Here is a 71,840-nt window from a genome sequence, read left to right as displayed (position 1 = left end):
CAGTCTGGGCTGGGCCGGGCCGACTAGGGACAGAAGAACCCCATAAGCCCATGGCAGATAGCGCTGCGTCCCCTCGGCCCTTACGTCGCTGGATGCCCACAGATACGGCCCTTTTTGCAGACACAACTTTTTTTAAAAAATACTTGGAAAGTTATTCAAGAAAGTTTTTTTTTATCAGGTTTCTATCGGGAGATGCGCCCGGAGCCCTGCAAGCGCTGGTGCACGGATTGGTGATGGCCGGCCCTATCCTGTACTATCTAGGAGACACGGTGGTGATCCACGAGCATGATAGCGACGACGAGGAAAGAGACGACAAGGAGATCGTCGGACCACCGCACGCACGCATCCTACCTGCGATGTAGGCATCTAGCTGGGACCACGCGATCAGGCCAGCGTCGCCTTTCATTGCCCGGGCACGCAACGTACGGCGGGGGGCCGGCGGGGATCGGATCGAGCACATGCGTGTTCAGAGCGGAGTGTCTGTACCCTTCTTCCCGTCACGTCGTGATTCTGTCTGAGGCGAGCACATCACTGTCAAGTCCATCGGTCTCGTCGTACTACTTAGTAATAAACTAGTATATGCATCAGTGTATGATTGGCCGGGAGCGTCAGGAAGAGCATCCATACAATCATGGATTTGTATCCACTGAATGTATAATAACCTGAGTCTGATAAACGGTATTTAATATTATTTAATATAGAGATTTACTGTGGCAAAATACTGTAGCGATCTACTGTTTATAAAGTTCCTGTAGTAGATAATCTGATATGTCCGTTCTGGATCTAACAGTTCAAAAGATCTGATGTCATTGCACTGTTCATCCTCTAATATTGCTTCAACAACGTCAGAAGATATGAATCCTACAATCATGCATGTGGTTCAATCCGTACGTCGGAGCTCCATCGTTCGTCCTTCCTATTCACCAACACGTATTTAGAAGAAAAAAGAATCATTTATTTAGAAGGATTTTTCATAGAATCTTTACTAGTCTAAATCCCGTCGCACTCTCAGCCTCCGGAGCTATCCACGTCGTCAAAATTTCCACCTCCGTCTGATCTGAGTAGTCATGGTTGAAGTCCATCCAATTTGGAACTGTTGCGCTCAGCCGTTCAAGAAGCTCGTCTGCTCGCTCGCGCATTCCAGAAAAATTTCACCACCGCCTCTTCAAGCTAGCAACCTCCCCCTCAACCATCGTCGTGTTGATACATTCGGGCTCGAGGTCGGCCCCTTGCTGCTCCGCTGCCCTCCGTCACCACTGTCACCTCCCCATGATCGTTGTAGAGGAGGGCGCTCGGCCAGGGCGCAGGGCCACCTGCCTCAGCACTGCTATCCCCCTATTACCTCCCCACCCAGCGTATGGCCTACCTCATGCACTGTCACCACCACCACCACCTATGAGCAGCCTCAAACCCTAGTGATCCAACAATGGCACTCCAGCCTTTAGTGTTTTGGTCCACTACTCTGCTCCTCCCAATCCTGTGCCACCTGGCCTCCTCCTCTTCCCCTGCTGCGAGATCCAACCGCCCTACGGTGGAGGCGTCATGCCTCCAGCCTTTGGACACCCGACTGCCAGCCCATCTTCTTCTTCCTCCCAGCACAGATCCAGCCGGGAAGAAGGAGTAGGTGGAGGAGGATGCGCGAGGAGAAGCGGTGCATGAATGGGGAAGGGCGACACCTCTTTGCACCTCCATGCCACCTCTGTGCTGTCCCATCATGACCTCATTGCTGGCTAGCAGCATGAACAACTGCCACCAAATTTTGTTTCCTATCTCATCTCCTCGCCACGCCTCTCCCATCGCCGCATCCCCATGCTCACTGTCTTCTCCTCCCCGAGTGCCTCCTCCCCCGTGCTCATCGTCTTCTCCTCGAACACCTCCTCTGCCTCCCCACTACTGTATCTATCGCCAACGGTGAGGCCGTCATCGCTATGGCCCCGCCCGTGCATTCTCCCATCGCTTGGAGTCCTGGCAAGCAGATCACTCAGCCGTGTCCAGCTCTCCCCGCCAGTCCTGTCAAATGTGTCTTGCATCAATTTTCCTTACAAACTAATACTACATTCTACATTCACCTTCCTCACCAAGAAATATGGATCGGAAGCTCTCTCTACACCTATAAATTATGAATAAATATAGGCATATGACTTTTTAACTTCAAAACTCAACATTTGGATTTTGCCCCAAAACAACCCAGATAAATTATTTGAATCTAACAATCAACAATAAACAACATATACCTGCCATCAAAGTCAAGAATACAGAACATGAGTGCGGCATATTGTTTGGCTGGAGAGCAACAACAATAAAGCACAAACCAAATTTTGCTTGCTTTCTGTTATGTCTTCTTCATCCTTGTGACATATCCCGCTTCATAGTTTCTCAATTTCAGATTTCAATTCAACATCTCCTGCAAGCGAAGAAACTACGCCAATTGCAAAGGCCTTTCTTTGCGGGTTGTTAGAGCAAAGCTATTGTAGAGCTGCTTCTTTGTTATTGCTTGGTGAGTTCTCCGATCAATTGCTTGTAAATGTCTAATTTCAATGCTTTTAATTAGCAAACTGATTTGGATACTTCATACATCTGAATAGCTAATATTTTATTTTCAAAATTTACATAGTTGTTACTTCATTTCACGCTGTTATTCTAATGATATTTTGCATTATTATTTCTTCATTTACATTCCAGCATTCAACTATGTTCCTATTTCAGAGCAAAAATACAGATCTACAAAATTCAAGTTATTTGCGTCTGAACATGCCACCCTTTTCCTGTATATTTTGTTATAGTTTATTATATATAGCTCTGCCTATTGAAATAAGTGTACAAATCTTTACATTTTTGGTTTGCACTCAAACAAGCTCATAAGCTCATACCTTCATACTTGCACATGTATTAAATGCACCATTTTCTACTCTATTTAAATGGTTTGCCGAGGCGTGTGGACATTGGCTCATCTCCTCGAGACATGGTTCCGGAAAAATAAAGTTCATCTCTATTTGCTTAATTTTTCACAAGTACTACCTCCGTTTTATTTTACTTTTTATTTAAGATATTGACACGGTCTCCAATAAACATATTTTGACTATTATTTTTGACAACTACTCTTGGTAAAAGTCGATAAAAATTAGATGATGTCGAAGTATTTTTCATGACAAATACACTACTATCATTTTCATGTATCAATTTTAATAGTTTTGTATATATCAGTGATCAGAGTTTCTAAAGTTTAACTATATATATTATAGTATAATATCTATTTGAGAACGGAGGTAGTATATGTTTAGTGTACCCATTATTATGGAAGAGTAGAAAAAATAGAGCCAGTCATAGAGCCATTCATCCTGTTGACAGCACGCCATGTAGGTTCATTGAGATGTTCATTAAATCCATCAAGCTAAACTTTTTTTACGAATATAGTACTCTTCAGGTTTGCCATTCTTATGAGTTCTTTCATTTTTATACTATTATATTAGCCTATTAGCGTAGACATAACATATATCTATTTAAGCAATGGGTTAATAATGCACGTCAACGGTGTGCAAATTTTCTAGTTCTTAAACTACCACACATGCACATTAGTCAGTTTTTCATACTTTCTCCGATCACAGATAAGGATCTTCTGGGCTACGTACGGTCAATGTTTTTAACTTTGACTAAAAATTACTAGCTTGAATATTTAAAAATGATATAGTTAAATCCGTCTTGAAAAATAGTTTTATAATAATATAATTTTATTATATTCTATAAATATGTTACACCAAAAAGCACTGATCAAAGATGTGAGAAACCATATCCATACTGAAACGATATTTATTTATAACCGGTGAGAATATTTCAATATTATAAAAATAGTACTACCACCATTTATGAGATAGGCCAAGTGGCCGACACGCTTGACATATGTTGTCAGTTATTCTGATCCTAAATATAAGTCCAATAAGATATTAGTATGATCTTAATATGACTCTTCAACTAACTATATCTATAAAAATAAATTATTTTAAATAAAAAAGTTATATATTATGATATTATTTTTTATGATGGATCTAGTAGCACAAATATTATATTATAAATCATTATATTTTTTACTATCGATAGTTAAAGCTAAAAAGATTTGATTTAAGATAAATCTAAATAGATTTATATTTGAGATAAGAGGGAGTAGAGATATGGCTGGCATGCTCAATGATTATTGGAATCTCTCTTTCCTACCTAATTAGTAGTGTAAAGTAAATCCGGTCACTGGCTGTCAGCTACTGTAGGTGGTTGTTACCAAAAAATCTGATTCAGTCCCGTCCGCGAGGGATCAACTCGTTGCACATATGTGGTTCACCTAACCGTCTAAGTCGTGCCTCACAGAAAATTTGTTCTTTATAGTTTTTTTAAAAAAAATTATTGGTAATTTTTTCTCAAATTTTGCTCGGATTTTTTCTTAATAATTTTTATCTCAAAAATTTTGAGCCAGAAAAGTTTTTTTAAAAAAGAAAGTTATGGAACAAAAAACTTCTAAAAAGAAGTTTTAGGCTATCGGGAGAGGTCCGCATGTGGATTAGCATTGTCCGGTTGTTACAGTGTCACATCTGTTCCTATAAAATGAAATACCTGTCCTGTTAAACTGTAGCGAAAATGATTCTATTAAATTATAATTATAATTTTAAAGATTAATAATAATATAGTCATTATGACTAACATGCTTGTCAAAAATATATATTAGTATGTCTCATAAATGTAATACATCAAGAAGTCACCGTAGTTGGGATAAGTTTAGGTTAAATTGGAGAAAGTCATAGGAAAAATATACTCACAAGATGGTCCGGTGCTAGAAGAATTATACGCACCGGAGCTTTATGTCCAGAGACAGTCTTATCTCACTAGATGATCCGGTGTTAAATGGGCAGAAGCAACTGAGTATTGTTGATAAAGGGGAGAATGCAGATGGCTTCACCGGATGGTCTGATCATTATCAGAGGATCACGTCGGAATAATTCTTGCAGAGAAAATCTAAGCACAGAAGAACAAAGATCAACTCACCGAAAGATCCGATGTTTGTGTTGTACACACCGGATGCTTCACACTGGAGTATTTCCTGTAGAAGCATTTTCAAGAGTTGAAGATCTAAGAATACCTTACCGGATGATCCGATAATTAGCAAGTGTGCTCACCGATGCAATTCTTCCAAAGAAGGGTGTCGTACTGAAGAATGAAGAATAGTTGACCGGATAGTCCAGTGCTTGGCTTATGCACACCAGAGGAAGTGCACCAAAGTATTTTTCAGTGCAGAGGAAAATATGAAGATCGGACCGGATAGTCTGGTGCTTGGAATGTTCACACCGAATTTAGCGTCGGAGCATTTCTTGCAGAGGTGATGACAAGTGTTGAAGAATGAAGAACAATGCACCAGAAGGTCTGGTGCTCTAAAGATCAACACATCGGAGCATTTCTTGCAGAGAAGAAGTGGCGCGGTCTAGCTCAAGTGAACTCACTGGAAGGTCTAATGATGAAGTTAAAAATCTCACCGGAGTATCTGGTGTTTAGGATGACTTTGAGTGGGAGCCCAACGGCTAGTTTCTGATGATGTACATACCGAATTGTCTAGTGATCGTACTCCTATTGTCACTGGATAATCCGGTGTTAACAACTTTTATGAGCCGTTTGGTTAACGGCTAATTAGCGAGTTTGAGGCTATAAATACCCATCCACTCAGTCATCTGATGGGGCTTGAGTGTAGAGAAAACACAAAGACACTTGAGAAAACATCTAAGCCACAAAAAATTTATAAGTGATCATTAAAGGTAATATCATATAGATTATGGAGTGATTAGTACTATTAGGTTTAGAGAGAGTGTTGCTAGGTGATTACTGCTTAGAAAGTGGATCAAGGAGTGATCCGAACTTGTACCGAGAGGTACGGCGTCTTGAAGTCTTAGTGACTCGCCGAAATCATAGACCTTGATGACTCAAGCTTGTTTATCCTCTGACTTGGTATGGAATGATGGCAAGACACGTGTACGGAGATATGAAGACACTTAACTTGGTGGCTCAAGCTCCGAAGTGATCATGGTGGTAAGCGATCGGAAGAGAGACCAGTGCTAAGACCTTGCTTTGGTGGCTCATCTGGCTTAAAGAGTCGTGATCGAGTGTAGACTGAAAGTATATCTTTGGTGGAGCTCCAACGTCAACTAGTGATGTTATTCATACTATTGGTATCCTAATTCACACTCGCCACCAATTCCTCACTTAAACACGGCGATACATGCGTGGCGAGAACGAAAACGACGACGACAAGAAATAAACGATGACTTGGAAGTTAACGAAGCACGTGGTACGAGCTGACCTTTCAGCATGTCTCTTGTTTTTCCCGGGAGGATCTTGAGCAACATCGGTCACGGACGCAGCCAAGTTAGGTAGCAGACCGATTTTTTCCCTCCATCTCACCTCTCTTTCTTTCTCTTTCTCCTAAAAAATAGAGAAAGGGAGGGTATACGAAGAATGGCTACTGGTAGGAGAGGGTTGAGCCCCTCCCGCTCCCCTAAAGATCCGCCGCTGAGGAAGGCTGAAGCAAAGAGCCATTCTGTTAGCATGATCAACAACACACGGCCAAGTAGCCAAATTCCAGCAAAGAATACAAGGCGTGTTGCTTCGAAGAAAACGGATACGTGGCCTTGTGCTAGGTCCGTACGTCACCACTGACGTGATCAACTTGAAATGGCATTACCTAGTTCGAGAAGAATTTTTTTTTTTACAAAGAATGGCCACATCAATATCTATATCCTAACGTAAGAAAGAATGGCACCCTCTCAGTAGCCTTGCTACTGTAGCAATGGCCCTGAGTACTACATACATGTATATATATATGTACATGCACGTATATATATATATATGTGTATATGTACATCTATATGTATGTATATATATGTATAGATACATATGTATACGTATATATATACATGTATATATACATACATATGTAATTTTTTTCCAAAAATTCTAGAAAAATATCGAAATAAATAAAATGTAAAGAAAAATATCTAAAACTCAAAAAATTATGAAACAAATTTTTTTAAGTTAGTATTACTTTCACCTATATGTTAAAACTATGTGCATGTATAAAAGTACTATTGTTTTCTCTATAATTAATTTAATGTGTTTAACATTAATAATTTTATAAATAAATATTGAAATGTACAAAATTTGTGAACTTAATTTTTATTTTTATTTTTTCATATTCTCTACAGTAAAATAAAAATAGACGTACGCACGCCAATCAAACTAGTATACCTTGCCAGGGTAGTACTACCGGGCTGCCGGCCGAGCACAAGGTACTAGCGCGCATTCTTATATTATACTACTATTTCAGAAAGGGCAGCGTTTTTTATCGGCCACGCCACGTGACGCAGGGGAGGAAATCGGAATCAGAATCGATCGTGCGGTTCGTGGTGGTACAACGTTGGATATCGAGCGGAAACTTGCAAGGTAGCACTCCAGTTTGGTTGGGTTTATGCGGTCGTGTCCGACTTTGACACTGAAAAAAATATACAATAAGATACAGAATAAGCTATATTATCCGATCCAATAACATCCCAAGCTATACCTAACGTGCACTGTGGCCATCGGTTCACACTGCACCATGTAGGTTCTTCGAGGACTGAGCATGGCTTAGTTGGTCTGTTGATTGGAGCGACAGGACGTCTTACTTATGGTTTGTTGTCTAGTATTTAATGGTATTATGTCTTTTACAAGTGTAAAGTACTTTTTGTTTACTGTATATGTAAGGGACGTGGAGGCGTGCATCCTTGTTGTACGCGTAAAGAACTTGCTGCCGCCGTCCGCCTCATGTCACGGTCGCACCTGCTCGGCGCTCGCTCCCCCGCGCGCGGGAGACACGAGACAGACGACAGGAGCCGCACGCGCTCGTCGCCTCACCTCACTGGGCTGCTTCTTCCGCTCGCGGAAACGCGTCTGCCGGCATCCTGATATGAACAGCTGGTCATTGCACGAGGCCGGCGAGCGCTGTGGATCTGTCGACCGAGGCGGGTGCGTGGCCGGAGGGCGGGAGACGTGGACCGGCGCCGGCTGCAGCGGCTGGATCCGACCGACGAGAAGCTGGGGTACGTGACTAGGCAGGTGGGCACGGTGTTACTACCAGCGACTGTTGCAGTGCAGGATCCAGCCGCTGCATACTCGATGTCCGTTTGACTATTTCAGCAGGAGAATGAGACAAGTGCAAGGTGCAGACCTGACCGGTGTAGTCTGACACGACCATTCCAACTTCTTTTCTTCCCCTTCTTTCCCGGTGAGCCGGTGACTCGTAGGAGCTGTTGAGCGAGCCTTCGTGACCCATAGGAGCTCTCTCTCTCTCTTGATCTCTTCTGTGACTGCGCCTGCCTGCTCCTTCCTCTATTTTAGAGGCAAACCCCTATTCTTCCCAAAGGATATTCTTACCTCTAAGGCAGGATGGCTTTTCTCTATATTTGAATTCCTCTCAAGGCTGAAAACTAGGATCTACTTTTTTAGATTTTCGTTTTGGCAAAATCTAAATGACTTGATCGGCAAATATGAAAATCCAAGGGAAAATCCTGGAACCCAAGCGTGTTTTAGCTCTAATATCAAGACACTCCTTGGATTTTCTCTCTAAAGGTAGAAACATACACGATCTATCCCTAGTAGCGGTATACAACGCATCAGAAGGCTAAGTTCTCTTTGAGAAAATTAGCTGAACTCGGGTTAGCCCCCACCCATTTAGGCAGGCAAGTAAGGTCTGTTAAACATAGTAATCTATCTCTAATCATAGAAGGTCTATCTCTATTCATAGTAGGACATCCCAATCCGTTAGGAGCTGCGTCTCCGTATCATACGTGAGTCCGTTTGGTCATGGTTGTAATCCTCTCCATGTATTTGCCTATATATATGAGAGAGCAATGACCCTATGGGGCATACAGCGCCAACCATATTAACATGGTAACAGAGCCACGAAATTTTCTTTGACGATGTCTTCTTCTTCCTCCTCCACCACCACCGCCGCCGCCATCTCCGGCTCCGCTGCTTCCATAAACTTTGCCCCTATTCCGATCCACCATGCCGTTACCATTCGCCTTACCAAAACCAATTATCTCCTATGGCGTGCCCAACTCCTCCCGTACCTGAGGAGCACGAAGCTTATAGGCTTCCTCGATGGATCCTCGGCCGCACCACCGCAGCAAGTCGCCTCATCAACTGCTCAGGGCGCCGAGCTCATACCCAACCCGGCATATGACCGGTGGTATGATCAAGATCAACAGGTCCTCAGTGGTCTTCTTTCGTCGATGACTGAAGATATTCTTTCAGATGTTGTCTCTGCTACGACCTCTAAAGAGGCATGGGACACCCTACGGCGCATGTTCTCCTCCGCCACTCGTGCCCGATCCGTTCAGGTTCGAGTGGAGCTTGCCACCACCAAGAAGCGTGATCTATCTGCTGCCGACTACTTCCGCAAGATCAAGAGTCTAGCCTCCGAGCTGGCTGCAGCTGATGTTCCCCTTCGTGATGATGAAGTTGTTGCTTATCTTCGTCATGGTCCAACGATATAAAAAAGAAATGAGAAGTAAAACAGCACGGAGCTCGGCAGCAAGACATAAGGTTGTGATCGAACCTATCCAGGTTCGATTTCTGGGTGTTGCATACCCTGATTTAACCTCTAATATAGGTTTCAAGTAAGGAGGGTCCGGTGTAAAAAAAACAAAGAAACTAGACCTTTGAGGTGACAGTGAAGTCCAACGCGAAACAACACACAAATCTTAGCTCGTTTGGGCGCCGCAGCTAATCGCACGTGGCCGGCAAGCGCGTACGTGGAACGGTCGAGCCGGCGGGAAGGTGGATCGGCGCCAGCCACCGGCTTGAGCGGCCCTGCCACGCCGCCGGTCGGCCCTCCTCCTGCTGGATTGATTGGCCACAGGCCTCCTCTTGCAAAACCGATGCTTTGGGCGAAGGACGGGGAAACCCGAATATCACACAACCGTTCTACCTGAGTGGTGTCTCGCTAAGCAAGTGCGGATCCGAATGTTCCCTTGGAGGACTGAAAGAGTCTGGCCATGTCCTGTGCAGACAAATGATTTGGTAACATAGTATATGTTAGGTTTAACAGAACTCTAGCTCGGAGATTATATAATATTTGGAGTTTGTACAGCAAAAATAAATTAATTTAAATCTTTATTTTTAATCGAAATAAGAACTAGATTCCTTTAATTATTTACAGCCTTAGCTTTAATTTTTTTAAGTTAAAGATAACCAGTTTCAATATTTTTGGACCTAAAGCTTTTCAAACGACCATACTCGAATCTCGAGATCGCATATCCTAGTACCATATACATCCTAGTAACAACGTCGGAAAACAAATTTTATAGTATCTTTCTACGAAAAATTTATGTAAGTTTGTGATCTAATCACATATTCTTATTCAATGTCTAAACTAAAGAGGAGCGGAAGAGAAGAAACAATATCATCACAGAAAAAAACTTCCATAAAATCTAATTCCATAAAATTTACTTTCGTGACGCCGGACGCTACCTGTGCAGTGCGACACTACGAACCTCTCGTGAACCCGTGACTCAGCACTCAGCACCAGCAAAGCGTTGCACGTATACTAACTAGTACGCTGCCACGTAGCTATCGGGCCTTCGTGACCCATACGTTCCTGGAGCTCTGAAATCGTAAATTTCTCAGCTCGTTTTGCAGACAACTTGACATTTTGGATGCCATGTACACACCGTTGATGCAGCGATCAGTATCACTGATGAGATGACCATTACTTCGGACTAGATGAACAGTATCCTTAATTAGTGGATAGTACCTGTTAAGTGAACAGTAGCTGTCACTATGACCAGATGATACTGAAAGATTACAGACAGATGTTTAGATAAAAACGTAGTTGAAGAGGACCGAACTGTATTAAACATACTTGGTAGATATATGAGAATTTACGTAGTTGAATTGGAAAAATATGTTAGTTATACAAAATTTAAACTTATGTGTTATAGTCGAATCATGTATGAAAGTTTTGTTCGGTTTAAATTAGGAGTCTTAATCCTGTACGGCTAAGACCTACCACTATTTAAATATAAGAGAATCATGACTAATTTAAACATCCAACAATTGATCAAATACTAATATGCATCTACTATTTTCTACCTAGCTCCTATAATCATATTCCTCCTTCTTCCTCCTCCTGCTACTACTTGTTATTGATCTCGACGACAAAGGATAAGCCACAGACTATCCGTGTCCTTACATAGTTCATCTTGGGTGCGATTTGCTACAGATCCATCGTCTTGGTACCAGACTGGGTTTCTCAGGTGCTGCTCATCGGGTTAATTATCCTTTGTCAGTTTGCTCTTAAATCGGTCGCTCATTGCCGTGAAAGCACAATAGTTATCTCCATTATTAAACGCACTACGCGTGGTGCTACGGATTGCATACGAGGTGCTCAGTGTTTAGCGTGGCAACTTTTCGCGTCAACACACTTTTTGGCAACTCCGCTAGGGAATCGATTTCTCCGCCCATAAAACTTATAGTTGATTAAATCCTTTGTTGTCGGCTATTTTCTAATCTGCGGTTCTCGCTGATTTGGCTACTTTTGCTCAGCACAATTTGTGTTTATCACGGCGTGATTTTCCAATCAGTCCACTGCTTATCGTCAGAATCGAGCTTGTTGTTCTGCTGTGTGCTGCTGCTATGAGAAGTTTTATCGCGCTGATTGCTTCAGGCTATCCGCTAAGGGATCATCTTCTTCGGCCATGGCACAATATGGACTCATGATCAATCACAACAATATCATCATGTCATCTATCTATGTCAAGCCTGAGGTACAATTTGTAAATACATTACAAGATTATTTTGTAAATATAATGAATAGGAATGTTAATATTGCTATGCTTGTATTAGATGAATTTAATGCATCGGCTAGAAATTCATATTATACATTGGGTAATTGTTTTAGATCTTCAGTTTTACAATTACAATATATTTATAATATGCAACAGCCAATGCAATACAATATACATGCTTCAATTTTTAATACTATTAGCAACATACAATATGAGCCTGTTTCTTTTAAATCATCAGCAATACTTACACCACCCAGTGTATCACAAACTAACATACCGATGAACAATCATTATGGTCCAATTGAGAAGATAGGTTCGGCTAATTATTATGAGTCATCACATGTTAATAATTCTAGTAGTATACAATAACAAATGGTATATCTTAATTTATCAGCAATAAGTTCACCGCTTATGGTTACACAACAAGTTATGCCAATGGATGAGATGTAAGGTCCCAGAAATGCTGATCATTCGGCTAATTATTTTGAACCACAATATATAATACCTAATACATCTAATTTGGCTCCATATATTACTAATGATTATAGCCGAATAAATAAAAATTCAGCAAGTATGCATATACCTCCATACAACACAGTAGCATATAGTTTGCCTCCCGCTCCAACCCAAAGTTTCGGTTGTCATAACGCAAAATGCTAATTATGGGACTAAGCATGCATAATCATCATGACGGTATGTTTTATGCGATTAGTTATTATTTTGGATATTTCAGGAGTGAAAATGGTACAGTAAGAGATAGGAAGACCCTAAATACCATGTGGAAAAGAAAAAAAGAAAGAAAAAAGAAAAGAGGGAGAGATTAGAACAAAATTCAGCAAAAACCCTTCTCGCAGTCTGATCAGGCTCAACCGCGGTCTGATTGCCAAGTAGACAGCCACATAGGCTTGCCATGTGGGCTTCCTATGGTCTAATCGACCCTTCCCACAGTCTGACCGCAAGCGCACAAAGGCTCCCTTAAGTGGTCGATCGCCCCTCACACTCCTCTCTCTCTCATCTGCCTCTCTCATTCACTCTCTCACTCCAACAAATTGTAGAGAGAGAGAGAGAGCTCCAAATCGATGTGTCAACGGTTGGAGATCAGAGGTGGGGACTCCCATGAGCTTCCCGGGGGACTTCACCGAGCTTTTTCCCCCTTTCCTACCCGCCCAAGGGGTTTCCTCGCTATTTCTTCCTCCATGAGTTTATTCCCTCTCTGGGAGTCAACCGATGGATCAAAGCTTTCCTAGAGGATTCCAATCCAATACAAAGTTCCTCTACACTGAGGTAAATATCCTTGTACCATTTTCTGTTGTTTCCTAGCACTAGGCGATCGTTGTTTCAATTTTCGTCGTGAATCCTTGGTGAATACTAGGTCTAGATCTTTTTTTTGAGGTTTTACGTGTTCGGACCATACATGTTATCTGAACAATCATAGAATACGTTCCCTTAGTCCTATTGAGTATTTTGGTGCCCTTCGTCGTCGAAGTTTCGTCGGAGTCCTCACCGGTGACCCTGCGAAGGTGCTACCCGTCGGGTCTGCCAGTCTAACCGCTACTAGGGCCAGTCTAACCGCCAGTTAGTCGGTTCAAAATATGTAAATTTTAGAGTCAGATCGTCGTTAGGACCTGTCGGAGGATTAAATCCTGTCGCAGGGATCCCGAGAGACCCCTTTTTAGAGATTCGGCCGGGGGGATGATCCTGAATAAGTTCGTCGGAGAAATAAATGGGAGTGGAAGTAAATGCAACGGCCGGTGGTCGGGGAGGTTCGACATAGTGCAAAGGGAAGTAAATGCACCGGAGTTTAGACAGGTTCGGGCCGCACGGGGGCGTAATACCCTACTCCTGTATGGATGCAATAACTATCCCGAGAGGGGTCCCCTGAGGGTGTATCTGGTTACAAGAGTATGGTGTCTAACTAAGAGCTTGAGGCTCCTTGTTCTTCGGCCGGAGCTCTGCTCAGTCTTGCTTGTGATGACTTCGTCTGTTGGCTTGGTTCGTTGCGTGGTTCGTCTCCTTTGTCTGGGTGTCTCGATTGACTCTCTTCTTCTGTTCAACTTAATTGCCTCCCTCTTTTTCTTCTTTTTTCCCCCTCTTTCTTCTCCGGTGTGCCGACTCTTTTATGCACTCGCCGGCCATGACATACCCCGAACGGGAAGGAAGGGACACAAGTTTCAAGACGCCGCGACTGAGAAAGGCATCATCATTTTCTCTGGGCGAAGTGACAGGGGCGGTGGAAAAACGCGGCGCGCGTCCGGTTGCTCGTCACTGTGGACACCCTGGCAACGGGCGTCGTTGAGAGGGCCCACCGGGCAGCCACAGAGGCACCCGGCGTGCCCGCCCTGTCTTGTTACTCTGCAACGGCAGGGCGGCAGGCGGAACGTCTTGGTCCTGGCAACATTATCCCGAGATATGCCGGATGATACGGGACGGGACCCGTGCAATTAATGGCCCCACGCCTCTCTGCCAAAGCATGGCAGGGGTTGACACTGCGGCGGGAGCAGTTGGGGATGTCAGGCCGCGCACGCCCATTAAATGCGGTCTCGGACCTCTGACGGGCTGACACCTCATCGGCGGGCCCCTCTATGTCGTCGGGGCACCGAGTGCTCGGGGGTACTGTTTACCTCCCCGAGCACTCTCTCCCAAGCACTCTCGCACGAACCTTCGAGGAACCGAGTGCTCGAGGGCTGCCACGTGCAACCCCGAGCACTCTCTCCCGAACACTTTTGTACTGACCCTCGGGGAACTGGGCGCTCAGGGGCTGCCACACGCGGCCCCCCGAGCACTCTTTCCCGGAACTCAGCTCTTCTGATCATCGGGGGACTAGGGTGCTTGGGGGTGACCGGGCACCTCCCTGAGCACTTTCTTCCCGGTACTTGGACTCGGCGGGTCATCCGGGAACTGGGGTGCTCGGGGACCAGAGGCTGTAGCCCCGAGCACCTTCTCCCGGAACTTAGATTTTCCTCATCCCGCGGGAGAGACCTCGCGGGATGGTGACACGTGGCGGACGGCTGGCCTGGCCTCGGGACTCAGGGACCCCCGGTTCCTGATACACCGACAGGACCGGTCTAATCATTGGTCAGACATTTTAACATCACCATGCCTTCGGTCTGACCGCCAGGGTCCTAAACTCTTTGCACGCACACGGTCTGACCGCCACTTGCATGTCAGTCTGATCGCTAGCTTTTCAAGGCTTTGTGCACTTAGGTTATCTTATCCGGGGTTTCAAACTTCGGAACCCTAATCATTTGGCGATCTTTTACAAATGTTTTCAAAACACGACACTCTATTATTATCCAATCATGCATCATTTACACATTTTTCTATCGTTCATTTGTTCATGCAATGCATTCTTGATTCGTTTAGAGAGCGTTACACTGACGTGGTGCTACAGATTGTACATGAGGTGCTCAGTGTTTGGCGTGGTAACTTTTCGTGTCAACACACATAACGAATGGAAGATGCAAACCCGACATAATAAATAAACAAGATTTCTTTCAAAAACTAAAATAAACTACAGTAACCACAAGATTTCATTATTTACTTTCTTCTTAAAGGTACTAGTAAATTGTAATAGAGACATGTTTAGTAGCCCCTTATACTCACTCAAATCGGAAATAAGTGTTGTATTGAATATATCAATACAATCCTTAAAATACAATTTTAACTACTATTTTTTTATCGTAATATATTGATAAAAAATAGCAAAAGTATATTGTTATGAAAGTATTTTTGAGACAAATCTACCAATATCATCTATTATCTTAATATTTAAGGAAAAAAAGTAGCCACCGTTCGTTCTCAAGACTACATAATTACAACGTTAATCTAAAAAAGAAAATGATCTAGATTACTCATTGTTATAAATATCTAAGGATCTATATTAAACCAAAGAATCTATATCAAATACGATTAATAAATAAGTAAATTCAGAATTAAAAGATATGAAAAATTAGCAGTTCAATTTTCATAGGGTTTAAGCAGAAAAACATCTAAATAAAGAGTCTAAATAAAATAAAAATAAAATAATAATTGAAATTATGGTTAGAATAGAAAAAAGATTCATATCAAATATAGTCTTAGAAAAAAAATCAAATACATATATAAAGAGTCCATATGAATTATAATTAATCAATAGTTAAAATTCATAATAGAAAGTAATATTTTTAAAAAGTTATTAAATAATAGATTAAGAAACATTATATAGCTGAAAGTCATCGCATTAGGCAAGGCATAACACCTAGGTAAGGTAAAAAAATTTGATTTTTGTTAGGACTCCTACACCCGACACATAATTATGATAATTGATCAAAATGTATATTAATTAAGCTAATAAATATATACGATTCGGTACAAGTTTGAAACCTAAGTAATTTTCTCTTCTACTAATATAATTTTTATGTCCTTATATGTGCTGTGTAACGAAATGATACTAACCTTATAAAATTAGCTAAAAAGACTATTTTTAATCAAATATTATCGTAGCAAAATATTATAGCATACTAACCACGCTATTAGCGTGTGCAACCTTGATAATTTTTAAGTATTCAAACTCAATTTATAACTAATGTTTAAAATAATTACTGTATATAATCGTAAACAATAATTATTTTAGACTGAATGGAGTACTAAGAAAGAATGTGACTAAGCTAAACCTTAGCTGCTTGCCCGCCACCCGCTCGCCGCGAAACCTCGTCCACGAACGCCTGGACGTGCGCGTCCGACGTCCCGCCCGGCGCCACGGCGGCCCGAGACGCCGCGCTCCACTTCCTGGCGTTGGCGAGCATGGCGTCGGCGTCGGGGCCAGCAACGGCGGCGTCCACAGCCTCGCGCACGGCCTCGCGCCGCAGTGGCGCGCGGAGGCGGACGCCCATACGGAGCTCGTCGACCAGAAACCTGGCGTCCGTGCACTGGTCGCCCCACTGCGGGAACGCCACCACAGGCACACCCGCGGCAACGGTCTCCAGCGTCGAGTTCCACCCGCAGTGCGTGAGGAAGCAGGCCGTGGACGGGTGCGCCAGCACGCGGTCCTGGGGGCTCCATGGCACCACCATGCCGCGGTTGGCGACGGAGTCCAGGAACCCCTCCGGGAGTAGCGGGCGGGTGTCCGGCCGCACCACCCACAGGAACGGCCGGTCGGTGGACGCGAGCCCGTGCGCCATCTCGGCGACCTCCTCCGCGGACAGCACCACAACGCTGCCGACGGACGCGTACACGACGGAGCGCGGCGCCTGCGAGTCCAGCCACCCCACGCAGTCGTCCGCCGCCTTGATCAGGTCTCCGCGCACCGTGCCGTCGTCTTCCGGCCCCTCGAGCTCGATGAGAGGGCCCACGGGGATCAGCTCCGGCGGGCGCGGCGTCACGGCCGGGAGCGCGGCGACCACGTCGCGCTCGAGCTCGGTGAAGGAGTTGACAAGCACCCACGACGCCCTGTCGATGGTGCGGAACTGGTTGATGATCGTGTCGGTGAGCAGCTTGAACGGATTGGACGGGAGCAGGAAAGAGGGCACGTCGGCGACGGACAGCGGCGGGAGGCCCGGGAGCGTGAACCGCGCGTCGGGATCGTCCTCTGGCGGGAACTCCACGAGCCCGTGCACGTGGTGGTAGTAGAGCGAGAACACCAGGCTCGACTGCACCCACAGCACCGCCGAGGGGATCCCGGCGTCGGCGGCGACGTCAATCGCCCACGGCATGAATGGGTTCACGACGACGCACGCCACCGGCCGCCCCGACCCCGCCTGCCTCCTGAGCAGCTCGGCGAACTTGGGCGAGCCGGTCTTCTCGAGGTGCCGCAAGAGGTCGTCGAGCTCGTTCTTGTGGACACCGTCCTCCAAGAACTCGAACCGTACGCGGCCCCGGCCCACCGGCACGCCGTCGCCGCCGGCCGACACCCCCGCGGAGGCGATGAGCTTCTCGCCGACGCTGTCAGTCGAGGAGAAGGTGACGACAAGGCCCTTGGCTGCGATGCGCTTGGCGAGGCGGAGCATGGGGTTGACGTGGCCCTGCCCCGGGAAACAGATCAGGAGGATGTGCGTCGGGGCGCTCGCCGGTGCCGCGGCGGTGGCGGTGGGCGCGGTCTCCTCGCCCATGGCCCCCGTGCCTGAGCTGCTCTCCTCGCTGCCTTCTGAACTGGTGGCGACCAAAGTGCACCAGTGCAATCACTGGCACCTGTCAGCGGCTCTTGGCAATGTGTAACGTCTCTACTGCTCTTGTACATTCATATGAGAGATGGTTTTGGTGATGACGTGACGCGTACACACAAACCGGCAAACATGTGCGACAATCTTATTCCATCTCGAGAGTGATTAGGGATGTAAATTAATTAACTTAAAGTAGGCACAGTTCTTTTTAGTTTAACTAATAATATTAGTTTTCTAAAAAATTGTTTAATTTAGAAAAAATAGTGTTATTATTAGTTAAACTAAAAAAAATCGGTGAGTACCTCTAGATTTATCAATTTATATCTCTAGTAGGGATCGAGTTGGCCTTGTAACTTTGTATTTTTGTACAGTTACAAAAATGTTATGAGTCAGATGAATTTGTGACTGTGTGCTGTACTTGTAGCAAAGTTTTCTCCGGGACCAGCGTATCTAAGGTTTTGTATGGCGTGTACAGAAGATACACATTGGTTACAACGGAATACAATCAATCACGATGTTTTCGGAAAAAAATACAGTTAATTAACACAATGGCATATAATCAACAATATTGTATTTTTCACATGAGCGCGCTACCACTATCCTCAATGACACCGGAGGCAGAGAACCATGCCGATGAGTGGGTGGGCGGCCAAGGGTTTAGAGGGGGGTCACAGTGCAAAAGGTTGAAATATAGAAATGATTGTTGAAATATAGAAACAGAAAAAATATAGAATTGAAGTTGTCTAGCATCTTAAATCTTAGGAATGAAAAACACTAATTATCGTTTGGATGATGGAGCTAGAAAAACATAGAAATTTGAGGAGATAAAGACAAAACAAACTTTTTAAGAGATTGCTTATGTTAGATTTTCTCTAAAATTCCTATAAATTGAGGTATTCCATAGGAATTTTATAGAATTCTACCATACAAAATTCTTTGCTCTAAAGGGTCATATAAGAAAAAAATACTATAAGATTCAAATCCTATAAAATTCTTTTAAAAATCGTTCGTTCTAAAAGAGTTCAAGAGAGATGACGGGGTGACACCAGCAGTGGGGAAGCGGTACGATGAGGCTGGTGGTGCAGGTTGGAAAGGACGTACCGACCGCTAGAGGAGAAGAACAGTATAGGAAAAGGAGACAAGCGAAGTACACGCGACAGTGGCTTGCATCCTATGGCGAATTACTCTGTGCAGTGGTTGAATGGTGTCATTAAATTAAATATGGTTGCGTTCATCGCCATGAGATTTGAAATAGAATAAACCAATCAGCAATTTGAGAGTATGCGTTGCAGACGGGTCGTCATTTGCCGAATCTTGACGTGCCCAGCAACTCACCACAAAGCGCAGCTACAGCAGGATCGGTACTAGTGCTACAGCACTGGATACCCATCGGACCCGATGGCAAATGGCTCTAGCACGAGCCGTATTTCCCGCGATAGTAATGTGACCGGCAGCATACAGCCCGCTTATTTCTCTATATTTATGGATCACTCTAACATCCCTTAATATAGTTCATTGAGAATGATTGTGAGAGACTACTTAGGTCATCTTCAGTAGCTACTTTAAATTTTCATTCTCTACAACACTATTATAGCATCCTCTATCACTATTACAGCATCATTTATTTTTTTATCTCCAGCAGCTACTCTATTTTCTAACTTCTACTCCTCTTTTTCTCTCTTCGGACCCGTTGTCAGCCTCTGTGAACAGTAATAGCACAGTGTTGCACCGTGTACCGACTCTGCTGAAGCTGCTACAGTACCCCCCGAAAAAATCACTGTACCAGCCGGATCTTAAAAATGCAGATTCTGCTGGAGATGACCTTTCTTAATACCGTACTTAGCACTCTATATTTAGCACGTACTTAGCACTCTATATTTATGGATCACTGTAGCATTTCTTAACACCGTTCACACAGGGTGATTGTGGTCAAAAAGGGAGAGAGGAATAAAATATAAGAAATAGGTAGTTACTGGAGATAAAAAAATAGTAGATTTTATAATAGTATTAGTAGATACTGTAATAATGTTATAGCATTTTTAACGTCGTCAAAAGTCCACAATAAATCAATAAAAAGTACATTTAATGTGGCTCAAATTTCATCAATTATCATCCAGACAAATGGCATAGTTCCTTGGGTAAAAAGAAGAAGAAAAGAAATACTCTAATTTCTGTTGTAAATATATGATTATATAGTATTCGCTCCAGTCACAGATACATGTCATTTTAGAAAGATCTGATCAAAATTTTAAAACTTTGATTAATAATAGATTTCAAATATTTAGTTTAGAAACCTTAAAATCATATTATGTAGATTTATCTTATAAATACTTTTATAATATCACAAATTTAATGAACTTTATAAATATATTCTAATAAAAAATAATAGTCGAAACTATGCATTGGAGACCGTGTCTAACGATGACTACTGGATACTTACTATATCTATGCACTATAGGATTTCCCGTAATTCTCGGGTATATCACTCTCCGGGAAGGAGATCCCTATATAAAAGAAAACTATCTGTCAGAACCTAGAGTATCATTATGTGGAACAGTCCAAACAGTATTCTAATTAATCACTAAGTCGATCACTGACACGATCATGACTTCAGCGATTAAACAGAATATCACTCCGGTAGTCCCGGCACGTGTTTTGTGCTCAAGAATCGGAACACATGCCTTCCAACACAAACATCACAACATAGCTTAATAAAAAACGAGTAATAAATATTTATATTACAAGTATTAAATATGCAACTGATTTCCACAATTTACAATAAAAGCAAGCTAGAAGGAGACAAAACCCCTTAACTCCTAACCACAAAAGAACTACGCAGCGAAAAGTTAAACTTATGAACAACAAAAGAGAACGGCGTCGCATGCCCTTAAGCACCGTCTCAACATGCCACCTTCAGAGTAGGATGCACTACTCTTGCCCGCCACCCTGATCGGCAAGCACGAAGTAGCCAAAGACAGCCTCTTCCTCGGCAGCAGTAATACCTGCATCAACTTAAGGGTAGCACCTTGAGTATGAAGGTACTCGCAAGACTTACACAATATGGATATATAATATTCCGACTCCAAGGATTATGCATTGAGCTGTTAGCAAGGATATGTCATGAGGTTAAGTAAAATATATGCAGTATGCAACCTAGACATATATGTGTAAGCACATATACTTAACCAAACATGTCATTCTACCCTGCAATAACCAACTGGATATAAATGAAACTGTAACATAAATGTAACATAAGTACTGGAACATACAAGTAAACTGAACCAACTCATCCATCACCATAATAACCGAATCATCAACCACATATCCGAACCATCAACAACATACGAGAACTCTACGACCGGGTGCAAATGAAACAATAGCATGCTCATGACCGAGAGCGCGGTAGTTCGAACTGTTTATACACTCTGCAGGGGGATACTCCTTGACCCACATGACATGAGGATCATACGGCTTGTGCCACCCGTTAAAGTGCACACATGGGGGTACTCGTGACAACCTTTTCCAACCAGCCCCAACCGTGTGGATTATGCATCGCTCAGCGTGACGGTACTATAACTACTCCCAGAGCAAACTAGTACCACTTACAAGCCCGTCCGCTCACACCGTCGATGTTCAGTCCCACAAAGCTACGACTGCGAAGGTATTCGGCTCATCTTACCATGAGATTGGCATGTGGTGAGTAAGGTAAGTGCTAAAGCTAACTACCCCGACGATCGGCTTTAAACGATGCAAGCGGGCTACGGTGCCTGGGTTTCTCTCCCAGACTGCCCCTAGGACTTTCCTTCGAGGCAGACGTCACCCCTTATACTGCTCACATCTCATCTCATACTCACCACTCAACCAACCAACATCCACATAACTATATACGTGAACAAGTAGTAAGCCCTAAGCTCGCGAACAACGGTTGAATCATTGCTCGTCTTCTACCGAGGACCTATGCATTGTTAAGCATTTCGATCGACTCTTAGATATTTATCACGTTACCAAGGCTACAAAGATATAGATGAACAGTTCAAGATAAGGATTATGCAATCAATATAGGTTCTATCCATAAAAACCCGACATTGACTCCCCATACATGCAAACCTACATATAAGAATAGTTTATCAATATTTAGATTTCATTCAATTCGACAAAGGTGCAATATGATAGATGCTTACCTTGCTGCTCAGGTAGCTGCCTATAATTACCCATGCAATACGCGCCGAAATCTGGAAGATCAGAGTTGTCTTCGACCACGGTCGCCTCCCGCTCCAGCTCCTTGCTAGCTAAATAAGAACGCGTGCAATGATGAGCATGAATGAATGCAACAAGGCATGGCACAATGCTTAACAACATGCTAGAAGTATAAGATATGTGAATCAATGCAATACTAAATGATCTAAATGAAAACTGGAAAATAACAGTCATCCGGAGTATCCGGATTGGTTCGGAGTATATGGGTTCGGATCCTCCGGTGACCCTCTGGAAGAGGCGCTTGGTTGCTGCCTTTTTATTTGACTGGCCCTGAGTATCCAGGTGAATCTGGAATGTCCGAGTTCTGGAGTATCTGGGCTATCCTCCGGTGAAGGCTCTCAGTTAGCACTATTCTAACTTGACCCAGAACCTTCGGGTTGGTCCGGACTATACAGGATATGCTGGACACTCCGAGTGAGGTTCCGAACGAAGCTCTCGGCTACATGATCATATAACTACCCTGAGTCTCTGAGTTTGACCGGATAATCTAAGTGATACAGACTTGGGTTCTTCACGATTTTTCCACTCGGGTGATTCGAATCACTTTACAAATCTGTGCTACACAAACGTGCATATGCCATATCCAAAAGATTCTAAACCAATCTCGCACCCTAAACCCTAACCAATTTTGAACATAATTCAACGGACCTTTCTGCTGAACCCGGAGTATCCGGGTGAGTTCGAAGTATCCGAGTCAGCCTAAAAAAGTTGTTCTCGAGTGGATTTTTGGTTGATTCGAGTTGTGATCTTTTCTAAGCCTAAAGGGAATATGTTAGGGGTAGTCTAAGGGTACTAGAACTCACTCATCAACTAGCAACACAACTCTATAGCTCAAATTCGACCAAAACTCTATTTTTTCTCAAAAAAACTCAAGAACGCCAAGAACTTCAAGAACTACTCGATTCTTCCACGGAAACAAAAATAGATTAGATAGATGAGTAGCTCATGAGCTAGAAAATGCAATGGTAGCACATACATACCTTGAATCCTCCACTTGAACTCGGATTTTGGAAGAAAAGAGAGAGTGAGCTTGAGTGGGAGAGTGAGAGGGGGAGAGCTGCTACTGCATATGATTCGAGTAGTTGGATGCCAAGTATCACCGGTTTTTACAAATATTTGTTTTTGGATCGATTTACCAACATTCCATAGGTCCCAACATATCGGAAGCTACATAAAATATCACTATGCCACCCTATGAACCATAGTAAGTCACATAGGTGACACACATGGTACGGTCAAATAGTTGCAACGGGTTGACTGAAAAGAAGTTAGTTGCATAGATTTTTTTCTGACAAACCCTAAGGTTACATATGGGTTTTTGCAATTTTCCCGTATAGCTTTCCGAAACCGTCCGCTCTTAACATTTTCAAATCCTAACACTCAAAATGACATGTGTAGCCAAGCTAAGGTTTATGTAATTTGATCACAGACAACTCCAAATGATACCTACTGTTTTGATGACGGTTGGATCACGCACCGGTGTGCCGCTCACCTTGTGGCGTTGCGGCTGTGGATGTAGACGTGCATGCATGCCGCCATACGGGTCCACCTCATGGTGAGCCCAGCAGTGACGCAGCACGGTTTGGCCGTTAGCCTGGAGGAGGCTTCCGTGGGCGACTTAATTATCATCTGTTTCGGCCACGACGATGACGACGACGACTACAAGTTTCTTGTGCTTCTGGAAGGCGTAACACAACGTAGTTCCTTGTGCTCAAGTAATCTAGCTAGCTCAAAGCTGCTGGATTGCGACGGTTATTTTTGTTTGCTGCCTAGGTATTGTAGAGCTGGAACTATACGGGGCCTGGCAGCCTAGCTAGCGTTTGGAAGGAGAAAGCAATGTGCCTGCTGCTCCTAGTCCTAAGCTACGTACGTACTTATAAAAACATGACGACATGCATGCGTCCTGGTTTGATTTGCTACATGCATTTGTCACGTTCTGGTTGATGAGTTGTTGCGGAATTGAGACGTGGTTTGTTCAGTTGCCATATGGTTAAGAAAATCGATCCATATGTGCGTATCTCTCTATCTCTCTCTCTCTTTATATATAAATATCCATATGTGCGTATCTCTCTCTATCTCTCTCTCTATATATAAAGACTAAGAAAAAAGCATGCATAGCATACGTAGAGCCATTCGATTGGAAGACAACGAAAATACGCAAGGATCATCGCTAGTACTTGTGTTATTTTAAGAACCATATGCAAGATTTTACATTGAGGTCTTGGGACAAGAATAAACTACTAGAATGCCCCTTGAGTCGATGAATCGTTGCATTTCTTTGCCCTATTGCTTGAGACCTCGGATTGGCGATGCGACGACGATGGACGGTTACGAAGCATGAAATGAATTTTTATAATTTGTTTTAAGCACTTTCGGTATTTTATTAATTGTTCCTTACGCAGTATAATTACTTGTCACAAACTTAAGTGTGGTGTAGTTTAAAATGGAGACCAGATATTCTCTTTTAGAACAAGAAATGGTTTTTGTCCAATATCCTTGGAATTTTCTAACAATCATTAATAGAAAAACTATTTTTCAAGACACTCAGGTGTCTTTTCACAGGTGATTCATATGAAAACCCCTCTGAGCAGTCTACAGCGGCTCCCTGCGGTTTCGGATCGCCTATGAAAACTAATTTTCACAGGCAGTTGTTTACGTGAACCACATGTGGAAAAAAATTTCACAGGTGGTTGCTTACGTTAACTGCCTGTAGAAATGAATTGATTTTCAAAGGTTGAAACCGCCTGTGTAAAAGGTTATTTTTTACAGACGGTTTCTTATGTGAATTGCTTGTAAAAATCTCATAAACGGTTTACATAAGGAACCGCTTGTGATAATGGTTATTTCACAGGTGGTTTATTATGTGAACTACCTATAAAAATGGAGGGTCATTTTTAGATGCGGTTACTTATGTGAACTGCCCTGAAAATAGATGATAGTTTATTTTAAAAAATTCATAACTTTTTCATACGAACTCGAACGGGGACAAAGTATATATGAAAATTGTAGCCTCGATGAGATCTACAATTTTGTAGTTGATTTTTTTTAATTTGATATCATTTAGGTGTCTAAATAATTAGTTGAAGTTTCATACGTAAGTTTCAATCACATATACTACCACAAGTTCTATTAATGCAAGTAAAATCAAGAACAATAAGAAGAAAAAGAATACTACCAACTTCAACATCTCCAACAAAATCAATAACAAGAAGATAAATACCACTACTATCAATAATAAGACTTAGCTTACAGAAGTACTAATGATAACAATAGTATCAAGTGTCATCAAGTGTCAGTGCGACCATAAATATTTTTTATTTTTATTTTATTTTTCTCTTATTTTTTCTCACCTTAGCAGGTACTATAATAGGAACTATTGTACATTTCTGCTTATGTTTGATGTAAGGGGTGATAGCTATGGACACAAACATGCGTTCCAAAAGCGGTGCAAAAACTTTCAGAGCAAGAACTCAATCTTCCTAGCCATTTTTGCCTCAAAAAATTCTCCGAATCCAACAAAATTAGGGAGAAACGGGCATAAATTTTTCTGCAGATGTCTGTAGAGTCAAAAAACTTAAAATTGGAGTCTATATGCAAAAGTTATGTCTATTTTACCAAAGGTACTCAGTGTGATGCTTCGGCGGAGAAGGTTAAAAGGATATTTTATCTGGTTTCTATCATAGGTACTTAATAGGTGAGCGGGTAAGGAGGTCTGCAAAGACTAAAAATAGTGTGAAAAAAATAATATGCTTTGTGACTTGCGTCGGCTCGACAGCTTGGGTTCCTCATGTAAAAAAATGTTTTTTCACTTTTTCCTGACAAAAAAACGATTCTGGGATTGACTACCACAAATGATTCGCTTAAGGAACAATATGTAGTAATCGATTTTCACAGGTGATTCCTTAAGTAAATCAGTCCGTTTGTGAAAATCAATTACTACAAACGGGGTTCACTTAAGGAAACGCTAGACAGTTCACTTAAGGAATCGCTTGTGAAAATCGATTATTACAAGCGATTCCTTAAACAAACCACATGTGGTAGTCGGTCAGCGAATCGAACCGTCTGTGAAAATCTATTATTACAGACGTCTCCTTAAGTGAATCGTCTGTGATAATAGGTTTTCACATGCGGTCTCTTTTGCATATGTGAAAATCGTCTATTTTTACATAACTTTGATCACATACAGATTGGCTAAACACCTATGCAAATAGATTATGATCCGTCTCTAAAAATAATTTTTTATAGTAAATACTAGTGATGTCTTTCTTTCATACATGCACAACAATTACAGTTTCTACTTGTTTATAATGTCTCATATCTAATCCTTAATCGGCACACACGTCCTCTTTTATTCTTCTCTCGCCTAGCGTTGCAAGCATGTGTTCATCGTTGTACCTCTTCATTTGTCCTTCAACGTCGCACAGCGGTCAGCGCGCGGCATCACACGCTCTCTTGTGCGCACCTCCGGCCGGCAACCTGCCCGGAGACTTGGCCTACGTCCACGATCTCGTATCCCTGCCCCGTCTCCGGATGTACGTGAGGAATTAAGCTGATTTAGCTTTTAAATTTCCTTGCGGTCCATTTTATTGGAATAGTTTGGTGCTCACCTGCCTCGTGAGATTAAATCCCAGGCACGTTCACTTCCAGAATTAAATCCTGAATATATCGTGGGTATATAGACACGTGCGCGTTTAATAATACTATGTATTTTCTACACACTAAGGATCTAGAATTCTTCAATCTATCCTAGCTAGCATGTGTAAGAGATGCGCACACGTGTATGTGCATGTGATAGGAGTGATACACTGTTTACGTGTGTCCTACATGTAACTCTTTAAAAAATCTAATAAAAACCATGAAATAAAAAACCACGAAATAAGATTTCGCAAAAAGCCAGCGCCCCGCATCCTGAGGAAACTGTCACCGGTCAATACTTTTTAGCTTTAACCATAGATAGCTAAAAAATCATATAGATTGATAATATAAAATTGATGTTATTAGATTTATCATAAAAAATACTTTTATAATATATAACTCTTTCTATTTAAAATAATATATTTTATAGATATTGTTAGTTAAAGTGTCATATCGAAGATTATATCGCTGTTATAATAAATTTATATTTGAGATTAGAGAGAGTAGGTAATGTACATTGAAGTGCTTATTTTTACACACTAATTTTAATGCACTCTATTACCTTTAAAAATAAGCATAGGCACTATGCATTAGAAGTGGCCTTAAAAAATAAGCATAGACATGCCGAGCTAGATTATGAAGTGTGGGTGCACATACATTCTCTATCAAAAATACTACTAAAACTAGCTCTGACAAACAATAAATTACTATAACTCTGATGAACAGTAAAGAGCCATGCACATTAAGTTGATGTTTTTACGAGAACAACGCACGCAGGTAGATTCATGTGGAACGCTTTTGAATATACTTTTACACCAGATATGATGCGAAAGTTTTTAAAAATAATGGCCAATAGTCAAAGTTGTGTTTTGTGTAGCATCTTTTTATAGTTTTCGAACTAGACTAGGCAATTAGAATACTCCTACTAGATTATAATGCACATTTATTAGGCATCACGTAGGATTTTTTATAATCATCAATAAATAAATTATCTCACTATCTCCTACAAGTAATTAGCTCGGGTTAGAAGAGCTACATTTTGTATGCTTTCATATCCGTTTCTGATAAGTATTTATTGATGTTATCCTAAAATTTTCTTTATTATAAACTCTTATCTAAGACTCACCGAGTAAAAATAAAAAATAAATATACTCATACATTAAGTTCCTATATTAGAGCTTACTTACTAAATAAAATATAAAAAATACAATTGGATCTTGCTACCTACCTAAATATCATGGTAAAATTTTCTAATTCATTAAAAAACAAAATAAATATGTTCATATCTACAATTTTCATATTGGAGCATACTATTTAATTAAAAATATAAAAATATAATTGGAGCTGCTACCTACCTAAATATTATGGCTAATTTTTCTAATTCATTAAAAATAGAAAAATAAATATACTTGTACCTAAAGTGTCTATATTGGAGATTGCTAATTAATTAAAATATAAAAAAATATAATTGAAGCTTACTATATACCTTAATTTTATGGCTAATTTTTCTAATTTATTAAAATAAAAAATAAATAGGCACGTAGCTATATCTAATATATATTAATAATAAAGACACTTTCCACCATAGGCACTTAGATACTGTTCGGGGTCAAATTACATGGGAAACCTATGTGGCAATAATTTTCCTAGATGGAACAAGTTGACAGAGAGTAAAATCAATGTGGTTTGATTTCCAACTTGATTTCTAACGATCCTAAGCTATACAAAAGGTCATTATAGACTTCTAAATTCATTCGTATGGTTGATTAGGGTCATTATTCGATATGCTTTGAAGATTTTCCTAGGGTCTCTATTGGGATAAGATCAATTTTGGTTTTTAAGCTAAAATTTTGATTTAAAATGCTAAATATAGGATTTAACTTGGGGATTTTAGTTATTTAAGCTCCATAGGCTCTTAGAAGCTTGCTTGCTATTGGAGAAAAAAAATTCAGGATTCACTTGCCCTAAAAATGAAGAAAAGACAATTGAGCAAATGGAGAGGAAAGAGCTTTTGTTTTGATAGCTACAGAGAGCTCATCTATACCTTGTTCTTGACCAAAATTGAGTTTGAGTGGTGGGAGAATCAATGGGGGAGAACGGATAAAGTAGTTGCTGCCATGAGAGAGTTCTGAAGTGATCTGTTAAGCTCGTGCCAGAAGAATCTGGGGAAGGGGAGGGCATCACTGCCGACTCATATTACTAGCCGGAGGTGATGACCTTCTATCAATGTCGGTCGGTTGATTAAGCCGGCAGTGATGAGGGAGCAGGACATCACTGCTAGCTCAATCCATCGATCGGCAGTGATAACCATTATTATTGCCAATTCATAAACTCCGATGACTGATTCTGCCCGCACGACTTATGAACCGGCAATGATGCCACATCACTGCCGGCCCATTAGAAATCAGTAGTGATGGACCGATATGTAAGACCGATTTTGTAGTAGTGTTTATTGATGTAATAAAGAAATAAATAGGAGAGAGAAAAAAGCGGTATGTTATATAAGACTACTCCCGATGGGAGTTTCATTCTCATTAAATACAACGCCATGTCAGCATTTTTGGTGATGTGGAAAAGAAGTAATGAAGAGAGAACAAAAGGGTTTTATGTAGATAAAATCACTTGAGTACTCTTTCCAACATAGTTATTCTCTTGCATGTGTTGCCTATGAAATAACAAAATGAAACAATACATTGTAGAGGACAATTTCTACCATCAACTAAATGCATTTTTTTGCTTATGTGACACTCTTAGAAACACAAATATGAAACCTCCCGTTGGGAATAGTCCAGGATACAACACGTAATCCAACGCTTTGAGTCCACTCTCATAGACACAATCACAAGAACAATTAATTATTTTGAGAACTCTCAAGAAACAACAATATGATACTGTACATTGAAAGATTATTTTCACACATCAATTTAATGATCACCTTATGATGTGAGCCTAAGATACACTAACACAATACTATACATTAAGGGCATGTTTGGTTCGCTGCCGCATTTTACCACACTTTATCAGACTTTCTCTGGTAGTTATTTGGTTCGCTGTCACAGTTTTAGCGTACTATAGTTTTTCAAAGGCCCACATGTCATAATCTAATTTCTTTGCTAAATTTTGCCTAAGGTGTGACGAGCCATTTGTTGACCACATCTTATGCATGATTTTACTAAAAATACAGTAATCGATGGTAGTGAACCAAATAAGCCCTAAGAGTAGCCTTAGCTTTTTTTATGCTTACCTCAGCCTCCACCACTAATGCTATACTTCTTACTCTCCGATGACTCCACCTTGCTGGGTTTCAAGATTCAATTTTCCCCAAACCTAGAGAGAGTCGGGGGCGACAGTGGCAGCCTGGCAATGGGTGGGTGAGATAAGCAAGAGAGAGGTTCGGAGGCGGTGGGCAGTAGCGGTGGGATCCAGCGATGATAGCCACTCGAGACAAGGAAGAAGGATGGTGCGGAGGGTGAAATTGCCTGGAGATGGAGAAGGCATGCAAAATGGAGGCGGGCAGTGGTGGTGGCTATTGCGGTCATCCTGACAGTGCCGAGGTGGCGGTAGCAATGCATCTGGGTACCGATGGAGGGGTGGCGGAGTGTGGGAAGGAGCAAGAATGAGCTAGCAACAGAAGGCGACGGTTCCATCCGATCCAGATGTAACTGAAGTGGGAAAAATTAGGTCTTGAGAATTAGACAAGTGTCGATGATTGGGTTGATTGTTCCTTATTGTTGGTTGGTAAAATTGCATATGGTCTCAGACTAGTAATTTTTGGTGTTGTAGGCAGGAATCACTATTCACCTCTGTTGTTCCTTCGTACAACTGTATATGATATCGTAGGATTTTCATCCAGCACATTGAGCCACTTCATGTAGCAAATGCAACAACTGGACAAAAGACAGAGCCAATGTTCACTTAGGTAATTTAATTTTCAACTCTGCTGACGGTATCAGTACTTTTTTTAATCCTAAACTAATGATCTCCTTTTTTTAATCAGCACGAGTGTAATCATTCATCTACCATACATCCTTGTGACTTTCGAAGAATCATATTTCATTATCAGGGCCCACACCACAAAAAGGAAATCTGCGCAGACTTCACGGAAGCAAACAACCTGAAAAATATCTGTTTTCATTTCCCTTTATTACCAATTATGAATCTGAACAGAAATATCATCAGGAGAAGTGTCCAATTCGTATTAGCAGCTCGCCTAAAACTTTTATTATCCGGTAACTATGCATACCAGGAACAAATAATTCATGTCAGAAAGCAAACAGCAGCCTGGTGAATTTTTCTATTCTACAGTCTAACCGCTCCAAGTCACCTCCTTTGCGCGGAACTTCTCAAGAAGTGTTGATGTGGTCCTCCACAGAAGGATGAAAGAAAGAAAATTCACTCTATCGTTTCTGCTCCTTTCTGCAAGTTGTCGAGACGCTTCAATTGTTCTATCACTGGCTTGCTCGGGCACACATTGTCAGCTCTCATCCTCTCTCGGAATCCGTGGGGTGTAACCTCGGCATTGACATAAGCTTCAAGTAAGAAACCATAAGGCGGTGTCCTTCCTGGGTACCTGATCTTCTTCAGCCTATCAAATATCATCTCAGCATTACGGACATCACCCTTTTCTGCATATGCCTTCAGTAAAATTATGTATGAACCGAAAAGGGGATTTCTGTCAGGATTTTCTTCTGTCACATTCAATAAAAATGAGTTGGCTTTCTCCAACTCACCTGAATTCACATAAAGCTTAACAAGTGCATCCCAGGTTAGAGGGCCGTTTGGGCACCCACTGAAACACATCCTCTCTAAAAACTCTTTGCCCTTGGCCAGGAGTTCATTTCCTGCATACACCTTCAGCATGGCATTATAGTACTTGGAAGTGAGCTTAGGTGATGTCTTTAGCAGCGCTTCGAAGGTCTCTTCCACCTGTTCAATACGTCCAAGTTTACCCCATGCCTCAATCGCAGCCAAGAAGTCTTCCAACTTTGGTTCGGTGCACAACTTCCATATTCTTGCTACATCATCTGGCCTGCCAAGAACAGCATAAAGGTCAAGAAGAGATCTGATGGCATGACGTTTATCTTTTATATATACTTCCATAGCTCTGATGACCTCCTCTGCTTTCTCTGTGAGCCCACCTGATATGTAGAATTTAGCAACCATTGTTTGTGTGGCAAAATCTGGCTCAACACCATTGTCCTTCATCATATTTAAGACCAACTCCATGCCTGATATGTCATTTGACTGCCCTTTCAAGTTAATTAGGAGCCTGTATGTAAAGGGGGAAGGCTTTATATTTTCCTTTTCCATCAACATAAGAATGTCAACTACCTTATTGCGAGCAACCCTCTTGTACAGCAATATCATTTGGTTGCAAACAGAGATAGTTAAAGGTAAAAAGAGGTCCCTTATTTCCTTGAAGACTTGTTCTGCCTTCTGGATATCAGTCAGACACACACAGTTAACAAGTAGAGTTTCATAGAGCACCTCATTCCTGAAGGGTTTTGGGACCCTCTCGATGTATTTTTGAGCAGCTTCAATACCATGGTTCCGTGCTATCAAATCAAGATGACAAGCATAATCACGTTCTTCAAAATTTAGTAGTTTTCTTCTTTCAATCCACTCCATGAACTGCAGAAATTCAGAAATAAATTACCGAAAGTAAGAGTATTTGTGCTTTGCAATTCTATATTAAAAAGGGCATATGCAAAGATGGCCTGTGTCAGATGAGTATCTAGATTATATTGTAGAAAGACAGACAGCATACATGCATTTGACAGTCGACGGATCATACATAAAAAATAAAATTCATTGATGAACTAATGCAAATGTAGTAAAATTGCCCTAAACAGAAAAACCATAGGTTGAAATATAGTACAGATTGAGAAAAATAGACATCCATGATACTCCTGACACTGAACATTATAAGTACGGATTATTTCCACATGAAAAATGTATATACTTGCATGATAAATATAATCGGAATTGCCGAAAAAATGGAGGGGTTAGGAATAAAATCAAGAGCAGGCTGTAAAGAGCATAAAAAGTGCCCTGTGAGGATTATCGGTACCATGATACCATCAAAAGGTACATCAACTCAAAAGGTACATCAACAACTAATATAATATATAACAAAGAATATAAAAACAAAACGAACACAGTTTCTCAGAGGCTTTAACATGTCGTGACCAATGACTAAAATGATTTTATAAAAGACAAAATGCACGACATACGGCAAGTACTTAATAAGTGTAATATATTAGTGCAACATCCAAGCAGGAATATTATCCCAAAAATATTAAGAATAAGATACTAAACAAGGGGAGCAAAACGAAAAAGCAACGCAGACTAAGTGATGAAGGCTACTGTATTTACCACAAGTTGTAAACTTGAAATGTACTTTACTAAAATAGGTGCTTAATGTGATGCAACCCAGCAGTCATAAAGTTACATAGTTTACAAAACAGGTACCTGCAAAGCCTTGTTGTACAGCAGCTGCTTCCTGAGATGGAACAAAACCAGCAGGACTTCATTTCTTTCCAGATGGTTACCGTCTTCCATCCATTTATCAAGCACGGTTCTAAGAACATTCCTAGGAGTGTCCAATACGATCTGGAAAATGTAAGGTTGGAAGGCTCTGCCTGGCAATTTCTTTACATGATAGCAACCCTTCTGAGAAACCCTAGGCACTGAATTATTAGCTTTTGTTCCATGCCGTTTCTTGTGTCCATGTTTCCTGAATTCTTTCCTCATTGCATGGATGTCATGACTGGGCTCACCATCATGATCAGAGTTGCCACGGGGCAGATCAGCTGCACCCTGATATGAGAACTTGTCATCAACTTTGATGTTGGTGTGTCTTCCAGTACGCGCCAAGCAAAACCTCCGAATCAAAGGGTGAACATCTTCTGAATACCCAGCCGGAAGAACTTGGGACGACACCCGGCAGACGACGTCTCGCAAAAATCTCAAAGAAGCATTCTTCAACCTGAAAAAAATATATCAAAGTTCAAGACTAGGCCCCTAAAGTAAAATTGCAATCCAAAATTTGCCATGTCCACACAGTCATCATAATTATAGCCGGGGTGGACTTGACATGGGTGATCAGGCACCTTAGGCAGATTGATATTGCGAGGTCAAGAGGAAGAACCTAATCGAAACATGAATGGAAGATTCGAAATTAGATTAGAGTAGCTAGGCACCACGCAACAGACCAATCTGCAACTAATCAAATGCTCACAATCACAGCCAGTGCGGAGCGTTGCACAGGCCAGAGAGGGGCATGAACCCTCCAACACTTAGCTCAAGTGTTAAACATCTCAGGGCAGTGGCGGACCCAGTATTTGGCAGCTGGGCATTCCCAAGCAATAAAAAAAGTGTCCAATCGAAAATGCGAAAAGCCCACGATGGTTCATCATGTGGTTGCAATCGCTCAACGGAAGGCGAACTACTTATGATCCTGAGATTGACTCCCACTACTAATCGTCTGTAGTGTCGATGAGGAATCTGCCTTCCGTTTCTCCGCAACTCTTTCCCACAGAGATTTCGAACCATTCGAGTTCTTCTTTATTTGTCAAAACTCTACGATCTACATTGAAAGCGTACGCACCACAAAACAAAACAATGGTACCGAATTGCGCCAAGGAAATCAGGAATTGGGATGCGGGGATTCCCCTCACCGAATCACCATGTGGCCGTGGCTGCGCCTGGCGCTCGAGCTCGACCCCAGACGGTGGACGCGGGACACTGCTGCCCCGCCACGGTGCTCCCTCGCTCGCCGCGCGGTCGCACCTGCCGCCAGCTGCCCTTGGTGCCCTAGCCCTAGCGTCGAGGGATCGAGCCAGCGGAGCGCCGGTACTTGGGCCGTGTGGGCTGAGGGTAGGCATTGCTGCAACAGGCCTCGTCCAAATGCCTCCAATCTGGCCCAGGAAGGGAAAGCGGATTTTCGGGAGGCCTGTTTTCTAAGCGGGCTGGCGGACGCGGGCGAGGAGGAGCGGGCTGGCAGTGCAGGCTAGCCGGGCCGGGACGGCATGCACGCGCGAGGACAGGCGGGTTGAGGTGGTTTGGACCGGAAGAAAAAGAAGAGAAAATCTATTTATTTGTTATTGAAAGATAAGATAATTAATTTTTTATTGTCACTGTTTCTATTTTTTATCCATTGCAGTCCAGTCAACTTGCTATTTTTATATTTATTTTTCTATAACAAAAAACATAACAAATAAGCACACTAAAATGATCCACATGAAAAATTTACAACTTTTTTATTCACCACAAAAAATTAACTCTAGCTTTTGCTATACCTAATCATAGTTATGAATGTAGTCATGCAGATCCCTAAACAACACAACTTTAGAACTTCATATCTCCTGATTTATTCATTTAAATTCAACATTTAAAAGCTCTATAAAAGTATAAATAATTTTCTATAACTATCTAGTACATCACATTCTAAGATTCAGCATCTAAAGAACGCTAAATTTCAAGTAGCTGCAGTGGTCATGCCCGAGATTGTTGTACTCCTCCCTAAGAGTAAATATGTCTTTTCTATAGATCAAATAGAAAGCATTGGAGAGAAAAAAAATAAAAATTAAAATAGTAACAAATAAAAAAATCATTTCATAGAATAGTAAATAAAAAATTATTTAATCTTTCGAAGTTTTCTTAAAAAATTATTTAATCCTACCCAACCATGAGGAGTTAGCGCCTGCGAGAGGGAAGGACACGCGCCGGAAGTCCCCGAACAGCGGATGCGGAGGCGGTCTAAAAGATGGTATGGTCAAAAGCCACGCCGGGCGGGAGGGCGGAAAAGGTAGGCGGAACCTCGCTCGGTACGACGTGAAATCCCTCCCGTGGGCGCCGGGGCACGTATGGCCATGGATCGATTTCTTCCGGCGGTCGGTGGCTGCTGGGCATGCCATGCGATGCGTAGCATGGCAGATTCTTCATTCAGCAGGTGCAGGAAAAGCACGTACCCCGCCACAAATCTCCAGTCCATTGACCTCAGGTACGCGCAGGAGCAGATCTGGGCTACCCTCTTGTGCTCCATGGAAAGGAAGGAGAAAAGGGTTACTGGAAGAAGAAGGAGATAAGCCCTGGCAGTCTATCTTGTGTCCATCACTAGGTACGTGTTGACGTCATATTCAGAATCTATATATGCAGCCATGACCTCATGGGATTTCTAATCCTATCCTCATGGATTGCTGAATTATATTGTTCGTCGTAATTTAACTACCAAAGGATCTCTCCTTATCTTGAGAAAGGAATAAAAGCGTAACGTTTTCTGTATCCTATGAGGATAACAGGGCATGCAAGGGAGGTCGCTATGACTGATCAACTGAGTCTCATTTCAAAAGGTAGAAAAGCACAGGAAAAATCTTGCAGCATTACCGACGTCTTCTCGGTGCGTGCTTTGCTTTTGCTACCCGGCAAAGGAACTCCATCGATCAGATCAATGGAACAGATGAGTAACTCATACTCCATGCCATTTCATTCCCTTGTAATCTGAGAAATTTGTAAGGTTTCCATGTTCATATATATGCTTGCCATAACTTCCATTCCTAGCAAAACCATTTGATTTTTTTTTCAGCGATCACAGATGTAGCACCGCTCTTTGCACTTCGCAGTGTAAACAACACAGTTACATTGTTCATTGTCAAACAGCTAGTCATCCTTAATTACTATTCAGATTACTCTAAAAATGCTAGCTTCTCAAACAGATCGTCATCGTTAACCGAAAGCACAAACTTGTTCTAGGACAGATCGATCGATCAGATGTTTATTATATACTCGTCGGCCTTGATCAACAAGAACCAATGACAGAAACTCTCTCTCTTCTTTTATTTCCTTTAATTTTTGCGAGGAATTGGAGACTCACATGAGCTGTAAATGCAAGTCAAATTAACACTGCCACACGGGTCCGGTCAAATTGGAGTGTAACCGGCAGGGTTTTATTTATCAGAGATCACCGTCAGCAGGGGCGAACCCAGCTTAAAAATTGAGCAGGGGCCTGTTAGCTACAGTAACATTAGAGCTACAGTAAAAACCGTTTACCATCCATTGAATCAACAAAAATGAGTGAGGGCTCGTGCCCTGCTCCTATAATACTGGATGATCACCGGTGCTCTCTGGTATAACTGAAAAATTGAGTTAGTGGATTTCTCACACCGAAATTTTTTTCCCAATTAAATGCAACCCAAAGGAAAAGCAAGCCTTTCGAGATTTGGTTCACAATCCAAAAGTGGTTGCAACCTAACGAGATCAAACCTACCCCATTTGTCAACTCCCCTCGCCTCCCCTTTCGCGCACACGTCTCATGCCACCGTTCGTCTCTCAGTCTCTCACCATTTAAGCCGCCGCCTCCTCCTCCGCCTTCGTGTCCAGTCCAGGCCAAGGCCAAAGCCACCCTCACAGAACTTGCACCTCGCAATCTCATACGCACCTTCCGCCTGTGTGCAATCTCCATCCATCTCCGCTCCGGCTGAACATTACATTCATCTCGGGTATCGCCAAGGCGCAACGGTCATCATCGTCGACGAGTTAGCTAGGATGGCCTTCCGGCGGTCGTCTCGGCTGGCTGTCCGTGTGGTGGTTGCGTGGTGTTCTTGCTCCTGTGCGGCTATGCGATTAGTGTGGCCGAGTGCTACAGGCCTTTGCATGATCACGGCTGCGGGTTCTCAACGGCGAGGTTGCCGGTGTTCGTTATTGCGAGGGCCGGGCCGAGTCAACGAGGTGCTGGCCATTAGAAGTTCTGTAGAGTACTGCCTCTGGATCTCAATCAAGTGTTATCGAGGATTTCTTTTTTTTTTTTTAAAAAACTTGCTCTTCTAGTTCGTCTCCTGCTGTTTCATTTGTTCTTTCCAAAGTGGCAGTTCATAGCTTGTGTTACGGTAGCAAGTTTTTTTTTTAATATTTTCCACTTGATGTTTTGCTTTTTTTTTTTTTTGAACTCGGTTGTAATGACTTGGGCTTGTAACTTGTAAGAACAATAAGGTCAAGAGATTATACTCTAAGATCCTCAACTCCCGCAGAAATTGAATCGTTTCATGTGAAATTCCTGATTTTCAAATGATATCTCAGATTGTATAACGTCAACAAGACAAGCACTTTTATACTGGTTTATTGATCATACTTGCAGGGTTTGCATGAATCACGCACATGTTATTCAGGGTAAAACAAAAATGGGTACTACGAAATTTCATGAGGCGTCAATTGTTGTTTCTTATGCAACAAAGTGTTCCATACATAGCTGAATCCTCTCATTGCACCGCAAAAAAGTAATTTTTCAAAGGATCAATAAGTCAGAGCATACAAATATATACAATAAACTTTAGATCACCTAGGCTAAAGTCTTCTCTAAGTTTGCAACGAATCAAGTCATCTGCTTTTCAGCTGACCGTATGAAGAAGCATGTTAATGGAGTAAAAATCGACATCATTTCAGAATTTCATTTCAGTGAGATAAAGCGACATATATCACAGAGACCATAAATTTCGCCTTCAGTTGCACCGTGTCTTCAAACTTTTTGAAGACAACCACTTCCCCAGTTTCGGTTGAGTATTTTTCTTCTCACAAGATGATGGCACAGTGTCTTCTGCGTGCGTCCTCCTGCTACTCCTCAATCTAGAATAGTAGAACCAACCACGAAAGAAACTTCTTTTCTTGCGACTTTCTTCCATGCGCTCCTCATTGTACTCATAAACACAAAGATCTTCTAAGACACTAGTAGAACGCCTGGTATCAGTAAACATCTCACCCTCATCTTCGTTGAGATCATCCAACAAAGTCCTTGGGCTGCAACTGAAATCATCCAATGAAGTCGTTGACCTACAATAGGATATCATTTGCAATGTTAGCAGTTGTCAGCAAATAGAATTTTGTTTATTGGAAACGAAGATGTGTGATCAAGTAGACAAAAGGTCATGTAGGTGCACACCTTCTGTGAGATGCTGCATTGTGGTTTTTGGAAAGACTCTTGCATGGGTTGTAGTCAACAGAGAGATGCTGGGTAAAATGAAGCTGCATGAAGGGAGAAAATATAAGAAAAGGCATCAAAAGGCATGGCACCGAAAGCAAGGATATGGCACATTACAATGTGAAGTATTAAATAGGATTTCAAACTTAGTGCAGCAGATGTCACAAATACTAGAATACCTCGAAGAGACAAATAATACTAAAAATCCATGCTACATTTGATTATCCAAGCAGACTGATTTGACAGTAAAGGATGGATTTTTCTATTTGCGCATTATTGTACTGAAAGCACACAAATGCCAGATCATGGTGACAACCTAAATTTCATTCGAAATCCAAGAAGTAGAACTGTAGAAGAGATCACAAAAGCAGTACAGATTAGTTCTGGACTTTATTACAGTTATTGAACATCTAATACAAGAGGATCTCAATTGGTACCAATAGAATCAAGCTGAATTAACGGAACCTAGCATTGAGTTACTGTTGTGCACATGCATGAAAATAGGGGGTTGTGGTTCGTAAGAAAGCTTAACCAAAGATGCAATTGTTTCTACGAATATCTTATACTCCCATTAGTGCCATATCTTGTGTGTGAACAAGTGATTATACCAATTTTGTTTGGTAAATGAAGCAGGATACGTAATATTCCCGCTTATCCCACAAGACAGATAAGAATTAGTCGGCACTAAAAGGGAAAAACACATCTAAGAATCTGTGACATAGCAGAATTAGTCGGCACTAAAGGGGAAATATGCATCCAAGAACCTATGGCTGAGCAGGAAAGTGCACATACCTCATCGCCATCTCTTATACCAAACGCACGCAATGTTGCCTTGTCATCCGTCAGTTTCTCGTCCTTGAAGCATAAGCAGAAGTGACTCCATACGTGCTGCCTACAACAAGCAAGCAGCAACCTTGAATGTTAAGTTGCCAACATCAGAGTCGCATTTAATAACCCATCATCACGAACAAATTTGAATCCAAAACCACAACCGCGTGATAACAAAATAGCAATACAGTTGTTTATCAGTTTATGTCTTGGTAGTGTTAACATGGGCGTCACAATGCAACGCAAGAGCAAACAACTAGCGAATTGAACATCAAATGATATAATTGTATGCGTATGTGGCTGGCATACCAAGAGATGGTCCTCTCGGCGTCGTCGTAGAGGGCGAAGAACAAGTCCTCGATGGCCGCCTTGAGCTCCCACACCGCGGCCGACCTCGCGATTTCAACGTCTATTTCATGACCCCATCAAACCCCAACCCGACGTCGCGTTAGAAATCGAAGAGAACCAACCAACCAACAGGTACCAAAAGGGCACAAGATTTGGGGGTACCGAAGCATGAATCGTCGAGCTTGCGGACGGTGAGGCGGAGGCGCGGCTCGGGGAGGCGGCGGCCGCAGGCGAGCGCACCAATGCAGTCCGCGCCGCCGCCGGCGATCTCCTCGAGGGCGAGGGCGGCGTCAATGTCGCCAGCGTCGGGGGACGCCGAGCGGAGGCTGCCCGGCATCGCGCCGCATCGAGCGAATTTCCCCCGGAAAGAAACCAAGAACCAACCCTCCTTCAAGAATCCTCAACGATAAGGAGCCAGCAGCCGATTCCTCCCAATAGTCCTGGAAACAGCAAGCTCCAAGAACGAACGAATTGGTGACCAAATGCCCGGAGCAGCCTGATCGATCGCTCAATCGAGAGAGAGAGAGAGGAGGTGCTCTTACTTTGTAGGCGAGAAGGAACCAAATCCCTGATCGGTGGCAGGACAGCGCGGGGGTTGGTTCGCGGGGGCGCTTGTCTTCTCTCTCCCGGCGCGGCGGTTGTCGTCTTGCCGAGGAGTGGAGGGTGCCTCGGGGGCAGCGAACGGCGGCCGTTGGCGGCGTGCGTGCCGTTCGAAACGGGGTTTCGCTAGCGGCGGCCGTCCGTGACCTGGCTGGCCCGGAGAAGCGAAAGCGAGAGTTTTTTTTATTTGTATATTTTCTAACATTAATATTTAAATAAATAGATCCTAACAGAAAGAATTAAAAAGTGTTTCGTCAAAATCACTGTTCACAGTAATATTTGTGGTCTTTTTGTTGCTCAAAAATTCTATTTTTTACGTATTTCATAATTCATGTGTAACCCATTTTAATTAGATTCACCTACAAATAATGTGTACAATTTAAACTAAAATTCTTCAAAAATAACTACTTTTATAACTTTTAATAATTGTTAGGGTCTCAAATAAATTTCTAAAAATCTGAAAAAAAATCACTAATATTCATCTTACGTGATAGAATAATTTTTAAAATTATGTTCAGGCCTAGTTTATATTGTGAAAAAATGAGTTCTTTTGTAACGCTCTATTCACATGAAACATGTGAATAGAGCATTATAAAAGAACTCACTTTTTCATCATATAGCCTAGGGTTTAAAATAATTTTAGAAACTAGTTCATCACATAATATTAATATTAGTGAATTTTCCCAGATTCTTGGAAATTTATTTAAGGCTTTAACATTTGTTAAAAGTTATAAAAATAGTTTTTTTTGGAGAATTTTAGTTTAAATTCTACATATGTATTTTAGTTTAATCTAATTAAAATGGGTTGCACATTAATTATGAAACACGTAAAAAAAATTAGAATTTTTGGAGCAACAAAAAACCACAGTTTTGTATAAAGAAGGTGGGAGAAAAAAATATTACTATAAACAATGATTTTAACGAAAAACTTTTCATACTACTGTGGACTGCTTACAGGGTCTAACTGCCTCATATGAGGCCAGTAGACGTCTATTTTTGTAAAAAAAATTCATCAGAAATCTATTTATTTAAATATTAATGTTAGAAAGGTTCAAGTGGGTTTTGTGTTGAGCCGCCGCGCTGGCCGCGGCTGCAGGTTGCACAGCCCGGTTTGGAATAGGCTTCTACCCCTCTTCCGCGTTGATCCGACCCGTTGGTTTCGCAGTTTGCGTCCAACCCAAACTGACTGTTTGTATGTGTATGTATGCAGAGTTAATCTGGTCTTGCCGCCGACCCTAGTCATTCCTCTAAGCCTGGCCCAACCCATCTTGAACCTTAAGAGCATCTCCAGCCAAGTTGCTAAATCTCGCTCTCTATATCTCTATATAGGGAGCTTGTCGGTGACATAGGAACCAGGGGTCTCCGAATCCCGAGGCTAGGACAGCAGAGTGCCACGTGGCGCCCTCCCTTGGGGGTTATCTCCCCGAGGTCCGAGAAGACCAAGTCACGGGAGAAGGTGATCGGGGCTATGCACAGTGGTCCCCGAGTACTAGAGTTCCCCGATAACCCGAGAAGGTTGAGTTTCAGGAGAGGGTGCTCGGGGTCATGAACAGTGGTCCCCGAGCACCCGAGTTCCCCGATGACAAGAGAAGTCAGTTCCGAGAGAGAGTGCTCGGGGCCGTGAACAGCGGTCCCCGAGCACCCGAGAAGTCAAGTTTCGGGAGAGGGTGCTCGGGGCCGTGAACAGTGGTCTCTGAGCACCCGGTTCCCTGAGGACCAAGAGAGAGCATATCCGGGAGAGAGTGCTCGGGGCTGTGAACAGTAGTCCCCGAGCACTCACAGTTCCCCGAGGGCCTGAGAAGTCCTTTGCCGGTGGTTCCCACAAGGGCTCAGCGGTGAGGTGTCAATTGGTGAGAGGTCCGATGCTGTATTTAAGAGGACGTGCGACTTGTCACTTCCAACCACTCCCCCCACGCTTGTTGTCAGTCCCTGCCACGGTCTGGTAGGGAGGTATGGGGACATTTAATGCGCGGGTCCCATCGCGCGTCATCTGGCGCGCCTTGGGATAACGTCGCAGGGCTCGAGGCGCGACGCCTGCCGCCCTATTGTGTCAAACTCGCTTTGACCGGGCGGGCACGCGGGGCTACTCGGTGGTTGCCCGGTGGGCTCTCCCCGCTGCATCTGCTGAAAAGCGGAATGATGACGATGAAGACCGGACGGGGGCGCATTTTCAACCCTCCCTGTCATCTCAAGCAGCAACCCATGATGGTTGCTTTCCATTTATGGTGCCTTGGAACTTGCGCCAATCCTTTCTGGGCACGCTACCCGCCCCGACAGGTATAAAAGAGGGGCGGGCTCCCCGGAGAAGAGAGAGAGTTTTTAGAACACATCGGACAGACATAGCCTGAAGAACACATCGGACGGAGATCGGTCAGGGCACATCCGACGAACTCTGGACGACGACGGAAGAAGCACGAAGCTCTAGACTTAGAAAAACATTCTTGTAACACAGCAGATCCCCAGAGAAACATACTTAGAGCATTTATAGCATACACACAGGAGTAGGGTATTACGCTCAGTGCGGCCCGAATCTGTCTAAAAATCCCCTGAGCGTTTACTTCCTTCTGCATCCGATCATCCACTCCACCTGCCTCTCATTTACTCCCATTTATTTCACGTACGAGGCGGACTCAGGATCATCCCCACAGCTGAATCTCAAAGGGGGTCCCTTCGGATCCCCGCTTGAGGAGTTCACCCTCCGACAGAGCCTCTTCAAAATATTCTCTCTTAATTTCTCTACGTACTTCAACCGACTCTCTAAATTTCGCTCTCTATATCTGTTTAGTAGCAAATCCCCCGGGTCAGCAAATTTTAGTGTATTTGCTCAAAATTTGAAATAGGTATTTTGCAAAATTTGGAATTAAAATGGTTGAAGAGTACTGAAAACGGTATATTGGGGAAGCGAGAATTTGGAGTACATAACGTATTATTCGGAGGATAAAAAATCGATATTTGTGAACAAATTGTATATGTGAAGCACTCGCAGCATATTACGCGGGTATGAGGTTGCGAACAGCGAGAAACATAAGATTAAATATATGGTAGAAAATTATTACATGAGACTATAACCACGACGACACGTCGAGAAAAAAATGTGGCATATACGGTTCACACAAAGACCTAACCTACTTATTAGTGCGCCCCTCCTAATCATAACATACCTTAGTGAGTGAAAATATGTCGAGTTACATTAGATACTCTCTACTAAGTGCACCTAAGATATTTGCCCTTTCGCAGGGCATCGAGACCTACTGCCTTAGCGCGATGGGCTCTCTCAGAAGCATGCCACGTTTACAAGATATATCTATATATTGCCTCCAAGTTGATGTGGCTTTGATCGGAACAAGCTCGTCAAAGTATCCCTGACTAGCACGGCTGAGGACAGCTTTCAGCTTAAGATCATGTTGCTGCGGATCTAGTTGAAAAAATCGCATCAGTCACTTGCACACACCCGCAATGGTCCTCTCATTAGCTTTACTAAGACCTTTCATGACATGATGAAATGCAGACAGATCTACACCGTTAGGACCATACCTAATTTCACCCTCACCATAATATATCTGAAAAATTAATTTATCTGCCATCCCTGGAAACATCCGCAAATATAACCAATGTTAAGACCGACGAACTATATTTCTGAGTATCAAAACTAAAAAATTTACCGACACCGATTCATGCCTAACAATAGGTTCTTCAATAATACCCCTAAACAAACTTACCCATAAATATTACTCTATACAATCTACATTTAATAGCTATCCTACCATATCGGAATTAATATTGACAGTATACTAGCATTTTCTAAACCCTAAACCCTAGGTCATTCTGTTAAACCCTAGGTCATACAGTGCTAATTCCTATGTCACACAATGCTACCCTACAATTATTACTCTGTACAATCTACATATTCAAAACTACCATACTACAAATAATATTCTGTATTTAATTGCAACTAAGCTTGACAATATTCTACTAAATACAGCATTTTCTAGACCCTAGATCATACATGTCTAAACCCTATGTCATACAGTGCTACTGTACTTATTAACAACAATAAAAGTTACAAGAAAATACCGAAAAGTGATCTTAAAATCCGCGGATCAAATGCAGTAGGGCTTCGCCGCGCTCTCTTTCTCTCCTCTCCTCTCCTCTCCTCCCTCTTCAGAGTTTTCTCTTTTTTCGATTAAAATGAGGATTTCCCCTCAATTTTTGCTCTTTTATAAGAACGGAGGAGGTGGGGAGGTGGGCGGGCAGCCTACGGGTAGGCGCGGGCGGAAAAGCCGTACTCTGAGAGGGCGGTTAGGCCTCCTTATCATTCCTGAGAGGACGGGTGACCTAACCACCTCTCAGAGGGCTGCAATTGCGACGAGAAATATATTTATTTAAATTTTTAATGAAAAAAAATATAAAAATAAAAAAACTCGAAGATTTGCTGCCTAATAAGACTCCTTTGGGCTGGCCCGGATAATACTGGGTTAACACTAGACCTGCCCAAACTACGTGCCAGGCTGAAAATACTACGACAGGCAGGCCGGCCTGTCCTTGACCAGAGATCTAGTTGTTCGCTGCCTCAAAATAGAATAGAGACAACCGCCACTGCGCGGCATGCATGCAGTTGCTCGCGAGGGGGGCGCATGCACCCGGTCGCCGTGCCACCGCGCGCGGAGGCCGAGCACAGCCGCAAACCTCCCCACAACGGTCGCAACCAACCAACGGACGACCTTGGCCGAACCCCAACCCACAGCGTCGCCACCACCACCAGCGTCGCCTTAAAGCGCCGCACCGGGCACCACCTCTGCTGCCTCTCCTCAACTCGATCCCGCGCCGGCCTAGCTCGTGAAGCTCCGCAAGATCTCGCGCACGTATCGATCGATCGACCTCCACCGTCTGCAAGCAGCTTGCTGGCTAGATCCGATCCATCGCCATGGCGTCCACGCGTGCGCGTACCCTCGCCGCGTTGCTCGCGTGCGTGCTGCTCGTCAGGTTCGCCGAGGGCAGCGCGGCGCCCGCCCCAGCCGGCAGCTCCGTCTTCGGGTGCAACCCGGTCACGGACAAGACGTGCCGGCCGGAGGGCCTAGGGGAGGACGGGGCCTCCGGCGTGAAGCTGCCGACCGTGCCGGGCAGCGGCGTCGACGTCGACGGCGACGGCGAAGAAGACGAGCTGCCCTCGTTCGACACCCACCTCAGCATCCTTGGCCATGGCCATTGAGAAGGAAGAAGGCAGCGAACCTGACTGGTTGGCTCTGTTTTTTTAAACTGGACATGTTGCTGCGTTTGCGCTGTGTGTTTTGTTAATTTGTTGTTCGGGGAAGATGCAATGAAATGAGCATGTGGTGATTGATTGATTTCTTCGAATTCTTCCCGCTGATCACTCAAGATCACTCTTGTTTTTGTACTGCCACGGTCTATTTTTGCAGAACTGCTTCTGGAAATTTATCCGGTGGACCCACCGACCGTCAGTTTTCCGAGGAAATCCAATGATGCAAACTAGTAAATTAGTGCAAACGTATAAACAATAAATGTCATTCTTTCGATCTCCATTCGAAGGTTGCGGCTAATCCCATCATCCCACATATGGAGGAGTTATTTTACGATATTTCATGGGCACACCTATGATTTTATACAAATCAATCACTCTACTGGTTAGATGGTGGAATTAATCGTAGCTTTCGAATGGAGACCGGACGGACAACATTTGTTTTCTGCACGTTTGCATCCATTTGCTTGTTTGCACTGGTTTTCCTGCTTTATTGTACCATCCCAATGTCACCATAGGTTGACAAACAGGGCATCCGCTACTAGGCTCTGTTTAAAACGCAGGAATGAAAAGCACATGAATAGAAAGCAGTGCGAGAGTAGGATTTAAATCCAGGTGAATAGGACTGGAAAAACACAGGAAAAGTTGAGAGATTGTGTGTTTGGATGTATAAGGGAAATATCGCACCGAGCTACATGCAAGCAAGAGAGAATGAGGTTAGAGTGGATGTTTAGATTCCTATGGAGTTCCTGAAAAACCAAAGGAAGAGGAATCCCAATTCTGTGAAATTCTTTTGCCCTACATCCCAGAATGAATGAAGTGATCGTTCAAATGAAATTGAGAACCCTACGTTTTTACTTTTCACTCGAAAATCTATGTTAAAAACGGCCAGTGATTTGGCCGATACAACATTGCTCCTGGCCACAGGCTTGATAGTTGATACAGGAGAGGGCGGCGACTGAAAGTGCGATGATTGAAGGGGAAAAGCTCTCTTCAAATGAGGTGAAAGTCTGAACCGGAGTTTCTTGAAATCGAAAGCTTTTGCAGCTAGTTAATAGTCGAAAATTCGTTTCAGCAGTTGAAATTTTCTCCAAACACTAATCAAATTTTGCTCATTAAAAGACCTCAAATGAAAATTCATGTGGGAGCTGGGAGGCAAAGGGGTCAAGGTGGCGTGTCTAGCTCTGGTCGCCACTGAATAGAAATCTCCCAAGTTCTAATGGATTATATGACATTTTCTTCTTGTTTTGGTTTTATCACTGTCTGTCCATGCCATCTGTTTGAAGTGGCGCCGATGAAATATACCTGATTGCTCAGGTGCAGAAATACATATACATACTTGGCATATAGTAGGCAAGAAAGGAGCACAACGCATTTCCCTTGGCTTAATAAGCTATACATGTCATGAGCAAAACAGCTGTAACGGCAATTTGTTTATGCCTTACACTATGCCAGAAAGGTGTAAATTGTTCGTCCAAATGCTAGCTTTCACTTTTCTGCAGAATAAAAATGCTGTTTACGAACACTGCCAGCTAGCATTGTCCATCAGTGTAAACCTTCATAAACACACGCTTAACATGGGTGAAAGACATGAAACATATGCGAAATTAGGATCTGAAACACAGTAGATTCAGGGGCTCGGTGAAAGGAAAGGATATTGCATTAGCTAAAATTTATTAATACATTGCAATTGTACAATCGAAGCGGAAAGGAACACTGCCAAAACTCATATAGTTTGCGCTTTGCAGGCCATAAAAGAACTCAAATCGTTTAAACTTCTACATTCGGACAGTTATAAACTTAAGAATTCTAGTGTCTCACAGGATACCGTCAACCTCCCAGTTGTCATTGTCCTCGTCCCTAGCCCTAGCGGCTGCCCCTGCATCTTCTTCTGGGAACCTTGGCTCATCCATCATACGCCTGCAATTTTTTTAGCACATATAATTTAAGTTAGGATATAATTATTATGTATCACAGTTTTGCTGATCATGTCAAATAATAGGATTTGGAAATGCTTTCCAAAGGTTAAAATTTGCAAAGCTAGGCAGATCATTCGAGCTGAACTTTCATGGATGGTTCAACCTAATCATCACAAAGCCAATTAACATCCAGTCATCCACTATACAACACCAACAAAACTAACAACAATACACAATACCTTGCAGTGAAATGGCTGCATCAGTACTACCAACAAGGCAGGAAAACAGCTGAATTTCTCTTTATCTCGTGCAAATTACCATCACCAGTGAAAGAGTTCATGTCGCGCTTTTACATTCACTTGTCATACCGCAAAAAACTAACTAAAACCTGACAACTTCACTTACCCACTAATTTGTCAACAGAAATACATCACTAAGACGAGCGCCGGGCACAGCTACTTGTAATATCAGCAAAGATCGAGCATTTCCACAATTCGCACTATCAACTGGCAAATCAAATTCTGAGTCCCAATTTCCCCAATAACTGCATAGCATCCATTCTGCCGATAAGCGTGAACATTGAACGATCTATGGGTGCCCACTTTGTCACTCTCTCGCACAGGAAAAACGTAGTTGTCTGCAGGTAAATTGATTTCAAGAATAACCCAATCTCATCACCAAGAACAAGAAAGTGCCGCGACGTTATACCTGCGGCGGTTGCGGCGGCCGGCCTCGCGAGCCTTGCGCTTCTTCTCGTCCTTCTTGCTCTCGTACCTCCGGCGGCGCTTGATCTCCTGCAGCACGCCGGCGCGCATCACCTCCCGCCGGAACCGCCGGAAGATGGACTCCTCCCCCTCGTTCTCGTCCACGAGGATCTGCACATTGTACCCCTTCGCGGCCAACACCGCCGTCGGCGCCCGCCGGGCCACGTGCACCACCGACGGCGGCGAGCTCCTCCCCGAGAACAGGGGCAGGGGCAGCTGGAGCAGCGTGCTCAGCAGGGAGGTTGCGGCGGGGGCGGCCATGCCTGCAGCCTTCGGTTAGCTAGTGTGCGCTAATGGCTGCTGCTGCGCGCTCCTAGGTCTGGAATTTTCGGGTTTCTTGGATAGGATGAGAGGCAGGGGAAGAAGGGAGGGAGATGCTGGATAGTGAAGGCAGGGGAGGCTTGGCTTATCCCCTTATTTATTTGTGGATTTTGGAGGGAACAACTGCTAAGGCCATCTCCAGTGCTACAGTACCTCAAAAATACTGTAACACTCGAATTTTCTTTCCGCCGTATCAGTACTACCGTGCTGCTACAGTATTGAGAGAATCTGGCACTTTGCTGAATTACTGTAGCAGCCGTAACACTGTTCACAGCGGTTCCGTCATACGGAGGGAGGATAAGAGTAGTAGAATATAGGAAATAGGTAATTGTTGAAGATAGAAAAAAATAAAGAGTACTGTAATAATATTAGAGTATGTTGTAATAGTGTTATATGGATAAATTTTTAAAATATCTATTAGAGATGGTCTAATAGCTAGCTCATTTTTGTTTTTTGTTTAGTTTTTTTTTCCATAGAATCCTATTTTTTATGTGTGAATTTTTTTACATTTTTACTGCAGATAATTATTTGTGTGTTACTGATTAATTTTGTGAGAACTCATTCCTCAAGAAAAAATTGTGAGAACTCAAATTAGTTTTCCAAGTCTAATATAAAAGAGGACAAAGAAAGAATAGAATACGTCTTAGTTTTATGAGAAGGTGTGAAAACCGAAACTCGAACTCTAACCAATCATCCTCTAACTCTATTTTCTAGGTCTAATAGACACAGAATCATTTTTTTTGTTATTTATCTGTTTGAGATTTGATTCTTTGCAAAATCAAATTCATTTGCAGATAAATTAGTTTAAGTGTTTGAAACGAGGACCTCAAGGGATTTGATGTGGCAGCGGTCCAATCCTTTGCCACGAGCTGATGAGCCCTGAGGAGTGTGATGAAAAACAGTAAAAAAAAATGACCTTGAACAGTATTAAATACCTTCATGGCTAACCACAGAGTCCATCTAACCCTGAAATTTGATTGTACGGTCATAATATCTATTCAACTCCCTTATCTTGCAAAACCAGGTCAATCAACTTTATATGCTGGTTTTGAAGGTTGTTTCGCCTGTTAGCTGATGTAGATGCCATGTGGCGATGATCATTTAGAAATATTTTAAATAGTGGGAAGTATATTTTTTGTTATATTTTTCTTCATCTTTTTATTTTTTCCCTTAGTCATTAACATAAAATAAGCCTCACTATTTATCAAGAAATAAAATAATGGCAGCCACATCGTCACCACATGGCAGCACATATTATAAAAAGGAAGTGGAAAAAATGGAATATGACAAGAAAATGGTAGGTAAAAAGCAAAATAAACTTTCCACTATTTACTTTTTTTATCATCATGTGGCAGCCATATCAGCTGCTATGATCGAGAAATCACTTTCAAAACCACTATATGGGGTGTATTGATTCGGTTTCACAATGTTAGGTGTTGATAGACCTATGTTTTCTTAGGGGTTATTTGACAGCATCATTAATATCACACCCGTGTTCTCCTAAAAGAAAAAAATCTTTATCTCTCTCCCTCTCTCTATCCCCTTCCCCGTGACCCGACATCGCTCGCAGCCGCGTGCGCCAGGGCTCTGTGCTGCACCGCGCCGTGCCGCCTGTCCCATCATCGCGCGTCGCAGGCTAACCTCATGCACCAAGTTGTCTCGCACCCTGCACCACTCCCTCAAGCCTCGAGCTCCGCCTCGCGCCCCGCGCTGTCTCGCATGCCCATGTCGTCGCCCCTATAAATTAACAGTACCCTCTTCCTCCTCTCTCACCTCCACCGCCTCCTTCTCCCACTACGCCACCACTCGAGGCTGAAGCGCCATCATTGTCGGTGAGCTCCATCGTCACCCCTCTATTCTCTTCTCACCCGAAGCCTCAAAATCTCCAAATCCGAGCCACATACCTTAGCCACTCCATGAATCGCCTCCACCACGGTGTAGATTAGGCCATCCTCGTTCCGTTTCGCCAGTCACCGGAGCTCCTCCCGTCATCGGCTGTCGCCCCCACCCTCACTGACCAGATCCGGCCGTCGCCGCCCCGATCCGCCGTTCGCCAGAGCCCACCGCCGCCCTCCATCACCGACGTGCTCGCCGTTCATCGCCTCCTCCTCTCTCTCTCTCTCTCTCTCTCTCTCTCTCTCTCTCTCTCTCTCTCTCTCTCTCTCTCTCTCGCTCGCTTTGTCCGCCCGATCGGGATAGAGCCACCCCCTCCTTATCTCCCGAGCCGAGCCCAGCCCTAAGCCGAGCTGTGAGCCAAGCTGCCAGCCAAGCCGTTTCCCTAAAGCCGAGCCAAGGAATATTTAGAGAATATTCCTTTTTCTGTTTTTTCTCTCCTGACAAAACTTCTAAAGCCCATTTCTCCTCGGTCCTAACTCCATTTTCAATGATTCTTCCACTAATATTCATCTAAATTTGAGATCTACCCAACCTTGTAAATTTCATAATTTTTGTAATATAATTTGTTTTTAGTAATTAATTGTTGATTGACTGTGTGTGTTTTTTGTCGTTGGTTGTGTACGTTAGAGGAAGAAGCGTTTAAGGATCCAGAGGACCCAGAGTTTGAAGAAGGAGCAGGCGAGGACTTCAACGAAGGAAAGTCATACTCTATTGATCATGTTGATCTTATGTTTTCAAACACAACCCGTAGAGCTATTGTTTCAAAATATAGGAATATGCATGCTTAAGTTAATAATTGTAATTTAAAAAATATGCTAATATAGTTATGATCAAGCTTGTTTAAACTATACCTTGATATTGTCACCTTTATTTTGTTTAAACCCCGATAGGTCCCTAACATCAACTATAATGATTGTTTGGATGAATGCTTGTTTACTAGTGTTAGAACCGAAGTCCCGAACAAGGAAAACTCTCGCTCCGAGGGAAAGCCGAATGATTCTGGGTGTGACACGTGTTAGAGGTAAATAGTCTTGATTGATTCCTCCCATCTCGGGTACAGTATGATCCTATTTATAGTCCGTACTCAACCACTCCACGCTAGGATTTACAGTTTCACCCCTCACCTGCTACATTCCCGGTATATTGGCCTATTTTTCGCTTCCTTCCAATAGCCTCCTACCTACCATATGAAAATTTTGGCCTATTGTTTGCTCTGTCCATCGAACGATCGTGACGTCTTCACGACTTAGCTTCGCCTCGATACTAGCTTTGCGATGATACCACTTGCACCCCATCCTTCCATAGTTTTAAAGCCAAACCGCGAAACCGTCTTGCACTCTTCTTAAAGCATGACTCACTTCCACTTGTTATCACCTCAAGTAAGTATCCCGATGTTGACGTGTACACTCCATCTTGCGATCTTGATCGCTGGCAAGTCTCTCCCGCTCCCGATCCCTTGGACCGCCTTATCACTTGCACCAATATCCCTTTCGCTTGACTTTGTCAACACATCATCTTCATCTACCTTTGTCATGCTTTGCTTAATCTCCATATACACAGCTAGGACCATCCTTGACTCCACCCAACATCCTTGATCGTCCGACACCAAGCACACTGCTTGGCCCTGATCATCCCACCGTTGAACGCCAAGTTGCATCCATCACGCACAACATAAGACAAGTACACATATATCTACAACTCCATTATAGTTTAGTCCATAATCAAAATCCTTAGTCATGCACATCTCAGAAAAATCGTGAACGTCGGATGTTCCACAATTTTCACCTCATCCACGCTGGATCATCCGACGTATTCAATCCAACAGACCGACCATCTTGCAACCTCTCTGCAAAAAATGCTCTAGCGTATACTTCATCATATCCCCAGACCATCCGACGAGTTCACTTTCACCACGCAACTATTTTATAACCTTTCTACAAGAAATAGTCAGACGTGCATTGCTCTCCATCGTCGAACCATCCGACGAGTTTAAGTCCACTTGAGTCAACTTGCAACCTCTCTACAAGAAATGTTACGACGTATATTGCTGCCCATCGTCAGACCATTTAGCGTGTACTTCAATTTCTACCTCTGGGATGAAAAGCTCCGGCATGAACCTCATCTGAACCCCGGACCTTCCGGCATATACAAAATCATAATCACCGGATCATCTGGCGTGTACAATTTTTGTAGACTCAAACTGATCATAATTACAACACATATACATGCTTGTGCAATCCACAAATCAACAAACCAAAATAATAACATTATCAATCACTCATCACATACAAAACAAAACATATTTCAACTTGTTTTCTCACATCCTCAAATTTGCTTACCAGTTTCGAGACATTTCACAATGCAGCCTTGATAAAGGACGATCTGTGCTACTTTGGTTGGATCTATAGGATGATGACTTGCTTAAGGATCAGTTGCTCGGTCCTTTCTCCTTTGTCAAAAATGAGCATGTCTCAATTGTGGCTTTAAGAGAAGACATGTTTATTCACATGCACTTTCATATTCCTCTTTCAAAATAAGCCTTCCAGAAGCTCACAGTGTTGCACATAAAGCTAAGCCAATTCCAAAATCACTCAGATCAAAACGATGAATGGAACTATATCTAGGGCAATAGAGCATACATAGCAAAGAAATTCTACAACCCTTTCATAAACATCCAACCTCCACTCCCTTTCCGATGACTCTGGAAGGCTTCATATAGCAGCAAACTCAAAGTGTTTACATAGCTACTCTTAATGGACAGGTTGATCATAAGGAACATTCTAAAAAGAAAGAGACTTAAGATTAAGGGTAACAACTACAATTGCGTCTGTAGTAACATGGAAGAAACTACCTTCCATCTTCGCTTGCCGCTTTATGACCAACTGCTGGTTCTCTATCTAGTTATATTGAGACCTCAATCTTCAATTCTTCGTGATGATGCAAAAGGCTACAGATGACTCACAAAAGCTTTTCTTTATAGAGATCTTCCTTATTGCAACCTTGAGCTTGTGGAAGCAGAGAAACAACCATATCTTCAAAAATGTTAGACATTCACTCCCTGGATGAAAGGATTGCTTTAATTCTGAATTTCTTTTAGAGTTAAATAGGGTTCGCATGCCTTTAAAATCTTTGGCTCTCTCTTGTATAGTTTCCTTCTATATACACACACAAACACATATACCACAGTAGGTTTCCCTCACTATTTTCCTTTAAAAAAACACCCTTTAGTAGGTAGATAGGATGCACCTAGGATTTCATGGGGCTGATGTGGCAGCATACCAATCCTTTGCCGTGAGCCCTGAGGACTTCAACTTTATTGGCAGAGAAATGGCTTCTTCATATTTTACCTACTCTTTACAAATAGGGTAAACAATCAAGAGTATTTGGAGCAGTTAGAACCTGATAAGCTGGGAATGCAGTGGATGCTGAACCATCAGCAACAATAAAATCAAAACACTGTTATTGCTAGTATACATGAAAATCACCATTCAGGAATGAGCTGCCAATATAGTGAAAGGCATGTTCTGCGGTTGAAGCAAGTGGATGAGAAACATTGAAGTACTACAGAAGAGGAAATTCTCATCAGTAAAATACACCACCTCAAAAAGTCCCTCTGTCTAGTCCCAAGTACCACTCCTATGCTACTTAAGCCGAGCTCCTTGCTGCTGTGCATCAGCAGGTAGCCGTTCTTAACAGCTGCTGCTAATACTTTGGAAGAACACTGTCCAGAAAAATGGACTAGAAATAAACCACAAGTTACAATCCCAGAGTCATGCAAAGCTTCCTGCTATTGTTAGTTAATCGGAGGCTTCATCTGCATTCCTTCTGCATACTGCCCAATCAGATATGCTCCTAACCCTGAAAGTGATCCACAGAGTATGTGTAATTTAACACAGAAGAAACCTCATCTCAGTTCAAAAGGTAGACAATTCTTCAAGGATGAGTACTAACAAAGATCATTAGCATGATAAAGGAACAAAAACAATTCCCCATCTATGGACATATGAAAGCATACATGAAGATGCCTGAACTAGAGTCACAGACCAAATACTACATATTATAAGAGCTAGCAACAGATTTACAAGATTTAGATGTGTATTCCATGCAAGTATCTGGTGTAACTTTATCATCTCAAATTCATGAATCACATATTGAGGAATGACAAGATGATAGCTTAAAATTTAAATCATCCAGATACGAATGCAAAAAGCTTTATCAGGTCATTTTAAGAGCCAAAAAAAAAAAAAAATGGCCATCCATGGAAACACATAATATATAACACAACGAAAGTCACGTAGTTTGCAGATCAGCAAGTAACAAAAATTCACAGAACTAATCTGTCAATTGTGCTACAGAAGAACACTGAGTGAAATCACTTTTGAGAGACCTGAAATGACCCAAGTTCTTATACATATGGATAAGTGACATGTACAGGCTAGTACCATAATACTAACAACACTTATTCCCAATGCAATTTATACTCCTTTATGTTGACTTTTATTGAATTCAAGTAAACGGCAGAACACTGAGTGAGATTACTTTTGAGGGCCTTGAAATGACCCGAGTTCTTATAAATATGGAAAAGTGGCATGTACAGGCTAGTACCATAATACTAGTATCCCTTATTCCCTATGCAGTTTATACTCCTTTGCGTTAACTTTTGTTGAATTCAAGTAAACAGAAGACGATGACAAATCCTGTAGCTACTATACAAATGGCCTGTTTGGATAGAGGGGTTAGGAACCAAATCCTTTTAATTCAAAATTGAACTAAAACCCAAAAAAATCCTAAAACAATTCTCATTTTCCAAACTGGCCCTAAGAACAAATTATAAAGAAGTCGATAAAGGACCCCACAGGGTGCAGTGCACTTACCAACAGACAATCTGCTTGCTGAACATCATCAATGCTTTGTTCGATGTTCTGTTGCATGGCATCCAACTTGTCAATCACATACTCCAGCTTTTTGCAACATATCTCATTAGCAATCCTTGTGCTGTAGTCACACTTTTCAAATGGACGGTATTCACAAGCACTTTTAATTTCTTCACGCAACGTTGTTTGAATGTCCTATTCCATCCACAACAATAATGAGCGAGTGAGTTATCATGCATGATTTTTGGGCATGTATATTTTGCTAGAATGAAAACCAGAAAACCAACTCAGGGGCACAGGCATATATTAACATAACTGGTTCGCGGAAAGTAAGTAATATTAGCAAGAGCAAATTTTCGCATACCACACTTCAAAACCAACTCATGTGCTAATATGCAGTCCCCAGCCTAATAAACTATTGATTTCAACCATTAGTTTCCCACTACAGTTTCTCTAGTAGGTTACCTTCATAGCGACCATGAACTCGCGGCAGTGCGCGCCGACGGCATCAGTGCGGGGGCCCTGCGGGTTGCCCAGCTCTTCCATCACCGCCCCCGCAAGCTCCAGCACCCGCACTATCCGCTGTACAGGCACAACAAATACCCAACCAACGAGTCAAGATCCAAGAGACGAATCTACAACCACCCAAATCTGGGAGACGAGAGCGGGCGGGCCAGGAGGTACTTTCTCGACGTGGTGGAGGCGCTGCAGGGAGCTGCTCTGGCCCTGCGGAACCATCGCCGCCGGCGACGACGAAGGGGATCGGCAGCGGCGGCTGGCGAAGGGGATCGGCGGCTGGCAAAGGGTTGGAGTGGCGTGATCCGGTTGATCGGGGCCTTCGGGGGCTTTTGTCTGTCCGGCTAGGCTTCCGCTTATCATTGTGGGCTTCAGTACGTGTATTGGACTTGGGTACGAAATGCATATTGGGCCTATCTGGGCTTCGTTTCAGTCCGGCCACATTTAAAGCCCATAGAAAAGACGTCACGCCTAGTTTATTTAGTTTCTATCTTCTGTGGGTGGATCACTGGATTGGCCGTTGCTGCGCTTCATTGTGGTACAAACACACACGTACCCATTCATGGCATGCCTAGGCTGCTTTCCCCCCCTACTCATAGGCACATTAGCACCGAGAAACTATGCCCGACATGCAAGGTGTATAGAAATGGGAAAGCGTCTCCGTATTTACTTCCTCTGTTTATACTTTACATGCCTCCTAATATAATAGATAGGCCCAACGGTTAAAACTATAACTACCTTAACCCTAGCTGCATCCAAGTCTCAACCCCTACTCGTCCACCTTCTTACAGCCACCACCTCCTACGTAATTCCAGAATAACCCTCTCCTCCAACCGCCAATCATCCAATTCGCCATCATCCACCATCACCCTTCTCGACCACGCCCCTGTCCTACTAAACCAATGCCAAAACATCTCTACTAATGTCTCCAAGCAGCTAATTTGGTCTCACAACATTTCTAGCCAGGTGTCATCCTCCTATCCTCCTTGAGAGGGCACACAAAACCTCAAGGCTAGCGTTGAAGCTACCTTCTTCAGCCTCCTTCCAATGGCAATTGCATGCTGACGCTCCTTTGGCAGGTACCACTCTAAATCTATAACTCTTTCTTGTGTTGCTAGCGGCAGAGGGGAAAGGGATTAGGCCATGTTGTTCAGTTGGCACGATCTATGGCCCGATCTGGTTCATTTGTGGGAGTTGGGTAGGGGGAGAGGGGTTCGAGTTAGGGTTTTGTGCTTTGCAACTTTGTCTAGGTTGGGCCATCTAGGTAGGCTAATTTTATGATTGTGAGCTTAGAATGTGTAGTGTTCATCTGGGCCATATCTCAAGCTCATCATCATTGTTTACTTAGTTTCTATTTTCTTAGGGTTGTGTCACCGTTGTTGTGTTCCATTGTGATGCATTCTTTCTATTTTCTTAATATTTGGGTATCCAGAGTGTACCTTGGTGGTAGGCAATGGGTTGCATGCCCTTTTGGTCCTCCGTTATTCCAAGTTTGAATGCTAACTACATGTAAGTTTGAACCCTGCCTTCCTTCTCCCACCTCCTCATAGTCGTCGTTGCTCTTGCAATACCCACTAGCCCTCTCTTGTACCCCTAATCAGCCCACTCTCACTCACCAACAACCTCAAGTCAACATCCACCCTTGGTCACCACCCACCTCCACCGCCAACTACCAACACCCTCCTTGACCATACCCCACCCTATCCATAGAATGTCACCGCCTCTCCATCGACATTTCAAACCAAGCATTGTCATCTTTACAGTATCTCTTGTTGGACGCTACCCACTTATCCTCCTCCAGTGGGCAGTCATACCAAGGTCAACGCCAAAGTCACATGTTTTAAGGTTCTCCAGCACATATGAAACCCTAGGGCGAGATGCACCCTTGCTTTTACAGCCTCTTCTAGTGGCAATGCAATCACACACTGACACCTCCTTCACAGGTACCGTTGTGGATCTATAGCTTTTGCTTGTTATTTTAGTGCTAGAAATCTTGTAGACCTGATTGTTTCGGTTGGGTGTCTAGTCCAAATTTCTGTAGTAATATGCTATCATAAATAAATACCATTTTTTAGCAAGTTTCTACTAATAATCTGTATTATGTACTAATTAGAGGTAAGATTGTGCTAAATTTCTCAGGCGGATGCTCCCCCTTCTACTTTATTTGTTTTAACATTTCCTAACTCATGAAGTTGTGGCATTGTCTTGAACAAAAGCATTTGTTTCCTGTAAGCATTTATCGCCAAGTTTGATGTTGATTATTGATGTAGATTTACTACTTTATGTTGATTTAGCAAGTACACAACCATGCCCACAAGCAACGGGTGCATCTACAATCATAGATGGCGAGGCATGCACATGAGAGAGATATTATGTGCTGCAAATGCGTACGGGTGAGCTATATTTGTGCCCAGCCACACCCAATTTCCATCCCTATTTGACACATTATGATATTATAATTTAAAATTCAGTTTAGAAAAATGAGCCTAGCTAAACACTAGAATAATGAAAAGAGTACATCATATCAAATGTATTGCATGTGATGTGTTTGCATATAATTCGTAGAACTTCAAAATTGCTCATTTGAGTCATTAATTTAGGTATGATTGAATATTTGGGATATTAGGAGTAGATATGGTGAACCTTATTCAAAGAATCACAAAAAAAAAGTGTTTATGTTGTGAAACTTAAAAAATATTTTCACACCATTTTGGAATCATCAAAATGTTGGTAACACTTTGCCCTAGTGTCTCAAGCAAAGAGACATAAATAAACATTAGTTCTTGTTGGAGTGCCACTTTTTTGACTATATATGCTTGCAGCAGCAATTGTATTATCACTTTGCGAGGGAAACTTATTAGTGTATCGGTCTTTTTAGCATGACATAAAAATAAAAATAAAAAGAGTAGTATAGCACGTACGATCTTGAACTTAAACAATATGTATCTTGTTGCTCCACAAGTAACTAATGCCTATAATGAATGGATCAGCATGAAACTTAATTTTGGCATAGAATGTGTGCGCTTAATCAATTCGCTATGTACAATCTTTGTGTATCATTTGTCACATACACCGAGAAGACTATAATGCATTGAGTAGTCTAAGTATAGACTTAGAATGGGTAAGCAAAATAGTGCTATGTTTTATTATTCACAAGTAAACCTTAGGGCATGTTTGATTTGTGCCCAAATTTGCCCTATCAGGATTTGGCTAGCCAAAATTTTGGCCAAGGTTTTGCTTACCAACATTTAGTCAAGGATTGGCAAGAAAATGTATAGGAGATGAGTAAGAGAGCATGGGCTTGCCAAAATTTTGGCAGGCATTAGCAACAAACCAAATGTGTACCGTATTTGTCAGGGCTAGCCAATTTTTTTGGCAAGGTAGGTTTGGGCACAAACCAAACGTGCCCTACCGCTTAAACCACTATCTCAATTTTATCACTAGTTACTTATTTGTTGGTGGTGCTCCTAACATGCCCACTATTGGTAAAATAACCAAAGTACCACTAAGACAACAACCACATCGCAATAGCTAAATAAAGGGGAAGCATTACTACAGTAGAAGCTACATGCTGAAATATGCTAAGGTGAGAAATTAGAGGCCAATACAAGGAGTAGAGTTGTGATCAGAGACTAAGGCACAAGTTGAATGGTGATCCTGAGGGACTAGAATTGACTTAAAATTTTCTGCATTGAACTATAAAGTATTATCCAAGGTGTTGTGCAAATCCTAGGCTTAGTGCTAGTGTCCACCAATTGTAGGAGTGCACAAACAAGCATGTTTAGTAGAAAATCATGTACACATGCTCCTTGATTCCTTGTGGAACTCCCATAAACTCCTAGGGTGCGTAGGGGACAAACTTGTTTGTGTGTATGGGTGGAATACTCCTAGTAATTAAATATACATTTTTTCTTCTATTCAACATAGTCCTTCCATATATATATTTACTACTTGCATTAAGCATAGTACACACTGAAAGGATCTCTGAGTGACAAATTCGATTGAGTAAACTACCAGAAGTGACAAAGCTTCCACTTGTATGGCATGTATCTTTTTGGACATACTAGTTTATAGTCATAGGTTTTTCTCAACATCCTATTTTGTACTAGTTAGAAAAATATGTCATACATGGACACTTTATAAGCTGTATGCATAGATCACAATCCAACTTTTCCTATTGTGCTAGAATAAGGCCTCATAAAGTCTCTTGAGACATAGATGAAGCCATTAAGGGTGAATAAGAGAAAAATGAGTTCAAAATTTTCAAAGATTGTATAATTCGGTAAGAAAGAATATGATATTATTTTATTTTGCCTTCATATGCATTGCCGCATAATTAAACAATGCACTAGTTTGTGTTCAATGAATGTGACAATTTTATGAGCATAGATTAACAAATAAATTATAAATTAGAGATGTTAACATGTGTTCCTTAAAGGCATTAAAAGTATTCATTTTTTAGAAATGTTTTGAATATTTATTGATTAGATATGAACCAGCAATCAGGCATATACTTGACAAATATTCTAACTGAATGTTTCTAATAAAATTTTATCAAGGTGGGAAGCCTGCTCTCCGTGAGACCATAGGTGCCTTAGATAGATTCCCATCGGGTATACACGGGATACACACATGTTTATGTGTGTGGTGGTGTGTGTTTGCTCTGTAATATCTTGAAAACATTTCTAAGGGTTTGATAGGGTGCTCCATTAGATTAAGTTCATTCTGTGTAATGCATTTGTATTTACTAGTATAACTTGGGGTTTTGTAAGTGGTCATGTTTTTGAACTTGACATGTGAGCTTGTATCATGTCTGTTGTGAGAGAACAATTGCCTATGCTTTTCTTAGATTATTGATATTATTGCTGTGAGAGCTGAAGAAGATAGTGTGGCCTCTCGCTATGTTTGACCTATTATCCAATTTATGAAAAAAATACTATACAAAGTTTTACTTACATTAAGGTGCTTTAGTATTGCATCTTCTATCCTCTTTTGACCATTTGTACCAAACATTTCTATTATTGATTTTACTTAGCTATGATTGTTTCTAGGATAGGATACAATAGAACATGAGTAAGCCACACCTTTACACAGAATGCTTAAGTCATCAAAAGTTCAGCAAAGTAATAAATCAAATGGTATTGATTCAGTCTCAAATTTTCCCATTAGAAGGCGAGATGATGCGATATGCACCTTGTGTATTCTTGACATATGCCCTATTGACAAAGATGTTAGTAATTATCAAGAAGAAACTTCTTTCTCCACATCGAGGATGGTTAACATTGTGCAATGATTCGACCCACTAAACTACTAGAAGTGTCAAAGCTTCCACTTATATGACATATATCTTTTCCCCAAAGCCATGCACATCTTAATTTGATACTGGTAAAAAAACATGGCATATACACTTTGTAACATGCATGCACGAGATCACAATCAATTAATTTTTCCTAATGTGCCAGAATAAGGTCTCGTAAGGTCTCTTTACATGTAAGGCCTTAGGATTTCACGTAGGAACCAATTGATGACAGAAATCACCTGTACTTGGTTGATGGGGCAAGTTGTGGTGAAGATTTAATTTGCATTGATAGTGAAGATGAAGCCATTGAGGATGAAGAAGAGAGAAGTGAGTTCAGTGATTTTAAAGATTGCATAATTTGGTAAAAAAAAAGAAGAAGCCCATAATATTGTTTTCTTTTGCTTTAGTGTGTACTATCGTAGTTTTAATGTATGTGGTAGTTTGTGATGGATGGATGGATGTGGGATGATTTTATGAGCATAACTTGATGAAAAAAATTCTGATTGACTTACATTTCCTTGGAACATTTCCTTAGAGGTAAAGGATATTTTTTCCTTTCAAGAAATATTTTTAAATGTTACTAATTATATATCACCAAGTAATCAAGCATGCATGTAATAAATTTGATAACTTGACTTTTTAATATAATTTTATCAAATGAGAAGTGCACTCTCCATGAGACCATTCCTATATCATGTGCACGAACACACACATATGGTTAAAAAAAAATGGAAGGTACATGCTGCATTGTGACACGTCCTTGTTATATGTGGTTATTTTTCCAATGTCACTATGAAGAACATGCGACATGAAATCCCTAGAGTGACAATATATTTAAATATCGATCCCTTAGGGAGAAAATTGGTCTACCAAACTTGCACTGTAATCTAACCCTGCAATAATTAAATCTTTTGGTTGTAATGTAGAGAAATTAAATACTTGTAAATATAAAATCCTAAATAATAATTCTGACATTAATTGAGAGAAATAAATAATGCTGAAATTAATAAGGATGTCAACAATGATTAAAAGTAGGGTAAAGGACACGCCGGAACCATGTAGCTAGTTGGTCGCACAGATCGAGAAATGATCTATAAGGTAGAGAATAGATAACATAAAGATTGACCGTAAGAATTAAATATGCTTGTCACATGGGTGGCACACTCTAATCGCCTCTTGTCTGCCGGCCTCTTGTGGGCCATTAAAAAAGAACGATCATCTTTTAGTGCACACGACACCGTCTCTATACACCTATTAAGGGACTGATCCTAGAATAACACCTTATGTGATGTTGTTGTACCATTAATCCCCTTTGAAACTTCTTCGTTGCAGCCATATGTAGTCCCTGTCATGGAGCCTCTATCTATAACTTGGTCATCCACACAATTGTTTCCTCCTTCTAGACCCAATCCTCATATTTGTGGCCAAACAAACCTAGGAATTGTGAAAACAAACAAAAGGAATTTTATAGGAAAATACTACGTTAAGATCGATTACTCCTGATCTACACTAATGGTGCGCTACATGGCACCTATGTGCCCTTTATCCCTAAAGGGACTACTCGTCATCATAATAAAAATAAAACTTGTAATAATAACAGGGAATATTATCATCAAATAAATGAAGAACAGAATTAAAAGCAAAAATTAATAACTTCCTTGATGTGATTAATGTTTACACCGAGAAATGATGGAGGGCGCATTTTATAATGGATCTAATAGAGAGGAAATTGATGAACTATGGTGGTGGCTAGGTTTCTTGGCGGCCTTTTGGTGTCTTGAGATGGTTATGTGATCGCCTCTTTGATGTGGATTGATACTATCTTTAAATAATCGTTGGGATAGGATTGGCCACCTCTTGAAGTCTTTTGACCCTGCCTCCTTCACAAAAGTTATTTGGTTTTATGAGGTGTATCTAAAGGGGGTGATACATGTACGGTCGCTCTTGACCGTATCACACCCCTCAAAACCTTCTGGAGTGTCCAATAGAGGTGCATCTGGTACGATTGTCTTTGTTTTTGCGAGATCTCTGCATCTATCTGCTTGGATTGTGTGCAATCTTTACTTTTCCTGCAGGTTTAACAAAAAGGAATATATATTGTGCAAATTACAATTAATTAATGATTAGCCGAGCAATAATTATCAAAGATATTCATAAAATCACTAGGAAATATGATGTGTATTTTTTGGGGGTGAAAACAGCTTAGAATCGGTCGGAACGAGGCTCCACTGTATTTGAAACCACATTTTTTTGCCAGAAGCGGATACGGATAGTCCGGATACGAATATGATTAGGATAATGTCATAAATGAATACAAACCGAATATGGATCAAAAATGAATACGGCTGATGAATACTTACCAAAATATGAAAGACCACTCAAATTGTACGTAAGACCATAACAAAAAATAAAGGATATATTCATACTAGAAAGTTACTATGTAATAGCTGAGATAATATAGTTCATTGCATGAACACTTGGATAATAAATGGCACAACCTAGTTCATTACAACTTCACAAGCTCACATGTTATGAATTTTTTTAAATATATATATAAATAAAAAAATTCACGGTGCTGGTTTGATTCTTATCTCAAAACGGACGATGCAAATCAGCCTGCAAGACGATTCGTTTCATGGGCTTCTTTATCTTTTTTTTTTCTTATTTTGCATAGCATATATCATATGTATCCAATATGGATAATATTCGAACTCAGTCACTCCAACTAGCTGATTTTGATGTTGATTCTGTCAAAAATTGCTACGACAATTATGATGCCGATTCCGAGCCAAAAATATCCGACTCCAATTCCGAATAAACTAGTTGTTTCCAATTATGACTCAGATGGCTAGAAATTATGTGAGGAACCGTCCAAATAGTATTCTAATTAATCATCAGGAGGATCATTATTCATAATCACAACCTCGACGATTAACCAGAATACCATTCTGGTAGTCCCGGCACGTGTTTTGTGCCCAGGATCGGAACACATGCCTTCCAACTCAAATATCACAACACAGTTTAATAGAGAGCAAATAATTAAACTGGATTACAATTATTAAACATGCAACTGCTTCCACAATTTACAACAAAAGAGGAACAACAACAACTATGCAGCGGAAGAAAAACCTATACAACAAAAGAGTATGGAGCCGTATGCCCTTAGGCTCCATACCAAAAGCGCCAAACTTCGGAGTAGAAGGTGCTACTCCTACCCGCCACCCTGATCGGCAGGCACAAAGTAGCCGAACACTGCCTCTTCCTCGCCAACCTGCGAACCTGAAAGCAACTTAAGGGCAGCACCCCTTAGTACGAAGGTACTAGCAAGTCTTACACAGTATGAGTATATATATTCTCGACTCCAAGGATCATGCATTTAAAGCTGTAGCAAGGATTAAGACATGTTTAAGTTCATTAAGCGGTAAGCAACCTAGATTCTAGGTGTAAGCAACTGACTTAACCAACCACCCACTCAAACCCTGCCAACCAACTGATCAGAACAGACATATAAACAACAAGTGTACAAGAGTAAACCACTACCATCAAATCACCGACCACAAACCGACCAAACCACCCAAACCAATCCTGCCACAACCCACATCGAAACTCTACGACCAAACATGGTCGCTCGGTGGAGATAAGCGATAGCAATGCTCATGACCGAGAGCGCGGCAGTCCGAACTGATTATACACCCTGCAGGGGGATACTCCTGGACCCACACGACACAGGGACCATACGGCTTGTGCCACCCGCTAAGATGCACATAAGGGGGTACCCGTGACAACCTTTCCCAACCAGGCCCAACCATGTGGATCAACCATAGCTCGGCGCGGCGGTATTAGAACTACTCCCCGAGCAAACTAATATCGCTAAAAGCCCGGACTCAAACTGGACTCACACCGTCTATGACGAGGCCCACATGACCACGTCTGCGAAGGTAATCAGCTCGCCTACCATTATATCAGCATGTGGTGAGTAAGGTAAGTGCTAAAGCCGACTACACCGACGGTCGGTGCTTAACCGGTGCAAGCGGTCTACGGTGTCCGGGTTCCCTCCCCGAACTGCCTGAGGACTCCTCGTGAGCAGATGACACCCCTAACACCGCCCACACCTCGTCTCAACTCACCACACACCAAACCGACTCATCCTCAATACAACCACAAGTGTGAACAAGTAATAAGCCCTAGGCTCGTGACAATGGTGGACGCCGTCGTCGACTTCTACCGGAAAACCTAAGTACCACTAAGCATAGCGAACCATAACTAGACCTCAACGACACCACTAGGCTCCTAGGAACAACACATGACACGTGACCGAAATGGGATAATGCATCGGCATAGGTTCTACCCAACTCGGTACCCGACACATGCAATGTATACATAAGCGTAGATAACATATTAAATTTTTAAGTAGACATGGTGCAATATGAACGATGCTTGCCTTGCTGCCCTAGCTACTGCTCACAGCTACCCGGGTCACGATCACCACTGCGGGAACCTCCGGGGACAGCCTCGTTCGCCTCGTCGAAGTTCCCTAAAAGAATCACGCGTGCAATGTAATGAATATGAATGTTATGAAATGAAGGATGCTCCATAGAATGCGATAACAGTGCAAATCTTCAGAGCACGAGTTCTAAAGCATCGAAGATTTTTCTTAAATGGGATTACTGTTAAACTTTTGAACACTTCTAGGATTAATTAAGCTTAACCCTATATAGAATTGTAACAATATCTAACATGTGGGTGATTATTTTTACTGAACAGGGGGTATTAAAACAAGAATAACAAAATTGGATTCATCAATTTTGGAAATACCAAACTTTAACTATGAATTATCAAAGCCTAGGCATATTTCATTAATTCAATAATTCACAGCACACATTTCATGGCCACTGGTATTTTTAATGGATAGATCATGTTATAACAAAACCAACAAAATTGGTTTCATGAATTTTGGAGCTCTACATAATTTCCTATGCATTTTTCAGGATTTCAGCCAATTTATCAACTCAACAGATATTCATTTCGCAATTTCCGATTTTTTCGAATACTTAAACACCCTAAAACCTTTTCTTACTCGGGTTCGGCCAGCCGCTGTGACTGACAGTGGGGCCGGTATATTTTGACCCGAGTCAAAATTGACTCGCGGCTAGAACACAGCGCAGCGCGGCCGGCCGGGGCTCGGGTTGTGCCCGCCGGTGGCGAGCGGCGCAGTCCAGGCGGCCGGGAAGGGTAGCTGCGGCTCCAGCATGTGCGCGTGGATCCATTTGAGGCATACGTGGTCGCCGGCGACGGCCGGAGGATGGCCAGCGGTAGCGGACGGCGGAAACTACACGGCGGCGGCACGGTTTTGACGCGCCGACGGCGAACGGCGACGCAATAGACTCGGATGAGGGGAGCTATAGCTTCTACGAGGGCGTGTGGACCAAATGGCGTGGCCCAACAACGAGGAGCTTGATGGTGGCACGGCCAACGGCGTGCGCCGTAGGCGGCGGCGCACGGCTGCATGGCGGAAGGCGCGCCAGCGACTGGCTAAGCCCTAACGGACACGCGCGCTAGGCTCAGTGGGGGACGGCGATGCTTATGGTGAGTTCGGTCGCCGGGGAAAGGCAGCGGTTCGCCGGTTCAACGGAGAAGGGTGGAGACAGCTGCCGCCGTTGGGGAAGAAGACGCGGCCGGCTCAACCCGTGCGGAAAAATGGCCGGGGAAGGAGGGGAAACGGCGGAGGAGCTTGGGGCGCTCCTCCCTGCGGCTCCACTGGGCTCGGTCTCGACGGAAACCGTGGGCGGCGCGGTGATTCTTGCCGGCGGCCGGTGCTTGTGCGTATGTGCTCTGCGCCGGCTGTGCGAGAGGAGGAGCAGAGAGAGAGAGAGAGAGAAAGCAGAGGGCAGGGAGGGGAAGATAAAGGCACGGTGCCGTGTCCCGGTTTTCCGGCGACGTGGCCTGGCCACCGCAGTCAACAAGGGCGGCGCCGCGTGCTCTGTGAGAGCGGGAGAAGGGGGAGCAGCGAGCTGTGCGTGCGAAGGGGATGACATGTGGGGCCGTGAACAGTGCCAGCAATGCAAAATATCCCTACTACTTTAGCCATCCATTTGAATGCCTTCCCAAGGTTCAAAATTGGTAAAACAAATTTTGTTTGAAACTAAAATTCACAAGGAACCCATTTGAACTTGTTTGACCCAGAATGCTTGAGCCAATTTTGAATAAAAATTGTTCAAAGATGCTATCTTTTCCAACTTATGATAATTTTTATGCCTTCTAAATATTTCCCAAAAAATTGGGAAAATTCATTTATATTCTTCTCCTGGCATCTACTAATTTCTAAAATTATCACTAGCCCTATGTTCCATAGAAGTTTTGAGAGATGCTTCACAAAGCATCAGTTAAACCTGGTTTACCAAATTCGGTTTAATCCACATTGCATATCTATACTGCTCAAAACAAAAATAAATGATGCTAATGATGTCCATTAGCACTTAATTATATGTTTAGAAACTCTAGGCCGTGACAAATTATCATATCCATTTTCGCCCTTATGTATTTTGGACGCATCAGTACACTTTATGACATGCATGTTGGAGATCACATCCCAACTTTTTCTAATGCGCCAGAATAAGGTCTCGTAAGTTTTCTTTGACATTTAAGTCCAGCAGGGTTCACCCAAGAACCAATTGATGACCGAAGACCAATCTGCACTTGGTGGGTGGAGGATTTACTATGATGCAAATTGTGTTGAAGCTTTGATTTGCACTGATAGCGAATATAAAGTCATCCAGGATGAAGAAGAGAAAAAAGAGTTCAAAGATGTCAAAGTGTGTATCTTTGATGCTTTGTAATTTATTTTACTTATGACTCAATACAGTGCTTAAGAACACCGTGAAGTAAGATCATTATCCAAAGGACAAATGTGGTAAAATTTCACTTACATACGTAAGCTAGCATTTTTAGCAAATAATCTGCTCTCGTACACGGCCGCAACTTATTTACTACATTAATAATTTGAAAGAAATGTAACATATCATATGACAACAGTATGTGTGATATTTCTGATTACATTTTCTTCACATAGAATTAATGTCTCGTTGGTTCTTTTGCAAAAGAAAAGTCATGTTCTTTTATGTGGTTTACGCACACAAGTGTTATAGGTGGTAAAATTTATAGGCATGTGATAATGATATATCATAATTGGGAGGTTGTTATATGAGTAAGCAGAGTATAGGTACTTGTGTCACCTGTAAACCGAAAAAAGAGATACAATTGCAAACTTGACAAAGTAGTAAAATATTATAAAACAATAGATAGACCAGCGAGAAATCTAAGCTTCCTTTGAGTTACCATAGATAGACCGCGTCATCGCCGAACGCAAGATGAACACCACCCTCTACGTGTTCCAATGAAACGATGGAGCAAGGTCGCATGATTCTCCACTACGGGCACGCCAAGATAGTTATCAAGAACACCAAATTTCTATAGATGTGGTTGTTCAACCATATTCCTTGGAACTGTAAATGGACGTACATGCATGGCGTCTGCAATTCAGCCACGAGCATTGCGACCTGCAAGCGAACAGCGACCACTCGATGCATCAGCCAACACGCATGTGAGCTCTGACCCCTTCTCTGCAGTGCGCTAGCTGTTGCCACAGTTCCCGCCACCTAACCAGCTCACCTGATCACCTCCATTTATTATGGCAAGAAACCAGTGCACTTAACTGCTACCTCCACTCGCTCGCCATCACTTGCATCACACGCTGCACCCACTCGTGGTGGAATCTGCCATGGCGCCGTCCAGGCGGTCCAGCCGCTTCCGGCTCGAAGCAGCGGCGTGGCGCGGGCGGTCCTGCGAGTGCGGCCGTGATCGTGTTCGGAGACTCGACGGCGGACACGGGCAACAACAACCACATACCCACCCCGCTGCGCGGCGACTTCCCGCCCTGCGGCCAGGACATGCCGGGCGGCCACCGCGCCACGGGCCGGTTCGGCAACGGCCGCCTCCCGCCGGACTTCATCTCCAAGGCCGGTTCGGCAACTGCCATCCGGACTCGCTAGAAACCAATCGATGGTATACCTAACTGTGAGTTGAAACCCGTCTACGGTGTAACATGTTAGATCAACCAGAAATCAGGTTCACCGAATGTTCAGTAGTTCAGCTTCTCCTTTCACTTCGAACAATGAGAAACGCTAACATTGTCAAAACCATTCGTGCAGGTATTTGATCTAGAAGCAACTAACTGAAACCAAGAATTTCATTCCACACAGATCACACCATTACTGAAATATTGCACACCATTCCTGTCCTAATTCCTTACATGAAGTAAGCACCAAGCATGGCATTAGACCATTTGTCCATCAGAAAAGACGGCGAAGCATCCATACGCACGGATCAAGAATGCCATAAGAAGGCTATGCATAAATTCACAGACAACCAAAGATACATCCATATAAAATGGACTGTTGCTCATATGGGAATACTAAATTTGAACATAGCAGAGAACTCTGAAAACCAATCTATGAATTGGGAACCAATCTATGGTGTAGCAGTCAAATAGAAAAAAAACGAGGAGTTCAAGGATTTTGTAACATGCTAGATCAACCATAATTCAGGATGCAGTGAAAACACCCAATGTTCAGGTAGTTCTGCTTCTCATTTTGACTTCAAACAATGAGAAATGGCGTCATTGTCAAAACCATACATGCAGGCATTTGATCTAGAAGCAACTAACTGGAACTAAGAATTTCATTCCACACAGATCACACAATTACTCAAATATTGCACAACAATCCCATCCTAATTCCTTACATGAAGCACTAAACATGGCATTAGACCATCTGTCCATTAGAAAAGTCCGCCAAGCATCCATATGCACAAATCAACAGTGCCATAAGAAGGCCACGTATAAATTCACAGGCAACCAAAGATACATCAACAGAAAATGGATTGTCGCTCATCAATGGCACACAGTAATAAATTTATGATCATTATTGATTTATACTTCCTAGTGGTTTATCTATCTAAATGGCTCCATCAACAGCGGCTCACTAATATAGTACTCATATACAACTTCTGAAAAAATAACGATTGCAGAGAAGACATTTCTGCCATTCCTACAACACAAAAGAATTATCTCGGTTCATAGTAACATTAATGCACCAAATAGAGCATATCCTTGGGCTACCAACAACATGCACAGTCAAAACAGCTCATTACCTGCAGCGGCAGACATGATTGATTCTTTTTCTTTGAAATAAGAAACAAGATTTATTTCCTTTTTGTCTTGGGAAGCCATGTGTACTTCTTTCTTTCACCTAACATCCAACTCGTGCATCCTCCACTTCATACAGATTTGTTGAGCCAGCACCCTGCAATAGCTAAAAAGAAGAAGGTGATTGTGTAGTTTAGATGACACATAAGCACGAAACAGAGAAGGTCAACACTATGCTGCTTACAAGTAATTTGCATGCCTATATATTAGCATTTACAGCTTGTAAGACCTAACTCCTACCATGTTGTTTCATAGCCGGTCCCAAGCCAGAAAAAGGAGGGACAAGCCGATATAAAAAACTCAATCACTCTTATGGAGATGAAACCCAATTTTGAAATTTGTTAGGGAAATGTCCTCCTTAGCAATATGTCACATCTGAACCTAGATGTAATGTTAAATGAGCAAGGGTTGGGCCATCACCTCTTTGTGCCTCACCATATCTTAATCTAGGTAGGGTGATAAATGAGCAAAGATGAGGTTGTCACTTCCTTAGGGTGATTGGTTAATGAGCAAGTTCTTCATATTTTACTCAACAGGTCTGAAGGGTAAGCAAGCTACCCAAGGCAAGTAGGATCTGTTAAGGTCACTTATTTCTCACATTGAACATAGTACCGCTACATATACGCATAATACTTACAATGAACACAGTACTCACCAACAAGTCTCTAATTAACTCGTCAGTCTTTTACGCGCTCCTAGATATGCACTTTTTTTCTTATACGGAACATAGTACTAATTCCTAAATATAACATTGATTAACTACATTGAACAAGGTATACACCAAATAGTCACATGTACTACCTGCTAAAAAAGCACCTTTTCTATGGCGGCATTATCTTTCATGCCTATCAGTTCATCAGCAATGGATGTATCCAAACTTTCAACAATTCATTTTTGCACGCAATAAATCCTACTAAATATAAGCATACATGCATTTACTATCTGCTACAAAAGCACCTTTGTTCATCAGCAATGGATATCATGCCTATCCATCCATCCACGCTGGATGTATCCAAACTTTAGATGATTCAATTTTGCACCAAATAAATACACCCCCTTTTAGATTTGATAACACCTGAAGATACTCATCTCTATATAAAG

General features: G+C 42.4%; 6 protein-coding genes across 7 annotated transcripts; 1 reads left to right on the top strand and 5 right to left on the bottom strand.

The window, feature by feature from the left end:
• Positions 1–16,385: 16,385 nt before the first annotated feature.
• On the bottom strand, positions 16,386–18,055 carry LOC133922510 (gallate 1-beta-glucosyltransferase-like). Its single transcript, XM_062367872.1, has one exon. It carries the CDS (start codon positions 17,939–17,941, stop codon positions 16,502–16,504), a length of 1,440 nt encoding a protein of 479 aa, XP_062223856.1. The 5' UTR covers positions 17,942–18,055; the 3' UTR covers positions 16,386–16,501.
• Positions 18,056–30,999: 12,944 nt separating this feature from the next.
• Positions 31,000–34,741, bottom strand: LOC133922509 (pentatricopeptide repeat-containing protein At1g80270, mitochondrial-like). The gene is made up of 3 exons (XM_062367871.1): positions 34,564–34,741; positions 33,356–33,872; positions 31,000–32,515 (listed from the first exon to the last, which is right to left on the bottom strand). Exons 1-3 carry the CDS (start codon positions 34,572–34,574, stop codon positions 31,277–31,279), a joined length of 1,767 nt encoding a protein of 588 aa, XP_062223855.1. The 5' UTR covers positions 34,575–34,741; the 3' UTR covers positions 31,000–31,276.
• Positions 34,742–38,076: 3,335 nt separating this feature from the next.
• On the bottom strand, positions 38,077–40,777 carry LOC133920677 (uncharacterized). 2 transcript variants are annotated; one of them, XM_062365273.1, is made up of 6 exons: positions 40,574–40,777; positions 40,194–40,485; positions 39,993–40,092; positions 39,648–39,747; positions 38,817–38,899; positions 38,077–38,707 (listed from the first exon to the last, which is right to left on the bottom strand). In XM_062365273.1, exons 2-6 carry the CDS (start codon positions 40,366–40,368, stop codon positions 38,380–38,382), a joined length of 786 nt encoding a protein of 261 aa, XP_062221257.1. In that variant the 5' UTR covers positions 40,369–40,485; positions 40,574–40,777; the 3' UTR covers positions 38,077–38,379. The 2 variants fall into 2 exon arrangements, with proteins under 2 accessions (XP_062221257.1, XP_062221256.1); XM_062365272.1 differs by having other exon boundaries at positions 40,194–40,471.
• A 4,628-nt stretch (positions 40,778–45,405) lies between these two features.
• On the top strand, positions 45,406–45,840 carry LOC133920676 (uncharacterized). Its single transcript, XM_062365271.1, has one exon. It carries the CDS (start codon positions 45,556–45,558, stop codon positions 45,838–45,840), a length of 285 nt encoding a protein of 94 aa, XP_062221255.1. The 5' UTR covers positions 45,406–45,555.
• A 1,690-nt stretch (positions 45,841–47,530) lies between these two features.
• LOC133922508 (small ribosomal subunit protein bS21c-like) lies at positions 47,531–48,972 on the bottom strand. The gene is made up of 2 exons (XM_062367870.1): positions 48,516–48,972; positions 47,531–47,808 (listed from the first exon to the last, which is right to left on the bottom strand). The coding sequence occupies exons 1-2, from the start codon at positions 48,830–48,832 to the stop codon at positions 47,706–47,708; spliced, it is 420 nt and encodes a 139-aa protein (XP_062223854.1). The 5' UTR covers positions 48,833–48,972; the 3' UTR covers positions 47,531–47,705.
• Positions 48,973–54,231: 5,259 nt separating this feature from the next.
• Positions 54,232–56,508, bottom strand: LOC133922507 (mediator of RNA polymerase II transcription subunit 11-like). Its single transcript, XM_062367869.1, has 4 exons — positions 56,347–56,508; positions 56,128–56,244; positions 55,663–55,857; positions 54,232–54,646 (listed from the first exon to the last, which is right to left on the bottom strand). The coding sequence occupies exons 1-4, from the start codon at positions 56,398–56,400 to the stop codon at positions 54,641–54,643; spliced, it is 372 nt and encodes a 123-aa protein (XP_062223853.1). The 5' UTR covers positions 56,401–56,508; the 3' UTR covers positions 54,232–54,640.
• Positions 56,509–71,840: the final 15,332 nt, after the last annotated feature.

The sequence above is a fragment of the Phragmites australis genome, chromosome 6, assembly GCF_958298935.1.
Source record: "Phragmites australis chromosome 6, lpPhrAust1.1, whole genome shotgun sequence".
NCBI lineage: Eukaryota > Viridiplantae > Streptophyta > Magnoliopsida > Poales > Poaceae > Phragmites > Phragmites australis.
The sequence above is the reverse complement of the archived record's forward strand: the minus strand, read 5'-3'. Positions and strand labels throughout refer to the sequence as shown.

Bases quoted from the DNA above. Each gene is read 5' to 3' on its own strand.
- LOC133920676 (XM_062365271.1), top strand. From the start codon at position 45,556: ATGGCGTCCACGCGTGCGCGTACCCTCGCCGCGTTGCTCGCGTGCGTG.
- LOC133922508 (XM_062367870.1), bottom strand. From the start codon at position 48,832: ATGGCCGCCCCCGCCGCAACCTCCCTGCTGAGCACGCTGCTCCAGCTG. The intron at 47,809-48,515 runs GTATAACGTCGC...AAAAAATTGCAG, and splicing joins GGCCGCCGCAACCGCCGCAG to GCGTATGATGGATGAGCCAA.
- LOC133922507 (XM_062367869.1), bottom strand. From the start codon at position 56,400: ATGGTTCCGCAGGGCCAGAGCAGCTCCCTGCAGCGCCTCCACCACGTC. The intron at 56,245-56,346 runs GTACCTCCTGGC...GTGCCTGTACAG, and splicing joins GCCTCCACCACGTCGAGAAA to CGGATAGTGCGGGTGCTGGA. The intron at 55,858-56,127 runs GTAACCTACTAG...TGGATGGAATAG, and splicing joins AGTTCATGGTCGCTATGAAG to GACATTCAAACAACGTTGCG.
- LOC133922510 (XM_062367872.1), bottom strand. From the start codon at position 17,941: ATGGGCGAGGAGACCGCGCCCACCGCCACCGCCGCGGCACCGGCGAGC.
- LOC133922509 (XM_062367871.1), bottom strand. The intron at 32,516-33,355 runs GTACCTGTTTTG...GAATTTCTGCAG, and splicing joins TGTACAACAAGGCTTTGCAG to TTCATGGAGTGGATTGAAAG.
- LOC133920677 (XM_062365273.1), bottom strand. From the start codon at position 40,368: ATGCCGGGCAGCCTCCGCTCGGCGTCCCCCGACGCTGGCGACATTGAC. The intron at 40,093-40,193 runs GTACCCCCAAAT...GTCATGAAATAG, and splicing joins GCTCGACGATTCATGCTTCG to ACGTTGAAATCGCGAGGTCG. The intron at 38,708-38,816 runs GTGTGCACCTAC...ATCCTATTGTAG, and splicing joins AATGCAGCATCTCACAGAAG to GTCAACGACTTCATTGGATG.